This window comes from Oncorhynchus kisutch, linkage group LG15 (genome assembly GCF_002021735.2).
Source record: "Oncorhynchus kisutch isolate 150728-3 linkage group LG15, Okis_V2, whole genome shotgun sequence".
Classification (NCBI taxonomy): Eukaryota; Metazoa; Chordata; class Actinopteri; order Salmoniformes; family Salmonidae; genus Oncorhynchus; species Oncorhynchus kisutch.
In genome coordinates this window covers 56,559,681-56,612,892 of record NC_034188.2, presented here as the reverse complement: position 1 = coordinate 56,612,892, position 53,212 = coordinate 56,559,681, and the positions used below count along the sequence as shown (strand labels likewise).

General features: G+C 44.8%; 2 protein-coding genes across 14 annotated transcripts; one reads left to right on the top strand and one right to left on the bottom strand.

Annotated features, from left to right (window-relative positions):
* Nucleotides 1-1,398: 1,398 nt before the first annotated feature.
* Nucleotides 1,399-26,180, top strand: LOC109904786 (centrosomal protein of 164 kDa). Of its 9 annotated transcripts, none has more exons than XM_031790591.1 (30): nucleotides 1,400-1,584; nucleotides 2,971-3,060; nucleotides 3,340-3,451; nucleotides 4,075-4,306; nucleotides 5,847-5,990; nucleotides 6,130-6,246; nucleotides 7,958-8,035; nucleotides 8,316-8,420; nucleotides 9,221-10,276; nucleotides 10,397-11,167; nucleotides 13,009-13,065; nucleotides 13,175-13,252; nucleotides 13,515-13,588; nucleotides 13,873-14,313; nucleotides 14,518-14,649; nucleotides 14,979-15,174; nucleotides 15,419-15,502; nucleotides 15,657-15,779; nucleotides 15,905-16,048; nucleotides 16,148-16,231; nucleotides 16,370-16,438; nucleotides 16,512-16,771; nucleotides 22,397-22,561; nucleotides 22,777-22,975; nucleotides 23,161-23,268; nucleotides 24,145-24,259; nucleotides 24,467-24,766; nucleotides 24,932-25,004; nucleotides 25,103-25,225; nucleotides 25,324-25,517. In XM_031790591.1, the coding sequence occupies exons 2-30, from the start codon at nucleotides 2,976-2,978 to the stop codon at nucleotides 25,418-25,420; spliced, it is 5,622 nt and encodes a 1,873-aa protein (XP_031646451.1). In that variant the 5' UTR covers nucleotides 1,400-1,584; nucleotides 2,971-2,975; the 3' UTR covers nucleotides 25,421-25,517. The 9 variants fall into 9 exon arrangements, with proteins under 9 accessions (XP_031646450.1, XP_031646451.1, XP_031646452.1 ...); XM_031790592.1 differs by having other exon boundaries at nucleotides 9,221-10,381; nucleotides 10,559-11,167; XM_031790590.1 differs by having other exon boundaries at nucleotides 1,399-1,584; nucleotides 4,038-4,306; nucleotides 9,221-11,167.
* On the bottom strand, nucleotides 26,060-51,087 carry LOC109905523 (SID1 transmembrane family member 2-like). Of its 5 annotated transcripts, XM_020502938.2 has the most exons (27): nucleotides 50,308-51,086; nucleotides 48,348-48,472; nucleotides 45,477-45,641; nucleotides 45,101-45,146; nucleotides 44,545-44,646; nucleotides 41,505-41,588; nucleotides 41,208-41,373; nucleotides 40,945-41,038; nucleotides 40,772-40,830; nucleotides 40,499-40,510; nucleotides 39,754-39,801; nucleotides 39,286-39,360; nucleotides 39,010-39,072; nucleotides 38,482-38,600; nucleotides 38,260-38,333; nucleotides 37,978-38,044; nucleotides 37,701-37,774; nucleotides 37,473-37,596; nucleotides 33,236-33,353; nucleotides 32,849-32,985; nucleotides 31,417-31,525; nucleotides 31,095-31,171; nucleotides 30,378-30,424; nucleotides 29,699-29,804; nucleotides 28,067-28,177; nucleotides 27,568-27,681; nucleotides 26,060-27,334 (listed from the first exon to the last, which is right to left on the bottom strand). In XM_020502938.2, exons 1-27 carry the CDS (start codon nucleotides 50,527-50,529, stop codon nucleotides 27,272-27,274), a joined length of 2,601 nt encoding a protein of 866 aa, XP_020358527.1. In that variant the 5' UTR covers nucleotides 50,530-51,086; the 3' UTR covers nucleotides 26,060-27,271. The 5 variants fall into 5 exon arrangements, with proteins under 5 accessions (XP_020358527.1, XP_031646456.1, XP_020358523.1 ...); XM_031790596.1 differs by lacking the exon at nucleotides 40,499-40,510 and having other exon boundaries at nucleotides 26,467-27,334; XM_020502934.2 differs by lacking the exon at nucleotides 39,010-39,072 and having other exon boundaries at nucleotides 26,467-27,334; nucleotides 50,308-51,085.
* Nucleotides 51,088-53,212: the final 2,125 nt, after the last annotated feature.

Genomic DNA, 53,212 nt, shown 5'->3' with positions numbered 1-53,212 from the left:
AATAGATTTAAATAGTGGAGTAGGGTATTTATTAATACTTTTTGTGAGTGTAGTGTTAGATGGTAAGGTATTTGTTGAATATTATTATATATATATATATCTTTTTTTTGTTGCAAAGTATAAGGGAAATACATACTGCACCAACAGATGCACAGATGATGCAATCTCTATTGCACTCCACACTGCCCTTTCACACCTAGACAATAGGAACACCTATGTGAGAATGCTATTCATTGACTACAGCTCAGCGTTCAACACCATAGTGCCCTCAAAGCTCATCACTAAGCTAAGGACTCATCACTAACCCTGGGATTTAAACAACTCCCTCTGCAACTGGATCCTGTACCTCCTGACGGGCCGCCCCCAGGTGGTAAGCGGAGATAACAACACATCCGCCACGCCGATCCTCAACAGGAAGGCCCCTCAGGGGTGCTTGCTCAGTCCCCTCCTGTACTCCCTGTTCAATCATGACTACAAGGCCAGGCACGACTCCAACACCATCATTAAGTTTACTGATAACACAACAGTGGTAGTAGGCCTGATCACCAACAACGATGAGACAGCCTATAGGGAGGAGGTCAGAGACCTGACTGTGTGGTGCAAGAACAACAACCTATCCTCAATGTTATCAAGACAAAGGAGATGATTGTGGACTACAGGAAAAGGAGGACCGAGCACGCCCCCATTCTCATCGACAGGGCTGTTGTGGAGCATGTTGAGAGCTTCAAGTTCCTTAGCGTCCACATCACCAACAAACTAACATGGAGACTGAAATTATTTAGCATGGGTCCTCAGATCCTTATAATGTTTTACAGCTGCACCATCGAGAGCATCCTGATGGGTTGCAACACTGTCTGGTATGGCAACTGTTCGGCCTCCGACCGAAAGCCACTACAGAGGGTAATGCGTACGGCCCAGTACATCACCGGAGCCAAGCTTCCTGCCATTCAGGACCTCTATACCAGGCGGTGTCATAGGAACTCCCTAAAAATTGTCAACGACTCCAGCGACCCTAGTCATAGACTGTTCTCTCTGCTACCACACGGCAAGTGGTACCGGAGCGCCATGTCTAGGTTCAAGAGGCTTCTAACCAGCTTCTATCCCCAAGCAATAAGACTCCTGAACAGCTAATCAAATGGATACACACCCCCACCACCACTCTGTTATTATCTACACATACTCACTTTAAAAACTCTTTTAAGTTTGTAAGTAAGCATTTCACTGTAAGGTTTACACCTGTTGTATATTCGGCGCATGTGACAAATACAATTGGATTTGATTTAATTTTATACTCCAGTGTAGTAGGTAGCGGTAATGCAACATATGTTGGATGCCAACCGCCGTTAATCCTCATTGGAGAAGAAGAAGAAGCAGTCTACGTGGTTGCTAGGGTGTTAGAACCAGATACTGAATAAAGCGTCCCTGGAAGCTCCATCAGCGGATTCTGTTTTGATATGTTGTGGTTGTTTAGGTAGCAGACCCAGTGCAACTGTTATACTCATTTGTAAGGGAAAATGTCGATTATAATCGCACTTGATTGATCTTACCCTTACTGGGACAAGAGAAGAACTTGTAGTTAGAAAGGTAAATCGTATAATTTGTTTGTCCAAGTTTAAGGTTCTAGCTAGCTAATATGCTAACGATAGCTAACTACAGTAACAACTAGCTAACGTTTTCCTCTGAGATGACACCACCCTGCCTTGATCTGTCAGGGAATTTAACGTAGCTATCTAGCTAATTATTCTAATTTAAACGGCCAACTAGCTAATGTAGCTAACTAGCTCGTTAGGTAGCTAAACTGACGTTAGCCAACTACATTAACGTACTAGCTAGCTAAAAAGCAAAGTTAAATCTACTATACTGTCGTTTTAACTCGCCAAGTTTGCTAATTCATGTTAACTCCCGCTACCCCGTTTAGTTTTATATTGAAAAGGTTTCCCCTTTTAATTGTGGTAAAGGGTTCTTCATTGTGACTAGATACACTTAGCTAGCTAGCTAGCTACCCAACTATTATAGTTAACGTTACGTGGATAGAGTTTGCAAAACCCAAAAATAGCATAGACCCACATAGGCACTGGTGTAAAGTACTTATATTTTAAATATATATATATATATATATATATATATATATATATATATTAAAAAATGTAAACCCTTATTTTACCAAGTAAGTTGCCTGAGAACACATGATCATTTACAGCAATGACCTGGGGAATAGTTACAGTGGAGAGGGGGTGTGATTAGGTGGCCAGATTGGGAATTTAGCCAGGACACCTGGGTTAACACCCCTACGCTTATGATAAATGCCATGGGATCTTTAGTGACCACAGAGAGTCAGGACACCCGTTTAACGTCCCATCCGAAAAACGGCACCTTACACAGGGCAATGTCCCCAATCACTACCCTGGGGCATTTTTAGACCAGAGTGTGCCCCCTACTGGCCCTCCAACTACTTAAGTAGTTTTTTGGGTAATCTGTACTTTACTATTTATATTTTTGACAACCTTTACTCCACTACATTCCTAAAGAATGCTTAGCAGGACTGGAAAATGGCCAAATTCACGCACTTATCAAGATCCCTGGTCACCCTCTGATCTGGCAGACTCATTAAACACAAATGCTTAATTTGTAAATTAACTACAGGCAGTTAGATTTGGGTATGTCATTTTAGGCGAAAATTGAAAGGGTCCGATCCTTAAGAGTATATTTAAAACCAAGTACCTTTATACTTTTACTCAAGTAGTATTTTACTGGGTGACTTTTACTTGAGTGATTTTCTATTAAGGTATCTTTACTTTTACTCAAGTATGACAATTGGGTGCTTTTTCCACCACTGCCCATAGGACTGTACACAAATAGAGGTCCCATATGGGATTTGGTTTGTAGTGATGCATGCGCTACTTGCAAATGCAATTCAACCTAGCTAAAATGTTCAAATAGCATCTACAACATGACTATTCCCCACTTTAGTAACCATGACAGCAGCTGCTGCTCTACAGATTGGAGACCAGCTGATCCTGGAAGAGGACTACGATGAGAACTATATCCCCTCCCAACAAGGTAGAGAGGAATGATACAGAAGGGGCAGTATGGCTCCCTTTCTAGTTAACAGATCAATGCACTGTACACCGCATTGCTGAAACAGAACTACACAAGCATGGTGCAAATTATTGTAGTGGGCATCAAACACATAGGCACGTCTCAAAACCAAGCAATGCTCTGTTTTATATAGACATGCTGTGCTTCATGACACATTCACTAACCTATTTTGGTTGTGTGAGAGGTCATGTAATGTTAGCTGGATATTTTCCTCACTGCTTTCTTCCCCTCCCCTGTCAGAGATCCACGAGTACGCACGAGAGATTGGCATTGATCCCAATCAGGAGCCGGAGCTCCTATGGCTGGCCAGGGAGGGCATTGTTGCCCCACTGCCTCCCGAATGGAAACCCTGGTAAGCAGGCAGGCGTCTGCCACTATACCAGAAATGGAGTCTGAACCTGGTGGCGTCAGTCGGTAACATCCACTCAAGTGAATTCTCACCTGTGTGGTGAATTTGTGTATGGATGGTCAACATATTTGTAGAGGGGGGATGCTTTTTGTGCTACCCCAATTAATTGCAGTAAAACAGTACTTTTAATTTTAATTTTAACAATACTTTTTTGATGGTGATTCATTAAGCAAAAATAACACAGATTTGGTTATACTGACTAGTCACAATCTCACCTTTCTCTTGCATGGATCAGTTGTGTCTTGGTCGGGGTCTCGATTCACAGTCTTTTTACTGTGATCTGAGTTTGAAGACACCTGACATTGACTCCATCTCTGGCCCCTAGCAGTGTATCAACAGTGGTAGACTGCCCAGTATTCCCAGACACCATATACACCTACAATCTACCTCTTTAGAGGAAAACCTCTTTCTTACTCTCTAGATCCTTCCTAGCTGGCCTAGTTCAGTAAGTGGTTTCTCAAATCCCACCTATTAGTCCCACTGTTATTTTAACGTTCACTGGTCTCTTCTCCCTTCTCTGGGTTCTGAGGTGCTGAAGTGACCCCCTCCTCTCCCTCCTCTCGCAGTCAGGACGTGTCGGGGGACGTGTACTACTTCAACTTCTCCTCGGGCCAGTCCACCTGGGACCACCCGTGTGACGAGCAATACCGCAGCCTGGTAAAACAGGAGCGCGAACGAGCCGGCACCCAGCCCCACGGGCCCCCCACCACCGCCGCTAAGAAGAAGGAGAAGAAGAAAAAAGACAAGAAGGAGCCAAAGAAGAAGGCGAAAGACCAAGAGCTCCTGAAGCCACCAGGAGTGAGTGGGCGTTGTTATGTTCTGAAATACACCAAGCGCATGAAGTGACTCGCAGATGTCTCAGAACTCTGCAGTGCTGTTGTGTGTAGATGTATTGGTCTGGAAATAACTTCAACTCTAAATAATGTCAAAGAAGCATGGCTATTCCACATAGTCACTGAGGCGTAGCAGAAAATACTGTATATTGTAGAAAGGAAACAAAGTACAAAGATGAGGCCTTTAGAGTGGCTTGGCTGAACCAATATATTATTATATTATTGTCTTGGTCATCAACACGACAGTCACATACTCATGCTTGGTTGTTTCATGGCCCTAAGTTGCTAAGTGATACAGTTATACCGATATAGGGATTGTCGTAGTGATAATAGAGTTGTAAACAAGTCATTGTCCTAAGTCATTCTCCATTTGCTATTTGTATCCTTTCTTAACAGTCTGTAAACAAAGGGGAAAGTCCTGCATTGAAGGAGAGCCAGACAGAAACAGGGAAGGCCACTCTCGGATTACAGGGACCCTGTGCACCCACCCAGCCCCCTCTCTCCCCCCTGAACGCCCTCTCTAATACAGCACCCCCCAGCTTGGCTCCACTATCCCACCTGTCCACCCTCCCTCCTCTCACCTGGGCTGTATCTCCTCTCTCCCCACTGGGTGGGTCTGTCCGCTGCAGTAAGGCCCTAGCAGATGCCCAAGAGATCTTGGGCCTTTCTCCTGGCTTCTCTAGAGCTTTCTCTGACCCAGTCCCAGAGACTCAGCCTCCACCTGCACCCTCACACCCTCCCAACACCCCTGGGAGGGGGTTCGAACTGACTTGGGGGCTAGGCCCATATGATGAGGAATGGGACAGGGCAGTGGGGTTTGGCCTAGGGCCCACTGATGACACACAGAGCCAAGCTGATGCAGTTAGTCATGGTAGTATCGAGGGGGGAGCAGAGGGCTTTGTCACTGAGGAGGTGGTGGAATGGAGGGAGGAAGCAGAAGCGGGCAGGGATAGCAGTAGTGATTTCAGTGACAAGGTGGTCTGTTTGGAAGTGGAGGTAGAGGAAGGAAAGGCTATTGAACCCCAATTGCCTTCATGTGGTCATTCTACACCTGGGGCAGTGATGACTGAAACATATGAGGGAATAGAAAGCCAAGCCAAGCAGAAGGGAACGTTCATCCCAGGAGTTCACTTACTTGATGCCAGGGACAGTGAGCAGGACCTCGTCACCTACCTGGCCCCTCTCTGTCTCTCCCCGAGGCCCATGTCCCCCTACCTCTCAGCCGAGAGACAGGGGATGAGAGAGAGCATGGCTGATCCCGCAGGGCAGGGCAGTGCAGGGAGTCGGCAGGTAGGACCACAGATTACAGACAGGCAATAGTAAAACAGGCTCAGAGCGTAAAGGACCTGTTGTAGTCATAGAAGGATTGGTAGAAGCAGGTGAATGATGGGAGCAGTATACCAAATTTGACTCCATGATCCTTGAATATCATGATGATTACTATGAACCTGACCCCTCTCTATACAACAGATTTGTTCACGTGTGTCTCTCTCTGTCTCTCTCAGCCGTTGAGCTTGGCCCTTGGGCCTCTGCAGGCCCCATTGGGGAGCCTGGGGAGCCTTGCTCCTCTACGGGGTCTTGATGGCGCAGCCTTGAGGGGGTCCCTGGGCAGCTCTGGAGGGCTGGAGTCCCTGAAGAGTCCGCTTGGGGTAAGAGCTTTCACCTTGACGAAAAATCATGATAGTTATGTACTGTATTACCTTTATGCTTATAGTGTTCTGTTCAGAGTCCTTAACCTTTTACCTATCTCTTTCTCTCCTCCTTCACTTCCTCCCTCCCTCCCCCAAGGGTCCTCTCTCAAGCCTGGGGTCCAGCCTACTGGGAGGGCGACAGGAGGAGCGCGTGTCTTTCTCTCTACCTGGGTTCGAGGATGATGAGGGTAACATCTCAGAGGATGAGCAGCCGGTACGTCTTTCAACTGGCAATGTGCATACCAGCCCTTTCAGGGCACTGTGAAGCAGAATGTTTGGAGAACAAAAGTGTTTCATTTGTGGAGTATACAGTGCCTTGCAAAAGTAGTCATCCCCCTTGGCGTTTTTCCTATTTTGTTGCATTACAACCTGTAATTTAAACAGATTTTTATTTGGATTTCTTGTAATGGACATACACAAAATAGTCCAAATTGGTGAAGTGAAATGAAAAAAAAGACTTGATAATTATTATTATTTTTAAATAAATAAATACGGAAAAGTGGTGCTATGAAGCCCCTAAATAAGATCTGGTGCAACCAATTACCTTTAGAAGTCACATAATTAGTTAAATAAAGTTCACATGTGTGCAATCTAAGTGTCACATGATCTCAGTATATATACACATGTTCTGAAAGGCCCCAGAGTCTGCAATACCACTAAGCAAGGTGCCCCACCAAGCAAGCGGCACCATGTAGACCAAGGAGCTCGCCAAACAGGTTAGGGACAAAGTTCTTGAGAAGTACAGATCAGGGTTGGGTTATAAAAAAAATATAAGAAACTCCCACGGAGCACCATTAAATCCATTATTCAAAAATGGAAAGAATATGGCAACACAACAAACCTGCCAAGAGAGGACCACCCACCAAAACTCACGGACCAGGCAAGGAGGGCATTAGTCAGAGAGGCAACAAAGAGACCAAAGATAACCCTGAAGGAGCTGAAAAGCTCCACAGTGGAGATTGGAGTATCTGTCCATAGGACCACTTTAAGCCGTACACTCCACAGAGCTGGGCTTTACAGAAGACTGGCCAGAAATAAGCCATTGCTTATTAAATAATAAGCAAACAAGTTTGGTGTTCGCCAAAAGGCTTGTGGGAGACTCCCAAAACATATGGAAGAAGGTACTCTGGTCAGATGAGACTAAAATGTAGCATTTTGGCCATCAAGGAAAAATGTCTGGTGCAAACCCAACATCTCTCATCAACCCGAGAACACCATCCCCACAGTGAAGCATGGTGGTGTCAGCATCATGCTGTGTCGATGTTTATCATCGTCAGGGATTGGGAAACTGGACAGAATTGAAGGAATGATGGATGGCGCTAATTACAGGGAAATTCTTGAGGGAAACCTGTTGCAGTCTTCCAGAGATTTGAGACTGGGACGGAGGTTCCAGCAGGACAATGACCCTAAGGATACTGATAAAGCAACACTCGAGTGGTTTAAGGGGAAACATTTACATGTCTTGGAATGGCCTAGTCAAAGCCCAGACCTCAGTCCAATTGAGAATATGTGGTATGACTTAAAGATTGCAGGACACCAGCGGAACCCATCAAACTGGAGCAGTTTTGCCTTGAAGAATGGGCAAAATCCCAGTGGCTACATGTGCCAAGCTTATAGAGACATACCCCAAGAGACTTGCAGCTGTAATTGCTGAAAAAGGTGGCTCTTCAAACTATTGACTTTGGGGGGGCGTGAATAGTTATGCACGCTGAAGTTTTCTGTTTTCTTGTCTTATTTCTTGTTTGTTTCACAAGAAAAAATATTTTGCATCTTAAAAGTGGTAGGCATGTTGTATAAATCAAATAATACAAACCCCCCACAAAAAAATACATTTTAATTCGAGGTTCTAGGAAAAATGCCAAGGGGGGGTGAATACTTTTGCAAGCCGCTGTAAGTTAGATGTATTACTGTGATGCTGTTTGCAGAGTCCTCTTGGCTCGGCCAGACTGTTACAGAACTTGCACCTGGACTTGGATGCGTTGGGAGGAGGGCTGCAGTATGAGGTACACCCCCTTCTTCACCATGCACAACAACACAGCGCAAGAACATCAAATAGGGGTCATTCCACACTTATAACAGAACACATACCATGCTCATAACATTACGTAGCACACCTACCACTCACCTTCAACTGTGAACCATTTCCCTGAAAATGTCTTTTTTACAGCATAACCCCCTTAGGACATTTCACCTACTTTCAACTCCATCAGTGATACCAGTGCAGACAAGTCCGTGTCATTATTACATTAGAAAACCTCTCTGTGTGTGTTGTGTTTCTAACAGGACAGCGAGGCCAGTGGAGTGGCCCCACCAGAGGAGAGGACAGAAGCAGAGCTACAGGACCTGGCCCTGTCTGGAGAGCACAGCCCTGAGCCCCCCCCTCAACAGGTAACATCAACACTACTGATGTGGCTCAATCTATTATGTCTCTCTCTGTCTCTTTCTCTCTTTTCATCCCACTGTCAATCCTGCCGTGTATGTCCGTTGTAGGACTTTCTAGTAGTTTAAACTACACACTTAGATATATTGAACCGTCTCAAACTCATGACTATGCTATCAGATCAGATCACAAGATGCAGACCTAGATAGAACTGCTCTTGTGTACTAGTTTGATTGCCTTGAACCAAAACCAATGCTTGAGGGATGGAAAGTGTAAGCTATCATTTGGAAACGATGTAGGCCTGTTCATTCATTGAGACATAAAATCTTTGTCATTTATCAACTCTCATAAGTGTGTGTGTGTGACTCTAAACACGTGTTTCGGTTCTTGTCTCGATCTCTTCCTGGTTGTGTAGCTGCTGTGTCAGTGGGAGCTGTGCTATGGTCACGGCTGCCACTGTTTCTTTCTGTTGGTCCTCTTGTCCTCATATTGTCACTGTTATTGCTTTGCCGTCTGAGTCGTTCATTTGATCACCCCTCCCCTTTAGTCTTAGTTCTTTCTCTGTGTGTGTGTGTGTGTGTGTTTAACTGTGTACTTCCTCTGATTTTGTCACACTTCTCTGTGTTGTTTGTTGTTGTTGAGATGACTGTTCTCTTTCGATTACCTCTACCTATGGAATGCGTGAGTGGTTTGCATGCTGCTCAGGTCCCTGTGTCTTCTCCTTGTCACAATATTTTGTCCCCCTACTTTCTTGCATGCCTTCCCTCTCTTTCTCTCCGGGTGCCACCATCCTCCTCTTCCAACCAAGGACTCCCTTCATGGACGCCACCTCCCCTCCTGTCCACCATGCAGAGGCAGCAGGGACTGCCCCCCTACCCCAGACCCCCAGCATGCTAAAACTAGAGACAGTGGAGAGGAGGAGGAGGAAGATTATGAGGAGGGGTGGGGAGAGGATGGAGAGAGTGTGGTTGAGGAGGAAGGTGGTGAAGAGGAGAACCAGGGAGAAGAGGGACAAGCGAGTGAGAAGAAGAAAGGAGAGGAGGAGGAGGAGGGCAAGGACGTTGAGGCTGAGGTCACTGAGGAGGTAGAGTGTGTAGAAAAGTTGGAGGAGGCAGAGGAGCAAAGTGATGAGGTCATAAAGAGGTGTGAAGAAGGGGAGGAAGAGGGGACTGGTGACGTAGTTGAGAAAAGTGTGGAAAAAGTCAATACAAAGGAGGAAGAACAAGGAAGTGATGAAAAGATAGAGAGATATCTTGGAGAGCAAGAAGAGAGGGATGAGGTAGTAGAGCAATGTGTTAAAAATGAAGAACTTGATAAACAGGTAGAAGAAAGAAATGAGCTGGTTGAGAGCGGTGTTAAAAGTGAGGGAGAACAAAAAGCAGAAGAGAGTGATGAGGGAGTTGACAGATGCAATACAAGTGAGGAAGAAGGAGAGGAAAAAGAGGGGGAACAGGAGGAAGAGAGTGATGAGGTAGTAGAGCGATATTTGAAAGAGATGGAAGGAGGCGATGAAGGGGAAAGTGAGATAGTGGGGGAGAGAGATTTGAAAAGCAAGCATGTGGAAAGGAAGGAAGAGACTGTCAGAGACAGTGTAGAGGAGAAGAAAGAGGAGGACGATGAGGCAAAGGGAGATGAGGATAGTGATGAAGTGTTTGAGAGGTGGTTGAAAGAGGAGGAAGGCAAAGAGGAGGCTGAGGAGGGTGAGAGTGAGGTGGTAGAGAGATGTGTGAAAAGTGAAGAAGAGGAGGGTGAGAGTGGGGTGGTAGAGAGATGTGTGAAAAGTGAAGAAGAGGTGGACGAGGAGGTTGAGAGTGAGGTGGTAGAGAGATGTGTGAAAAGTGAAGAAGAGGAGGGTGAGAGTGAGGTGGTAGAGAGATGTGTGAAAAGTGAAGAAGAGGAGGGTGAGAGTGGGGTGGTAGAGAGATGTGTGAAAAGTGAAGAAGAGGTGGACGAGGAGGTTGAGAGTGAGGTGGTAGAGAGTGAGGTGGTAGAGAGATGTGTGAAAAGTGAAGAAGAGGTGGACGAGGAGGGTGAGAGTGACGTGGTAGAGAGGTGTGTGAAAAGTGAAAAAGAGGAGGGTGAGAGTGGGGTGGTAGAGAGATGTGTGAAAAGTGAAGAAGAGGTGGATGAGGAGGGTGAGAGTGAGGTGGTAGAGAGATGTGTGAAAAGTGAAGAAGAGGAGGGTGAGAGTGAGGTGGTAGAGAGGTGTGTGAAAAGTGAGGAAGAGGAGGGTGAGACTGAGGTGGTAGAGAGGTGTGTGAAAAGTGAGGAAGATGTGGCAGAGGAGGGTGAGAGTGAGGTGGTAGAGAGGTGTGTGAAAAGTGAGGAAGAGGTGGAAGAAGAGGGTAAAGAAGAGGGTGAGAGTGAGGTGTTGGAGAGGTGTGTGAAAAGCGAGGAAGTGGAGGAAAGTGACAAAGTCTTGGAGAGATGCTCGCCGAGTGAAAAACGAGCTAGTGAAGGAGTGGAGAGCAGTGAGGAGGAGGTGGAGGGGTGCATCAAAAGCGAACGAAAAGAAAAGGAAGGAGACAAACTTGAAGAAGACAGTGATGAGGTGGTGGAAGAAGTGCAAGCCTCACCGAAACCCAAACCATCCACAAGCTCAGACAAAGTAATCGAGAGATTTGAACCACAAACGGTCCAAGTTAGGTCACTGGGGCAGAAGAAGAAGATAGCGGACCTTAAAAGAAGTGACTACATGGAGGTGTATGTCGGGAAGAAGAAGAATGTGCCCAAACAAAGCCCTCTACCAGCAGAGGTAGGGGTTTGGTGTGCTTTGACCATGTCGTGGCCCCTGCCCTGTGTGCTCCCCCTCTGCATGCACCTCGCCCCTCTCTCAGTCAAAGGAGACACCAATCCACTCCCTGAGGGGCTGTGTGTGTCCCAAGTCCCAAACCTGGTGAATCCAGCCCCCCATGGTCTCCCTCGCACATCACATTGGTGTCTTTGGTCTTTACACGCATTTTTGCCCGTCCAGTAAACCTCCAGCCATTGGGCTTCTAACACTTCAGCCCCTGAGGACTGGATTGGAATATTCTGGTCCCCTTGTTGCCAGTTTTTCCTCCATCCCTCTTCCTCCAGAGCTGAGCACTGCAGCCCCACCCTGTCAGGCAGCCCCATAGGTAGTCCCATCCTCTTCTCCAGCCCCAAAGGTAGCCCTATCCTCTCAGACAAACCTCTTGGCAGCCATATCATCTCAGACAAACCTCTAGGCAGCCCTATCCTCTCAGACAAACCTCTAGGCAGCCCTATCCTCTCAGCCATACCCAAGGCAGCCCCATCCTCTGTCAGCCCCCTAGCCATCCCTATCGTCTCAAACAGCCCACTTGGCCCCATCCTCTAAGTCTACCACCAAGGCACTCTAATCCTTTCATCCAGCCCCCAAGGCAGCCCAACCTTCTCTGGCAGCCCCACCCCCTCTGACAGCCCCCAAGGCAGCCCCACCCTCTCAGACAGCACCCAAGGCACCCCTACCCTCTCAGACAGCCCCCAAGGCAGCCCTGTCCTCTCACTCCAAACTTGCAGTACTGTAGCCTTTGTTTCTCTGTCTCTACTACTTGCTTGACCAGCCATGTGTTTGCGTGGTATGGGTATTTTGTCTGACTCTTTGACGCTTGTCTTCCCAAGCTTTGCTCATCAAGCCATGGGATGGCTGCTCTGTGCTGTTGACTAGTGTATTGTCCCTTTGCTGCTGTACTTGCTTTGCCCTACTACGAGAGCCTTCATAGTTGCTGTGTGTCCTCCTGTGTAACTGGGTGTGTATTGCTGAGAATGGCAGCATACATACATACATACATACATACATACATACATACATACATGTCTGTCTGTCTGTCTGTCTGTCTGTCTGTCTGTCTGTCTGTCTGTCTGTCTGTCTGTCTGTCTGTCTGTCTGTCTGTCTGTCTGTCTGTCTGTCTGTCTGTCTGTCTGTCTGTCTGTCTGTCTGTCTGTCTGTCTGTCTGTCTGTCTGTCTGTCTGTCTGTCTGTCTGTCTGTCTGTCTGTCTGTCTGTCTGTCTGTCTGTCTGTCTGTCTGTCTGTCTGTCTGTCTGTCTGTCTGTCTGTCTGTCTGTCTGTCTGTCTGTCTGTCTGTCTGTCTGTCTGTCTGTCTGTCTGTCTGTCTGTCTGTCTGTCTGTCTGTCTGTCTGTCTGTCTGTCTGTCTGTCTGTCTGTCTGTCTGTCTGTCTGTCTGTCTGTCTGTCTGTCTGTCTGTCTGTCTGTCTGTCTGTCTGTCTGTCTGTCTGTCTGTCTGTCTGTCTGTCTGTCTGTCTGTCTGTCTGTCTGTCTGTCTGTCTGTCTGTCTGTCTGTCTGTCTGTCTGTCTGTCTGTCTGTCTGTCTGTTCTGTCTGTCTGTCTGTCTGTCTGTCTGTCTGTCTGTCTGTCTGTCTGTCTGTCTGTCTCTTTCTGTCTGTCTTTCTTTCTTTTTCTTTCTTTCTTTCTTTCTTTCTTTCTTTCTTTCTTCTTTCTTTCTTTCTTTCTTTCTTTCTTTCTTTCTTTCTTTCTTTCTTTCTTTTCTTTCTTTCTTTCTTTCTTTCTTTCTTGTTGAGGTGATACGGTGGCACTATGCTTCCTGTCAGTGACTGAGTGTGTGTTTACATCAGCAGTCCGAGGCATGCGAGCACATGGAGGTGGCCTCCTCCTCCACCAAGGACCTCAGGGTACTTTCTGTGGCTTGACAACATGCTTTGTAATGTAAAATTTAAACAGATATTATCAAGGGGTGTGTTTAGTAAACACTAATAGTGTTCTGTTCCATTTTCCCTTTAGTCTGGTTTTGGCTCCAAGTTGTCAGAGAAAGTCCTGGACCTGAAGGATCTCTCCCCTGCTGTTAGTCCACTCTTGCAGGTACCACACTTTCTCCTCCTCCTCCTCTCTTTTCTTTTTCTCCCTCGCTCGCCCCTCTTCATCCTGGCTCTCCTCTTCACCTCCTTCCTCCTCAGCTACAGTCTCTCCTTCCTCACTTGGATGTTCTCAGTCACAGTGGTTCTCTGTAGAGTCTGTAGGCACAGTTTGTACCGTTGTTTTATTTTGAGAGTAACACTCACATCATGCCACGTGGAGTTAGATGTTAGCATTTGCTATTCATCTAAAAAAATATCTTTCGCAGGATGAAGAGGGCAAAGTGAAAGTCAGTGCGGCAGAGGAGAAGGAACGGAGGAAGAGGGCAGAAGCTGCAGAGAGGTTGGCAGACAAGACTTTCTGATTCTGATAAATGCCCATACTTCAGTAGAATGTCCTCTCTGAATTTGAAACACACATTGTGATACAAGCCTATTGTCACTGTCACTGCTGCAGTAGTATGTCTCTCGTACAGATCTGCAGTCTAGAGCTGAGCCAAATCATTTATCTGACCTCCCTCCCTCCCTCCCTCCCTCCCTCCCTCCCTCCCTCCCTCCCTCCCTCCCTCCCTCCCTCCCTCCCTCCCTCCCTCCCTCCCTCCCTCCCTCCCCGCCCCCACTCTGCAGGCGTCTTCAAGCTGCAGGCAGAGAGGATCCAGCAATGGAGGACAGGCACCCCAGCCAGTCCAGTGAATCCCAACAGGACACAGGGTCCTCCCATTCTGAGCCGGAGCCCCGGCCGCGGGCTGAGGGGGTTAGCACCAGCGCCAGCCTAGGGGTGCCGGGGGTCCAGGGGGTCAAGCGGCCTGACACCTCCAGAGGCCGCCTAGTTAGGAGCCCTCACAACCACTACAAGGAGGAAGCCCCCAGACAGGGGGCGGACAGCAGAAGGACCCAGGAGGAGGAGAGGGACAAGGAGAGGAGGGAGACTGAGAGGGAGATAGAGGAGGAGAAGGAGCATGCGCTGCGTGAGAGGCTGGAGAAGGTGCGCCTACTTCAGGAGGAGCTGAGGCGGGAGGAGGAAGAGGAGGAACAGAGGCTGAAGGAGGAGAGCGAAGAGAGGGTCAGGTAGGCATCCAAGCAGCAGGCCACAGAGTGGTCAACCTCCCTCAATCTCCACTAATGTCCACTTTTATAGTAGTATTTGTGAGCTGTGATGCTCCCTGTGATAGTGAGAGGATATGACTCAGTGTTGATGCTTAGTGCTGTGTGACAGTGCTGCTTATCTCACCCGCTGCTGTGTGTGTGTTCTGGTCCTGACCGGTCTTCCAGGAGCCTGAGGGAGAGGCTCCAGAGTAAGGGGAGGGAAGAGGAGAACAGGCTGAGTGTGGAGTCTGAAAGCAGGCTACTGGAGCTGAGGGAGATGGCCCGGAGGGAGAGAGAGAACCAGCAACGCAACGTCAGGTGACTCATCTCATCTCTCTCTACAATTCATCCATCTGCTTAAGCACACACACACACACACACACACACACACTTATTCGCATGACAGCAATCGCCCTGGAGTGCTCCAGTGACCCTTAGATCACACGCCCAGCGACCATAGCCGTATGAATATGACACTACTTCACATAACTATTCTGTGCTAAGGTAATACATTCTTACTACACATACAGTAGGTATACCATACCGCTTGGCCACTGGAGAAAAACAAGACCAAAAAAATATTTGAGCTAGGAAATGATTGTGTGTGCGTGCTTGCTACGTTCGCGTGTGTTTGTTGTTTTTATCAGGGAGGAGGGCGAGGCGATGCTGAGGCAGCTGCGTGCCACCCTGGAGGCAGAGAGAGAGGCGGAGCGAGAGAGGATAGAGGCCCAGAAGAGGCGGGACCTACAGCGACTGAGGGAGGAGTCAGAGGAGGAGCTACATGCGGAGAAGCGGAGACTGCTTGGGGAGCGGGAGGAGCAACTCGACTCCCTCAAACAGGAGGTGGGGGAAGGGGAGGTGGGAGGGGGAGGTGGGAGAGTGGCGGTGGGGTTCGGAGAAGGGAGGAGTGGAGGTATAGGAGAGGGGCCTTCCAATACACACGTGTACTTGAAACAACTGAATGTGTACTGTCTGGACTCATGTGTTTGGGTTTTTGTGTGGGGAATGCGTGGAGGGAGTCTAGGATAGTGTGGTGTATGTGTGTGTCACACTGATGATGGTTGAAGACAGTGTGTTGTTGTCTTAGGGGAGAAGCAGTGCCAGTGAGAGGCGGAGGGAGTTGAAGAGCCCTCGTAGCCCAGAGCAACATCTAGCAGAGTACCAAAAAGAGGTGATAGAGAACACACACACACTACTTCCCACCTTTGGTACACAAACTTTTAGCCCCTCATCTCACTGACGACATATTACCATAACAGTGTCAGTCTAAACCCTATGAAGTGTTGTGACATTATGTATCCTTCCCACTCACTGTCTTGGTCCAGTTGGGAGACGTGCTCCAGGAAGTGAGGGAGGAAGTGCAGCGTGACCACGGCAGGAAGCTGGAGCAGCTCAAAGACGACCACCGCAGAGAACTCAACTCAATCAGAGACAATTATCTGGACCAGGTGAGACACAGTTCAAGGGTCACAGCTTCTTGTAACAGGCCTGCTGCTAACTCATTATCTATTTGTGTCTGTGTGTGTGTCTGTGCGTCTGGATGTGTCTGCATGTGTGTGCGTTTGTCCTCCAGGAGGCTGTCCAAAGGGAGCAGTTGCTGTGTGCCCTGCAGGAGGAGAGGGATCGCCTGCTGGCCACCCACAGCGCCCAGCTGGAGAGACTCCGTACACAGCTAGACTCCCAGCTCTCCAAGACCCGCCAGACGCACACACGCAAGGTGAGGACAGAGAGACACACACGTGCGGCACGAACACACACACACACAGACACACACACACACCGTGTATCATCTCCAAACACCTATGTCATCCCTTAGGAGGCAGGGATTCAGGAGCTGGGGGACAAGCTGGAGCTGAGAGCCAGAGAACTGAAGACCCAGGAGGCAACACTGAAGACCCAGGTAGTCAATCAATCACTGTTGCACTGATATGTGTATTCATGACTACCTGGAAGACGTAGGGATGGCCTAGGCTATGGAATGGAATGAACTGTATGTGTGTGGTTGGGCGCTGTTGATTAAAGGAGATGCACCTTTCAGGCAGCGAATTTGAAGAAGAGGCGGCAGCAGCTTGGGGATGAAGAGGATGAGATAGACAGAGGAATAGAGGTGAGGATTCATCATCATCGTCACCACCTCTGTCTTCGTCATGCTGTAGATTTTAAGCCTGTGATGTTTTCAGGCTCTGCCTGGAGTCATGCAGGAGAGAGATGGACTGAGAGAGGATCTGGAGCGGGTGGAAGGACAGAGGGACAGGGCGAGGCAGGAGGCGGAGAGAGCGAGGGAGGAGAGGACCAAAGTGAGAGACGAGTTGGAGACAATTAAGGAGGAGAGGGACAAAGCGAAGGAGGAGAGCAGGAAGATGAAGGAGGAGCGGGACCGGCTAGAGAGCAAGGTGGAGCTGCTGCAGGAGCGCTGTGATCGGCTGTGCCGCAGAGTCAGGTACACACACACACACACACACACACACACACACACACCTGGCCTGTTAGTTCAGGTCAACCTCCGTTCACTCCTGTTTTATTGTCAACTTGCAACTGACAGTAGCATGTCTTTCAGACTTAGTGGGAGACTTCATGTCTAGCTTGCAGACTACTGAGCTCTTTGTCAAGCGGTTGATCTAGTCATCAAATCAAATTGCATTAGTCACATGCGCCGAATACAACAGGTGTAGACCTTTCAGTGAAAAGCCCTTAACCAACGATGCAGTTAAAAAAATATGAATAAAAATAAGAAATAAAAGGAACAAGTAATTAAAGAGCAGCAGTAAAATAACAATAGAGAGACTATATACAGGGGGTACCGGGTAGTCAATGTGCGGGCGCACCGGTTAGTCCAGGTAATTGAGGTAATATGCACATGTAGGTAGAGTTATTAAAGTGACTATGCATAGATAATAACAGAGTAGCAGCGGCGTAAAAGAGGGGGTGAGGGGGTGCAATGCAAATGTTTTAAATTTTTAAATGTTTATTTCACCTTTATTTAACCAGGTAGGCTAGTTGAGAACAAGTTCTCATTTGCAACTGCGACCTGGCCAAGATAAAGCACAGCAGTGTGAACAGACAACAACACAGAGTTACACATGGAGTAAACAATTAACAAGTCAATAACACAGTAGAAAAAAAAAGGGGAAAAAAAGAGAGTCTATTACATCGTGTGCAAAAGGCATGAGGAGGTAGGCAAATAATTACAATTTTGCAGATTAACACTGGAGTGATAAATTATCAGATGGTCATGTACAGGTAGAGACATTGGTGTGCAGAAGAGCAGAAAAGTAAATAAATATAAACAGTATGGGGAAGAGGTAGGTAAAATTGGGTGGGCTATTTACCGATAGACTATGTACAGCTGCAGCGATCGGTTAGCTGCTCAGATAGCAGATGTTTGAAGTTGGTGAGGGAGATAAAAGTCTCCAACTTCAGGCAGCAGAGAACTGGAACGAAAGGCGGCCAATTGAGGTGTTGGCTTTAGGGATGATCAGTGAGATACACCTGCTGGAGCGCGTGCTACGGGTGGGTGTTGCCATCGTGACCAGTGAACTGAGATAAGGCGGAGCTTTACCTAGCATGGACTTGTAGATGACCTGGAGCCAGTGGGTCTGGCGACGAATATGTGGCGAGGGCCAGCCGACTAGAGCATACAGGTCGCAGTGGTTGGTGGTATAAGGTGCTTTAGTAACAAAACGGATGGCACTGTGATAAACTGCATCCAGTTTGCTGAGTAGAGTGTTGGAAGCTATTTTGTAGATGACATCGCCGAAGTCGAGGATCGGTAGGATAAGTCAGTTTTACTAGGGTAAGTTTGGCGGCGTGAGTGAAGGAGGCTTTGTTGCGGAATAGAAAGCCGACTCTAGATTTCATTTTAGATTGGAGATGTTTGATATGAGTCTGGAAGGAGAGTTTACAGTCTAGCCAGACACCTAGGTACTTATAGATGTCCATATATTCTAGGTCGGAACCATCCAGGGTGGTGATGCTAGTCGGGTGTGCGGGTGCAGGCAGCGAACGGTTGAAAAGCATGCATTTGGTTTTACTAGCGTTTAAGAGCAGTTGGAGGCCACAGAAGGAGTGTTGTATGGCATTGAAGCTCGTTTGGAGGTTAGATAACACAGTGTCCAAGGACGGGCCGGAAGTATACAGAATGGTGTCGTAGAGGTGGATCAGGGAATCGCCCGCAGCAAGAGCAACATCATTGATATATACAGAGAAAAGAGTCGGCCCGAGAATTGAACCCTGTGGCACCCCCATAGAGACTGCCAGAGGACTGGACAGCATGCCCTCCGATTTGACACACTGAACTCTGTCTGCAAAGTAGTTGGTGAACCAGGCAAGGCAGTCATCAGAAAAACCGAGGCCACTGAGTCTGCCGATAAGAATATGGTGATTGACAGAAAGCCTTGGCAAGGTCGATGAAGTCTGAGTAGCCATTTGATTAGATGTTCAGGAGTCTTATAGCTTGGGGGTAGAAGCTGTTTAGAAGGCTCTCGGACTTAGACTTGGCACTCCGGTACCGCCTGCCGTGCGGTTGCAGAGAGAACCGTCTATGACTAGGGTGGCTGGAGTCTTTGACACTTTTTAGGGCCTTCCTCTGACACCGCCTGGTATAGAGGTCCTGGATGGCAGGAAGCTTGGCCCCAGTGCTGTACTGGTCTGTACACACTACCCTCTGGCTTTCGGTCGGAGGCCGAGCAGTTGTCATACCAGGCAGTGATGCAACTCGTCAGGATGCTCTCGATGGTGCAGCTGTAAACCTTTTGAGGATCTGAGGACCCATGCCAAATCTTTTCAGTCTACTGAGGGGGAATATGTTTTGTAGTGCCCTCTTCACAAGTGTCTTGGTGTGCTTGGACCATGTTAGTTTGTTGGTGATGTGTACACCAAGGAACTTGAAGCTCTCAACCTGCTCCACTACAGCCGTGCAGTCATGAGTGAACAGGGAGTACAGGAGGGGACTGAGCACACACCCCTGAGGGGCCCCTGTGTTGAGGATCAGTGCGGTGGGTGTTGTTACCTACCCTTACCACCTGGGGGTGGCCTGTCAGGAAATCCAGGATCCAGTTGCAGAGGGAGGTGTTTAGTCCCAGGAAGAGGTCGGCCGATTTCAAGTTTTCATAACAATCGGTAATCAGCATTTTTGGACGCTGATTACCGATTACATTGCATTCCACGAGGAAACTGCTTGGCAGGCTGACTGACCACCTGTTATGCGAGTGCAGCAAGGAGCCAAGGTCAGTTGCTAGCTAGCATTAAACTTATCTTATAAAAATAAAAAAAATCTTCACATAATCACTAGTTAACTACACATGGTTGATGATATTACTAGGTTAATTAACTAGCTTGTCCTGCGTTGCATATAATCAATGCGGTGCCTGTTAATTCTTCATCAAATCACAGCCTACTTCGCCAAATCGGTGATGATTTAACAAAAGCACAATCGTTGCACGAATGTACAGTTGAAGTCTGTCACACCTTGGTCTTAGTATTTTGTGTTTTCTTTAATTATTTGGTCAGGCCAGGGTGTGACATGGGTTATTGTGGTGTGTTTTTGTCTTAGGGGTTTTGTGGGGTGTCTACGTAGTCTATGGCTGCCTGAGGCGGTTCTCAATCAGAGTCAGGTGATTATCGTTGTCTCTGATTGGGAACCATATTTAGGCAGCCATATTCTGTGAGTGTTTTTGTGGGTGATTGTTCCTGTCTCAGTGTTTTGTATTCCACCAGATAGGCTGTATAGGTTTTCACGTTCCGTTCATTGTTTTTGTATTGATCGTGTTTTGTCTTCATTAAACATGTATCGAATTAACCGCGCTGCATTTTGTTCCGACTCTCCTTCGACGGAAGAAAGCCGTAACAAAGTCGGAAGTTTACATACACCTTAGCCAAATACATTTAAACTCAGTTTAAATTCTGACATTTAATCCTAGTAAAAATTCCCTACCTTGGGTCAGTTAGGATCACCACTTTATTTTAAGAATGTGAAATGTCAGAATAATAGTTGAGAGAATTATTTATTTCATCACATTCCCATTGGGTCAGAAGTTTACATACACTCAATTAGTATCTGGTAGCATTGCCTTTAAATTGTTTAACTTGGGTCAAATGTTTTGGGTAACCTTCGACAAGCTTCCCACAATACGTTGGGTGAATGTTGGCCCATTCCTCCTGACAGAGCTGGTGTAACTGAGTCATGTTAGTTGGCCTCCTTGCTCGCACACGCATTTTCAGTTCTGCCCACACATTTTCTATAGGATGAGGTCAGGGATTTGTAATGGCCACTCCAATACCTTGACTTTGTTGTCCTTAAGCCATTTTGCCAAAACTTTGGAAGTATGCTTGGGGTCATTGTCCATTTGGAAGACCCATTTGCGACCAAGCTTTAACTTCCTGACTGACGTCTTGAGATGTTACTTCAATATATCCACATAATTTTCCTTCCTCATGAGGCCATCTATTTTGTGAAGTGCACCAGTCCCTCTTGCAACAAAGCACCCTCACAACATGATGCTGCCACCCCCGTGCTTCACGGTTGAGATGGTGTTCTTTGGCTTGCAAGCCTCCCCCTTTTTCCTCCAAACATAACGATGGTCATTATGGCCAAACAGTTCTATTTTTGTTTCATCAGACCAGAGGACAATCATCCAAAAAGTACAATCTTTGTCCCCATTTGCAGTTGCAAAACTTAGTCTGGCTTTTTTATGGCGGTTTTGGAGCAGTGGCTTCTTCCTTGCTGAGCAGCCTTTCAGGTTATGTCGATATAGGACTTGTTTTACTGTGGATATAGATACTTTTGTACCTGTTTCCTCCAGCATCTTCACAATGTCCTTTGCTGTTGTTTTGGGATTGATTTTCACTTTTCGCACCAAAGTACGTTCATCTCTAGGAGACAGAACGCATCTCCTTCCTGAGCTGTATGGCGGCTGCGTGGTCCCATGGTGTTTATACTTGTGTACTATTCTTTGTACAGATGAATGTGGTACCTTCAGGTGTTCGGAAATTGCTTTCAAGGATGAACCAGACTTGTGGAGGTCTATTGTTTTTTTCTGAATTCTTGGCTGTTTTGTTTGGATTTTCCCATTATTTCAAGCAAAGAGACACTGAGTTTGAATGTAGGCCTTGAAATACATCTACAGGTACACCTCCAATTGACTCAAATCATGTCAATTAGCCTATCAGAAGCTTCTAAAGCCATGTCATCGTTTTCTAGAATTTTCCAAGCTGTTTAAAGGCACAGTCAAGTTCGTGCATGTAAACTTCTGACCCACTGGAATTGTGATACAGGGAATTTTAAGTGAAATAATTTTAAGTGTATAACTACAACCTAAAACTTCTTAACTGGGAATATTGAAGAACTGGGAATATTGAACCACCAGCTTTCATATGTTCTGAGGAAGGAACTTAAACATGAGCTTTTTTACATGACACATATTGCACTGATTTAATGATTGATTTAAACCACAATTGAGCATGTTTCATTATTTATTTCAGACTAAATAGATTTTATATAAATTTATTTAAATAGATTTTATTTTATTATATTAAGTTAAAATAAAAGTGTTCATTCAGTATTGTTGTAATTCTCATTATTACAAATATATATATATATATATATAAATAAATCTGCCGATTTAATCGGTATATGCTTTTTTTGGTCCTCTAATAATCTGTATCGGCGTTGAAAAATCATAATCGGTCGACCTCTAGTCCCAGGGTCCTTAGCTTATTGATGAGCTTTGAGGTCACTATGGTGTTGAACGCTGAGCTGTAGTCAATGAACAGCATTCTTACATATGTGTTCCTTTTGTCCAGGTGGGAAAGGGCAGTGTGGAGTGCAATAGAGATTGCATCATCTGTGGCTCTGTTAGGGCGGTATGCAAATTGGAGTGGGTCTAGGGTTTCTGGGACAATGGTGTTGATGTGAGCCATGACCATCCTTTTCAAAGCACTTCATGGCTACAGATGTGTTTGCTACGAGTCGGTAGTCATTTAGGCAGGTCACCTTAGTCATACTGAAGGTTCAATGTTATTCCAATGTCAGTACTATTTCAGTTACTAACATGTGATTTTATTGCAGTGATTTGGAGCAGAGTGAGATCAAGAGGCCTACTACTAGACTGGACAGAACAGAGGAGGAGGAGGCGAGGAAGGAGGAGAAGGATAGCGAGGCACCGCCCTCTACTGCTGGACGGGAGAGAGTGCTGCATGTGGAAGATCTGAAAGAACCTCCTGTCTTGGATGAGTATGTGTGTGTGTGTGTGTGTGTGTGTGTGTGTGTGTGTGTGTGTGTGTGTGTGTGTGTGTGTGTGTGTGTGTGTGTGTGTGTGTGTGTGTGTGTGTGTGTGTGTGTGTGTGTGTGTGTGTGTGTGTGTGTGTGTGAGCATACATGTTGCACCCTTCAATCCTGACTAACTTCTATGTGTGTGTGTGTGCCTCTCTCTCTCTTCCCTCTCCCAGCTTGCGTCAGTATATCTCCTCTGAGGGCCTGTCCCTGCAGAAAGCCCGGCGCTTCCTGGAGAGGGAGAGTGGTCGTCTGAGTGAGAGACAGGCAGCACTGCAGGCAGCTCAGGCCCAGTCCAGCTCCTCTCAGTACCCCAACACCACCAGCCACGCCCAGGCCACACAGGAGATGTACAGGAACCTGCAGCAGGTGCGTGTAAGTGTGACTCCCTTCCTTATCCCTTATAGACTCCTACACCCGGCCCTAGTGCTCTTGTGTCGAACATTCATGAAGTGAGAGAGTATGCATGACCTCCGTATGTAACTGTCCCTGGATAATTTTTCTCTCTCTCTTTCCCCCACTCTCTGTCTCTCTCTTTCGTTTCCTCTTCTGTTCCTCAGGAGGCCAGTGACGTGGAGGAGTTGAGGGTGACTGTGAAGAGGGGGAACTCGCTGCTACGCAGGAAGGAGGAGAGACTGCAACAGCTAGAGAGCTCCGTAGCTGAAGAGGTGCCTTAGTAGTACACCATAACACGTTTATATACCACATATCCTGCCCCCTGTACCCCACCTGTACTACATACCATGCCCATAACGTTAGGCATACTGGAATAGCTAATAAACACACTGTACACTGAACAGACAAAACATTAAGAACACCTGCTCTTTCCATGACACAGACTGACCAAGTGAATCCAGGTGAAAGCTGTGATCCCTTATTGATGTCACTTGTTAAATCCTCTTCAATCTGTGTAGATGAAGGGGAGGAGACAGGTTAAAGAAGGATTTTTAAGCCTTTAGACAATTGAGACATGGATTGTGGATGTGTGTCATTCACGGGGTTGCTGGGCAAGGCAAAATATTTTAGGTGCCTTTGAAAAGGGTGTGGTAGTAAGGGCTGGGTGCACCGGTTTGAGTGTGCCAAGAACTGCAACGCTGCTGGATTTTTCACACTCAACAATTTCCTGTGTGTATCAAGAATGGTCCACCACCCAAAGGACATCCCGCCAACATGACAGAACTGTGCGCCAACATGGGCCAACATCCCTGGGAAACGTTTTCAGCACCTTGTAGAGTCCATGCCCTGACAAATTGAGGCTATTCTGAGGGCAAAAGGTGGTGCAACTCAATATTAGGAAGGTGTTCCTAATGTTTTGCAACGCTCACTGTATGTACGCGTTTAAATTTTTACATAACATTTTGGTCATTTAGCAGACACTCCTATCCAGAGAAACTTAGTCAGTGCATTCAACTTACGGTAGTTAGGTAAGACAATCGCATACCACTTTCAGCGAAGTCAATGATAGTAAGAGAAAACGTGTGTTAGAGTTAATGGCAAGTACAAAAGTATGGAGTTTGTTTTTTCTCTTGCTTTATCTTGCCCAGGTCTCCCCTCATCACTACTATGATGACCAGGACAGACTGGTGACTGATAGAAAGGTGGCCTTTGATGTGACTGAATCGGATATGAGCAGCGTCAGCAATGGCCTTGATGGCCCTGGTGAGAGAGACAGACATACTGGAGTATTCATAGCAGGCCTGTACTCCTCCTCTGCCAAATTATTATCATACTCTCTCTCCCTCTTTATTATTCCTCCTTCCCCGCCCCCCCCCTTTCACCCACTCCTTCCTCTCTTTCACAGCTCATCCCTTGTTCTTCATGTGTTCTGACATTGCCTCCCTTTCCCTCTCTATCTCTCCTCTCCAGGTGAGGAGCCCACAGTGCCAGCTAAGGTGCAGCACTTAGCTGAGTCGCTCCAGCACATCTCTGGCCAGCTCAGCACAGTCCTGGGGGCCCTGGGCTCCCTGACCCAACGCCAGACCCCTTACCAGCCTCTCCCCCTACCCCTGCCCCTCTCACAGCCCCGAACCCCCACCTCAATGCCTCTTTCACAGCTCACCATGCCTCTGTCTGGGCCCTCCTGGGCGTGGGCCCCTCACAGCACCTCCATCCAGCCACGGGGTTCTGAGGACCTGCTCAACAGCCGCTGGGCCAAGCTCTTCCCTGGTACATCTCAGCCAAAGAGATTCAATATCATATATGTTATATTAAATACGCATTCTATTTAGTTCTGTGGACTGAAGAACTCTGTTCTGTGTAGTTTCAGGTGGGGTGATGAGTTAGTTTATTGGTTTAACAAGACTTCACTTATCTTTGTCCCTTCTTCCATAGGGGCTCCTATTGAGTCCATAGCCACCAGTTCCTTGAGGACGCATACACTTTATTCAGGGTACAGTCCTGCAAGGTAAATAGAGAAATGATTTGTTATAACCGTCACTCATCCCTTTCACAGTAGTCTGTCTTGTTGAAGGAAGGTACTAAAGACATGTGTGTTTGTGTTAGCGAGCAGGCTCGTAGTCTGTCCTCCATGCAGCCTAAGTCGGTGGAGATGGATGGCCAGAGGCTACAGGGTCTGATCGACGGCAACAAGAGATGGCTGGAGACACGCAGGAAAGACCCCAGTGTGTATCCTAGTGTAAAAATGCTCACACATTACCACATTGCACAACTTTATAATGGAGCTTGGTTCAGTCTTGTAAATGTCCTTAACAGGTTTTCATCAGACCTCTGTTCACACGTTATCGGACCCCCCCAACTATGAGTGGACTGGTCCAGTTGAGCCTGGATGACAACAACCAGATTAAAGTGTACCATTACTAAAGGGGGGTGGGTGGAGTTACATATGGAGCAAGGATCAACACAAGCAGATAAAGATGTACCGTTACTGAAAAAGGGCTAAGGACAGGGGTGGGTTTTTAAAATTAACTTGGAGTAATGCAGGGATCCCTCTAGCTCTGGTCCAGGGCGTTACTAGAGGAACCCCCTCGACTATGTGTGGACCAAAGGAACGCCCTGGACCAGAGCTAGGATTCCTCTACAACCAGATTTACATATCAGATTACTGTAAGATACATTTTTAAGACGTCTGTCCTCTGGTGAACTCCGCTTTAGCTGCGATTGTGTTTCAGTGGACTCATTTTATTCCATTGGCATGCAAGGGTGAATAGCTTGGGATTATGGAGACAATAGCCCCGTAGTCAACAAACCAGTTTATTTCCCAATTTTTTGGCCTCTGGCTATTTAAATGTTTCAAAAGCAGATTGCATAGTTGTGACATATACAATAGGTGTTTCACTTTATTAGGAGAGACATCTCTAGGTTGGAGTGAGATACTGTTGATCATTGTCATGGTATCAGGTTGTATAAGAGACGTATCACTCATTCCGCTGTGTGAGAAATTCAAGCCATACCATAATAACCACTACAAGGGCAAGACAATGACTTGTGAGGGATTCGCAGTCTTTATGAAATTCTGGTAAGAGGGACTCTTCCAGTGTTTTACTGTGCAGATAGACGTATGACATTTTTACCATATTTTTTTATAAGAAACGTTTTAATAAATGTAAAGTGGTGTATATTCATAATGTCAAACTTTCATTCTTTTTCATGTTTCAGTATGTCTACATTAAGAAGTGATCACCAGCGTTGTATTCATTGGGACACCCAACAGAAAGTGTTGCAACTTAAATGAGAATTTCTTGGACAAGTTCAGGTAGTCTCTCCATGATTGTCAGTAACTTCCATTTCAGTGCCTAATGAACACAACCCAGGTCCTTAAGTCTGGATTTCCTCTTCATCCTGCTTGTCAGTTACTTAAAATGCAAAACCTAGAGACAGATTGTACTAATGCGAAGACTACACCTTTATCATCGTGGACAAAAACTTTATTCAGTAGTCACATAGTCCCAAGTTCTTATCCTACAGTGCAAAATCTATTCTTCTCACCAGCTAAGGACGTAGTTAGTTTATTTTTTAAATTGTACCTTTATTTAACTAGGCAAGTCAGTTAAGAACAAATTCTTATTTTCAATGACTGCCTAGGAACAGTGGGTTAACTGCCTGTTCAGGGGCAGAACGACAGATTTGTACCTTGTCAGCTCGGAGGTTTGAACTTGCAACCTTCCGGTTACTAGTCCAACGCTCTAACCACTAGGCTACCCTGCCGCCCCGGACGTGGTTAGTAATTAAAATACAATCGTTGATCTCTCTCTGGGACAGATCCATCCAGTATCAGACAGCCATAGAAATACAAACCACGCGCATGATCAGAACATTAAAGGCCACAGACAGACTGGACATGGAGTGTTCTCACTCCCCCCACACACTATACACGTTTAAATGCATTGATGGAGTTGCAGGTGAATGATGCAATATAAATTAAATTCAAACGGTTATCAGCAATAAGAAAACACAACGACCACAGTAGTATTGGATGGCAGTAAGGAGAAATGTCAGCATGTCCTGGTGAACCAGACTCATTGATTGGCACGCCAAGTGTCCATACAGATTCCAACTCCGGGGAGGGCGCACCGTCCTTCCCCAGCTCTTTGATTGGCTGAGAGATGCCCAGCCCGCCTGCAGTCAGGGAGACATGCCATTGGGTGTCTCAGTTGCCAATGTGTCACTACTGGCCAGCAATAAATGTTAAGGCGGAGCCAGAGAGTAGCTTTCTCAGAAGACGAAAATCTTGTCTCTCTGGACGTCGTCCAAGTCATCGTCCATGGTGAGGAGAACCTGGCAGAGAAAGCAGAGGAGTCAGTCACTATATAAGATGTTACTATCTGGGTATGTATGGGTCAGGAATGGGGTCTTCATCAAAGCTCAGCCACTTATGATCTATTGCTGAATGACGTGTGCAGTAACCATGTCCACGGTGTGAAATCTATGTATTCCCCTCCAATTTATAATACTATGAAATGAGTGCCACATGGCCCTCCCCAGCGATGTGCACACACATACACACTCACCAGGAAGGAACCAAACATGGCAATGGAGGACAGGAAGTGCCAGATGTCGTGGTCGTCGAAGAAGGAGAGCACGATGCAATCACGGTTGTGTTCCCGGGACTCGGCAGGGGTTTTCTACGGCAGGGGGAGAGGGGACAAAGCAGTCAGCGCCAAAGTGACATGAGAATGTTGGGGTTATGTGACCATGGCATGTGTCGTGTGAGCATGTGATGTTTTCAATGTGGTACTACAGATACCATGAATCCCATTGGGGCAGGAGTTGACAAACTTCTCGTCGGAGACCCCTAGAACTTTCACTATTTTATTGTAGACCTGAACTAGCATACCTGAATCAACTTACCTACACAGACAAGGGCTTGATGGACTAGTTGAATCAGGTGTGTTAGCTCTGGAACAGTTTGAATACATGGAACGGCTGACCCTGTCATGGGGGTGTGTAAGGCTGACGTGTGGTGGAAGCCACTGATCTGTAAGGTCATTGTGTGTGTGTTGTGCTGACCTGCCAGGTACTGAGGCCCTGGAAGAAGAAGAAGAGAGCGAAGCCCCACACCACGGCCGTGAAGAGGATACACACCATGGCCATGCACTGGATCCTCTCACCACTGCGGAGCTACACACACACACACACAGAAACACAACATCACCTGTGATTGTACACGCGGAACATGTTCTACGTCGTTTCATGTGTCAGATGTGCACTTTCTATATCCAAAACTGTTAGAATATGGCAACAATCAAACAAAGCACATTTGGTAGAATGTTTGAATTTAGAATGTCTGTTGCTAAGAGTTAGTCATTCATGATTTCAAATCCTTTCATTCCCATGGTGATTCTAAATCATACAAATACATTGACATTTGACTATGATGATATCACAATTGAATAGAGCCACTATAGTGGAATGTTGTGAATTTAGAATGTTTGGTTGTTAGATGCCAATGTTGATTTGGAACTCAGTTTTGGTGGCAACAACCTCAATACCAGAAGCTCCTGCTTTTGAAAGATTCATTGAGAAATGGATCAGCGACTACATCCAGCGATTTGTCCAGGGTGTATCATGGACAGCACAGGTGGAAGCGGGCAGCCTGGGTCTGTGGGGGTACGAGCAGTACTGGACAAAACCAGCTCAGACACATGGCCATGTTCCTTGAGAACAGCCAGCACCTGCCTGGGCAGGAGGAGAGCAGTCTGATCGACTTGTACAGGGAGGTGGGGCGCGGTTTTCTCTTTTACAGAGTGACAGTGAGAGAGACCCTGAACACGAGAGGACTAAGGCTTTGGTGTGGGAGGAGTGACGAGCAGTGGCTCTTTGATGAGGAGATGGAGGAAGTTGGGAGCTATTCCGAGGGTGTTGGAACTGCAGAGAAGGGCTTCTTGTCTGCCTACGAATCACACGGATTGACAGATCTTAATTTTGTAGTGGATTTAAAATACGATTTATTATCAATTTTTTGAACCATTAGCCTACAATTTCCGTGCCACCACGGAAATATAATTAACATAATCTGTTTAAGATCGAGATATCATTTTCTTTGCATGGACTGCATCTCAATCCACCGCATCTGCCAATATCGCGGTGAAATCTGGCAGAGCTAGAGCGGTGTTAGTCAGACCGGTCGACATCCCGAAAATTGGTCTTCTCACAAAAAAGTATTGACTACTCTATAGGCGAAACTCTCACGAACACAATGGTGTTCTCCGTTTTGCTCTAGGGTGCCCACAAGCCTCACAAGACGGCCTGAAGGTCCCTGGTACCAGTTAAAAAAACAATAATGGAAGTATATACAGTCTCGAGATAGTTTAGTGCCTAAAATATGAGGATAAATACATGCCTTTTAAAAAAAATGTATAGCTTCCTGATCTTATATCTCTCAGATATAGGACAGACACTTCAGAACAAACTTTCTTTCGATTTTTTGGGGGACTATCCGTGGTCTTAAAGATCAAAATCATATAGCTAAATGATTCTTGGTATGACCATCTTAAAACAATTCCATATTTAGCTTAGACTCCCTCCCCCAGCTTAGACAGGGTTTAGACTCTAGAGGGTTAATGACTTAAAATATACTGTGGCATGTCTTTTTTGAGTGAGATTTGTCTATAGAAAGTGAACAAACACACACACGCCTACCTTCATGATGATGTAGAAGGCAAAGTAGAGTAGCAGGTTGCAGATGGCGATGGCCAGCAGGTAAGAGGCAAAGTCATTGGGTGTCTTTAGTAGCCCATAGGCAGCCCTGGACAGACCGAACAACAACCACACAATGTCAGTGATGAGATTTCTACTCTACTCTCATGGTTCTGGGTGAGTAATGACTATTCTACAGACTAAATGGATACCTTGCCTCATCAGGCTGAGTGGGTCGCAATAAAATCACATTGACAGAAAGGGACATTAATCACTTAAAGTAGTTGTGAAAGACCTTTGGTAAAAATAAAAAATAAAAAACACTGCATGATGATGTCAAACAATGTACAGATCTGCCATCTTAATTTGACCCTGTTTCTCACAGCAGGAAAACAAATCCTGCGGCGACAGGAAATGGTCATTATTACGTGGATTATATTCAATTGATTTTTTTAAAGGGTTGATACATTTTTCGTTAGGGCAAATCAAGTCTGATATTTTAAAATGGAAATGACAAACTTTAAAGCCCTTTTAAACCCTAATACACTACAATTAGCATTTCATGCCGTGCAGGAAAATGATCTGCGACAAGTAATCAAATTAAGATATCACATATATAGAACACTGCAGTAAAGGCAGTCCAGTCTGAATAAGATAGTGAGTGAATGAAGGAAATACTCACAGAGACCAGTTCACTATGTTTCCCATCACTAGCAGAACCATTCGGTCCTAACAGAGAGAGAGAGAAACATTTACTTGTGGATTTATAGATCTTTCGCGACAGAGTGAGTCTCCATACAGTATGTGTATGTATAGTCTACCATTTACTGTATATACATATATATATATACACAGTATGTGTATGTATAGTCTACCATTTACTGTGTATATATATATATATATATATATATATATAAAAATGGACAAAGCCATCGATCACGTATAACCATTCACTTCTGAAGACACAATAGCATATTGAAGCCAAATGAAGGCTGTTAAGATGGTGTGTCATGGAGACACAAAATACGCAATTTGAGCTTCATGAAGTGACATTGCAGCCTAACTCAGTACTGCCCCCTCAATTTGAGTAAATCAAGTGGAAGGCCGACCGGGGTACTGCAGGCTGCCATTAGCAACTAAATTATCCTTATAACTTCTTATGTGTGCGATTTCAAAAATAATTGGTTCAAGGACATACTATACATCGGGTGTATTAGAAACAATTATTGCTACCATGATTGCCTTCTAAACATTTTTTTTTTACACAAAGATTGATATTTTTCCATTCACTATAATGGGGGATCCAGTTTATGCAAACAATGCCTGCAGTACCGCGGTCAGCCTTGAACCTTCGTGGTTTCAATAAGTGGGCAGTAGTTCTCCCCTGATGTATACTCACAATATACATGGGGCCACTGCACTGGCGGATACAGTCAGTGTAGATCACATACACAATCCTGCGCAGGATGCCAGAATCTGAAACACAGACAAATAGAATAGACTGAAACGTCCATAGCCCCTGTAACATTACAAGGTAAAAGCTAACCCTGACCCCAGGCCTGATCCTAGCCCTTACTCCTAGGGTTCTTCCTTCTAGGTTGTTTTTCCTAGCTACTGTGCTTCTGCATTGCTTGCTCTTGGGCCTTTGGGTTGGTATCTGTAAAGGACTTTGTGACAACTGCCAATGTAAAAAAAATGTGATTGATTGATTGACTCCTTACCCAGTCTCCAGCGACCCATGTAGTAGAGCTGGGTGCTGAGCAGCATGGTGGCCAGGATGTGGAGGACAGAGAAGATGATCCAGAACACCATGTTGCCCTTCCCAAACACCTGGACACAACACACACAGGTAGACACACACCCATCAGGATACATCAGGAATGTTACACTAGCTGAATGATGATTCTATGGGTGGGTTGCACCAACATGGTTTAAATTAATCTAGGATTAGAGCTAATCTAGGTTTATAATTAACTCAGATGTGTTGTACCACTTAATTTTTTATCTGGATCAGTAAATCTATAATTAACGGTTTTAAACTATGATTAGTGACATGTTACACCAATATATGAGGTATTCGAGAGTTGAAACGAAGTAGCTAGCCTACTTGTCAAATGAGGCTACAAAGTTTCTGTTATAAAATAATAACAATGGAACGTTAGAACTACTGCAACTCCATCGTGAAAGGTTCTCATGGGTTGGTTGATTTGAAATAAAATCGGTTATTTGCCAGTACTAGACAGAAAATTAATTTGTTAGCTAACGTTAGCTACTGTAGCTAGCTAGTTTATAAACCAAGCTAGCATACAATATTATTTATTATTGCTGTTACTTAACGTTATTTAGCCATGTATTATTTGTCCGCTAGCCACCTGATCATGGCACGTCAAAGATTATCAATTTTCTCCGCTTATGAAAAAAAAAAATTGTCGGGGCTGATGGAGGAATTTAGTAAAGTACTGGAGGATACAAAGACAGACAACACAAATGTCAAAAAGAAGGAAGACACCTGGGCCATTTCGTGCGACAAATGTAATGGATCGACATGGATTAAAGAGTGACCCAAATCAGATAAAAAGCGCGCTGGAAAAAAAACTTACAACCGAAAGCCAAAAAGGATGCCGCAGAGGAGAAGCGGGGGCTATTTCAGACCGGAGCCGGACCTCCGTCCATGGAAATTGATCCTACCACCCAGAAGATATAGGAGATGATTCCCCAATAGTTTGCCCCTCTCCTTCACCCCTATGATGACGACAGACAACTTGACCCACCAATATTTTGTAAACATAAATAACTTAAATATCAATTCATTTAATGCTACTTCACTACAATGTTACCGTTGCAGTTTAGAATTAATCTCCAATCGAAATGTTTTTTATTTTTTATTCATTGAGCAACAGACTTAAAATTAATCTAGGTTTAAAGTAAATGTAGATTACAGGAAGGATTTCATTTAACTAGGATTAATTTAAAACTAGGTTTAAAATTGGGTGCAACAAGATTAATAGATAAACCTTGATTTAGCCCAGTTTAAGAGTTAATCCATGTTGGTGCAACCCCCCCTATAGGTTGTGTACGTCAGAGTCTACTGCTGGGTGTTAGTTGTGTTTCTGTCTTGGTCTCTGTGTGGTGAGTATGTCCCTAGTCACTCACCACTCCTAGCACAGAGAAGAAGATGACAGCAGCCAGACAGGCGTAGGCAGTGTAAGCGCTGGCATTGATATCTGGGTGTCTCTTCTGGTACAGCTTTAACACGCACAGCCCAGCGATCATATACATGAAGGAGGTGTCTGTCCGACAGGGAGATCGAGGAGGAAAGGGTGACATTAATGACATTTCTTACAGTACAGAATATCTTCCAGTACAGTTATTGGGAAGTAGCCAGAGTCCTAGATCTGTTTGTGCCATCCTGCAGTCACAGCAATGCAGTTGGCATGACAATATGAACCGATCTGGGACTGATTGAGAAACCCATCTATTGAGGATATGTGTTAGTGTCTTCAGGATCTCCCAATTAGCCAACGACTACATTAGTCTCACCGAACTGGAAGTTGGTGTAGTTGGGGCAAACGTGGTAGCAGGCACTCAGCAGTCCCTCCATCATTAGAGCTGTGCCCATGGCGTAAAACAGCCCAAAGTGCTTAGGGATGCCACACTCCTGGAGACCGGCAGAGAGGGAGAGACAGAGGTATAAAAATTACATAAATAAATTGTCACTAGCTAGGTTCCCATCCAATTGGCGACAGATTTTCATGCAAATACTCAAAAATGTTCATGCAAATATTCAATATGTGCATTTTCCCACCAGAGATCGGTTTCCATCAAATTGACTTGTTGTGGATATAAAAGGCTTCGTCTGATAACGTAGTGAAAAGAGAAAAATATTCACATTCAATGTTCATGCCTCTAGAGGTTATTTAAGTAGGTGTGTTTCACAGTGGTGTATGACCTGACAAAGATCCAACTCGGATAGAAACTTTGTCTTTATTGCGCGTCTGATTAACTCACCCTAGGAGCACACCAGAGTTGTGGACATTCTTTTTTTCTTTGATAATGTAATACACATAAAAATGACTTTTGCAGTTAAATTCCCATGTTCGTAATAAAAAATACAAGTTAAAATGACTTTCCATTGCATTTTCAACCCTACTGATGGTCATGTCACAGAGATTTTTTGCGTTATATATCGAATGTGCCCACTCCGGTTCTTGGCACGAGTGCTGTAGCCAACAGCTTGCAGATACAGTGCGGTCATAGCCTACATGAGATTTTATGGACAAAAGAGTGATTATTTGTCAAATGGCAGCCAAGCATCGATCATGTCACCACAATAAGATATTTTTGGAAAGGAGCCTCAAGCTCATCACCGTGCACTTTCACTACCCTGTGAAGTTCATCATTTATTTAACCTGTAGCCTAATAAACCACATGCTTTCCCTAATCATAGTGGGTGGACCACACAAGATATCATTGCATGACTCCAAGTTTACTTCCATATGTGAACTCCTACCACAATTGTTCCCCGCATAATTCATTTTACCTACACAAAACCACCACAAAAATTCACCTTATCTAGTGTATTTACAGCTGAAGTCGGAGGTTTACATACACCTCAGCCAAATACATTTAAACTCAGTTTTTCACAATTCCTGACATTTATTTAGAGTAAAAATTCCCTGTCTTAGGTCAGTTAGGATCACCACATTATTTTAAGAATGTGAAATGTCAGAATAATAGAGAATGATTTATTTAAGCTTTTATTCATTTCATCACATTCCCAGTGGGTCAGAAGTTTACATACACAATTATTATTTGGTAGCATTGCCTTTAAATTGTTTAACTTGGGTCAAACGTTTCAGGTAGCCTTCCACAAGCTTCCCACAATAAGTTGGGTGAATTTTGGCCCATTCCTACTGACAGAGCAGGTGTAACTGAGTCATGTTAGTTGGCCTCCTTGCTCGCACACGCATTTTCAGTTCTGCCCACACATTTTCTATAGGATGAGGTCAGGGATTTGTAATGGCCACTCCAATACCTTGACTTTGTTGTCCTTAAGCCATTTTGCCAAAACTTTGGAAGTGTGCTTGGGGTCATTGTCCATTTGGAAGACCCATTTGCGACCAAGCTTTAACTTCCTGACTGATGTCTTGAGATTTTGCTTCCATATATCCACACAATTTTCCTTCTTCATGAGGCCATCTATTTTGTGAAGTGCACCAGTTCCTCCTGCAGCAAAGCACCCCCACAACATGATGCTTCCACCCTCGTGCTTCACGGTTGGGATGGTGTTCACGGTTGGGAAAGCCTCCCCCTTTTTCCTCCAAACATAATGATGGTCATTATGGCCAAACAGTTCTATTTTTGTTTCATCAGACCAGAGGACATTTCTCCAAGAAGTCCGATCTTTGTCCACATGTGCAGTTGCAAACTGTAGTCTGGCTTTTTTATTGCGGTTTTGAAGCAGTGGCTTCTTCCTTGCTGAGCGGCCTTTCAGATTATATCGATATAGGACTCGTTTTACTGTGGATATAGATACTTTTGTACCTGTTTCCTCCAGCATTTTCACAAGGTCCTTTGCTGTTGTTCTGGGATTGACTTTCACTTTTCGCACCAAAGTACGTTCATCTCTAGGAGACAGAACGCGTCTCCTTCCTGAGCGGTATGACGGCTGCGTGGTCCCATGGTGTTTATACTTGCGTACTATTGTTTGTACAGATGAACGTGATACCTTCAGGCGTTTGGAAATTGCTCCCAAGGATGAATCAGACTGAGGTCTTGGCTGATTTCTTTAGATTTTCCCATGATGTCAAGCAAAGAGGCACTGAGTTTGAACGTAGATCTTGAAATACATCCACAGGTCCACCTCCAATTGACTCAACTTATGTCAATTAGACTATCAGAAGCTTCTAAAGCCATGACATCATTTTATGGAATTTTACAAGCTGTTTAAAAGGCACAGTCATCTTAGTGTATGTAAACTTCTGACCCACTGGAATTGTGATACAGTGAATTATAAGTGAAATAATCTGTCTGTAAACAATTGTTGGTTAAATGACTGGCAGATGTCCTAACCGACTTGCCAAAACTATAGTTTGTTAACAAGACATTTGTGGAGTGGTTGAAAAACAAGTTAATGACTCCAACCTAAGTGTATGTAAACTTCCGACTTCAACTGTAGTTTAGTCGACGTTTGGAAAGTTTACTGACAAATTTTCAGTTTTCATCTGGCATGTCATGAAATGTTTTATACCATATGTAATTTCCGGACTATAAGCCGCTACTTTTTTCCAACGCTTTGAACCTCGCGGTTTATACAATGACGTGGCTAATTTATGAATTTTTCCCGCTTTCAAAGATTCATGCCGCCAAAAAACTGAGCACTGCCACATAATGTGACGTAAATCGAGCGCGCTCAAACTTCCCATCATTCTGATTACGGTAGTCATTTTGTCACCCTCATGATGGCAAAGACACAGAGAAATGCATATGATGCAGCTTTCAAGTTGAAGGCGATCAATCTGGCTGTTGGAAAAGGAAATAGAGCTGCTGCACGGGAGCTTGGCCTTAATGAGTCGATGATAAGACGTTGGAAACAGCAGCGTGAGGAACTGACTCAGTGCAGAAAGACAACAAAAGCTTTCAGAGGGAAGAAAAGCAGATGGCCCAAAGTATTTGCAGCCACTCGACATCAGTGTAAATCGTGCATTTAAGGTGGCGCTCCGTGTTCAGTGGGAGGCTTGGATGACAAGTGGGGAGAAATCCTTCACTAAAACGGGCCGCATGCGAAGAGCAACTTATGGTCAAGTCTGCCAGTGGGTCCTGACAGCGTGGAGCATTGTCAAAAAATCCACTATCATCAATGGGTTTTGAAAGGCTGGACTGCTGCGTGTTGAAGGGGCAGCATGAGCTCAGCGGGGTATTTGCCTCCGGATGAAAGTGACGAGAGCGACAATGAATACGACCCAACATCGGATGAAGCAATTCTGAGGCTATTCAACTCCGACACCGAAGGAGATGACTTCAGTGGTTTCAGTGCACAGGAGGAGGAAGATAGTGACCAATGACTTTCTTGGTAGGCTACTGTTTACTGCTATTTTTTAAATTTTTGTTACAAGCCGTGTTTCGTTAAAGCCTATTTATTTTTGTTACAAGCCGTGTTTCGTTTAAAGGCTGTGTAAAGTTCATTTGTTTCAATGTACCGGTAGGCACCTGCGGCTTATAGACATGTGCGGATTATTTATGTACAAAATACATATTTTTTAATAATTCAGTGGGTGCGGCTTATATTCAGGTGCGCTTAATAGTCCAGAAATTACGGTAAGTTTGGATGGAAACCGGCTTACTGGTGTGGAACGTTCCTTAGTGTATAGGAAATATCAATTTGGAAAAAACGTCAATGTCATGGGTGGTGATACGAATTCCATACATGGAAATACCAATATGAGCATTTCATGTTCTATTGCTTATCCCACTGCTATAATACCGATCTGTACCAGGGGTTGGTTTAGAGGTTGGGTTGCCACCCCTGGAACACATATTTCCCCTGGAGGTAGCGGTTCGATCCCCCAGTTCCGCCACTCACACTCTGTACTTCATCCCTGTCATCTTTCTACACATCACATATTCTAATCTACACCTGTCAATAAAAACAAAACTAGGATTATTGCCACCATAAGTGTGTTCTATGCCCTCCCTGTCATCCCAAAAAATGACAAAATACCCCCCCCCCCCATTTTTTTTTTTTAAACAAAAGCACCATCTCAGTTTGATCTCTCACCAGTGCATTGAGGTCGTGGCGGTCCAGCGCTCTGCTATGGATGATGTCTCTCTGCAGCACGATGAGCAGGAAGAGAAGGCCCAGCATCACGTAACCAAGGTTACTCAGTATGTTGTTGAAGGCACTGCACACCAGAGGGTAGAGAATGGATGTCATGGATGACACAAGTCATACATTACATGCCCAGACATAGGAGTTTCCCCTTATTACACACACACACACACACACCTCAAATTCCCCAGGGGGTGTGCACACAGGAAGTTGTAGTAGCAGATGTCCTGATTTCCTGTCACGTTGACAACCTGGAGGAGAGAGGAACATGTCAACAACAACACACTACCCACCCACCCACCACGTGTGGATTTTAGTCATATCTACTCACTCGAAGCCAATTCCTTTACACACTACAAATGCACTCGTTGTGACTCTGTAATAATGTAGCTATAACCCTGTAATAATGTAGTAAATCCACTGTTGGAGCGTGAGTGAGGGTAGCACACAGTACCGTTTGATAAGTGATGACCAGCTGGATGACAGGGAGGGCATAGAACACACCTATGGTGGCAATATTCCTGAGGAGAGGAACACTGACATTAACTGCCATGACACTGACAGTTGTATGATTACTGTACAATCCGACTGATACAAAACAAACCTACACCCTATATCCAAAGAAGCAATTGTTATCATGCATTTGACTAAAGTACTGATAGAGTAGAGGGTGCCAGAGGGTTATAGCCCCCAGCATTGATGTACAGAATTTGAGGCAACTCTCCGTCCCACTCACCAGAAGTAGATCTGGTACTTTTTACTCAGAACCCTCTTGTCCTTGCGAGCGAGGTCCGACACACACAGGTACTTCTGCAAAAGGACAAGCGACCACAAGAGTTTCATTGGGAGGGAGAAACTCAACAAAAACAACAGAGGATAAGGATAATATTGAGTGATGCACAGGGGAGGAGCAGTAGAGGGGGAAGGGATGGATGAGAGGTAGAGGGGGGGGGCAGACCTTGGTGCGGACGATGTTCTTGTCCGAGTCGATGTCGGCCAACGTGTCATAGTCATCCTCCTCTATTGAGCTCAGAGACTCCTGTCGACTACGACCCGTAACGCTCTCCAACGAACGCTCTGAGAGAGGAGGAGACAGAGAGAACAGCAACTACCTTTACAGTATGTCAGTGACTGAGGGTTATATTTTTAGATTTGATTCGTTTTTGTTGGTTTTACAGCTTGGATTTTTTTAAATATGATTTGGGACGTATTCAATAGATTGGTGGTTCTGGCCAAAGACGCATTCCTGATAATCACAGAAGGTATAATTGAAATTGTTCTCGACATTCCATCTTTATCTCTGCGTACAGTCAAACATGATTGTTGACCATATGTGATCGTTTTGGTCGCCGTCTGTGGTCATCAGAGCGTTAAATTACATCAAAAGGCGGATAGATCTTGAACACATTCCGAATTGATTGACATGGTGCTGATTGATACAGTGAAGGGGAGCGATTGGCTGGCTGATTAAGGCAGTGAGTGTCACCAATGCAGATGGCTACGTGGTGGATGGCAGTTAGGAATGGTCTGCGTTTCAAAGTCTCCTGTCCTGATAAACAAACACAGATAAACCAATAAGAAACAAGAGCACTCCGCAGCCCTCCAATCAAGAGCCAGTTTGGTGGTGAAATGCTGTGCAACATTACTTGAAGACAGATGTGCCATGTGGACCCCATTGTATGTATTTGCACATCTGTGTGTGTACAGTATTAGAGTGTATGTGTCAAATTATGCGTCTGTATTTGGTCATCTTGCTCCATACCCATGTATCCGTAGTTGGCATCTGATGCTATGCTGTCTGTGATGGCCTCTGAGCTCAACGTGCTGGCGTTGTCCGCTGTAGAAACAATAGCAGAGAGAAACAACATTAAACAGGGCTTGAAGTGGTGTAAGTATTCACTTTGGCTGTGTCCCAACTCTCTCTCCTTCCTCCCCCTCGCTGATTCAAAGGAAATGACTGGCAAAAGAAATATGGTGAAAAGTGCAACTAGTCCATGACTCCCCCAATCCAATGCTTTTAGAATTGTGGGAAGTAGTGAAGGAGTGCACATTCACGAGGAGACTCATGTGCAGAAAGAAAAACAACGAGACACACGGCAGAACTGGAACAGTGAAAGCCCTGTCTTACCCAGCTAGCTACATTGATTGTCAATATTTAACTCAAAACCTTTCAAAACATTGTCACACTTGTAATGTAAATGAGCACACACATACTCTCACACACACTCACCAAAGGAGCCGTATTCATAGGGGGAGACTGGAGTCACACCTGGCTTTCCTGTGGTAACAGGTAGAGATCATGTCACAAACACACTCCAAACACATGCAACAATATTAGTTAGTAGTCTACACACAACCACAGCATCTAGATGAATGGTTAGTCAGAGAGGATACACCATGCCCTGTGGGCTCAGAGACAATGTTGAAAGTGAGACAAGGGTTAATGCACGGGTGCTAATCAGTAGGTGTGAGTCCAATGGGAGAAAAATAAGTCCATTTCAGTCAAACTCCCATTGGAACGAAACCACCGTAACAGTAATATCATGACCATGGCCATGGTTGAATCATATTAGTCATCCCCCACCATCACAAGGGTTTTTGTGACTGGACAATGCTGTGAAGTCAGGCAACTCAGGAAGTGAACTGAAATTCCAATACAATAATTGAAAAAGGGAGTTCTATTTTCAATGACTCCTCAATAAAACTGCGAAGGAGAATACATTGATTTCAAATGTTTTTCCATATTGTAAATTGAAATCACTTCCCGATTTCAAATTGACACCCAACCGTGGTGAAGGTCATTTATTAGACATGCGTGTTGATGATTTCCTCATCCACCCAGATCATACTGGTGATAATGACTGTGAGATGGGTGTAACTATTTATATAGCGTGCACGAAGGGTAATAAGTAGCGTGACATTGTGAGAGAAGCTCAGACACAGGCAATATCTCACAACTCCAACTCCATTCTTACCCAGTAGAGAGGCTGAGCCAAAGAGTAGCATGGGGAGAAAGCATGAGGAGAAAGCGAGACAAATTCAACACACAAAGACATAGAAACCTAGAGAAATACCTAAAGAAATAGATCAGTAATCCTTCATCCGATGGGGCAACTGTTAATGGTTCGCATCCATCTTAAACTCGTTTTTAAATCTTAAATACACAGTTAGTTCTCTTCACTGTACACCTCTCTGGGAGAAAAAAAAAATACAACGGAGTGTGCCGTTGTGGTGGGTTGCTGGGATACCTGTCTCCGCGGGCGACATGTCCGCTGGGTTCAGAAGCCCCTCCCTCCTCCTGTGCATCCTGACCAGAGAAAAGACCCAGAGAGAAAGAGAGACACTTGAGTTCCAAAGCTTCTATATGACAGTGTATGAAATAATGTACTTACTGTATATGACAGTGAAGCGATCGACAGACCTCTTGTTCTCCACACAGGCCACCAGGAAGGTGAGCAGGTAGAAGGAGAGGAAGATGCCCAGGCAGAACAGCATGCCCATCACGTACACATCCGCTGAGACGGATAGAGGGAGGGGGGGGGGGTGTAGAGAGAGGGGGAAGAGGGAGAAAGGAAGAAGAGATGTTAGAGAGAAACAGAAAGGGAAAGAGAGAGAGACATGAACACTTCTCTCTGCTACATTGGGAATGATGTACTGTTTGGCCCGCCTGGCTGAGTGACTCACAGCTGATGGCGGGCGAGACGACCACGTCCAGAGTTTTACTGCGGTTGCCAGCATCAATGAGTTCATCTGGACGGAGGGGGTAGAAGCGCAGGGGACCCCCACATGCCTCGTCCTCCGTCTTCACCACCACCACCACATAGAAACTGTTACTGGGGAAGTCCTTCCTCTGAGAGCCACGAGAGAAAAGGGGAGAGGGAGAGTAGATGAAATGGTTGCCCATTGTGGCAAGTGAGTTGTAAACATTTATTTATTGATCAATTACCTGATCTCTCCAGTGTGTGTGTGTGTGTATTCTACCTGGACAGTGATGGCAGCTGTCTTGGTCATGGTTTGATACATTCCAATGAAGGCCACGTTGTTATCCAAGTCATACACTGGGCACTGATAAGGTAGAACACAGCATTTAGCAATCAGAGAGGAACGAGTGTCTGTCTGTCTGTCTGTCTGTGTGTGTGTGTCTGTCTGTCTGAGCAGAGAACAGGTGCAGTCACGGCTAATGTGGTTTCCATGGCAACAGGCACCTCTGCACTCCCCATCAAGTGTGTGGAATGGAGATTTCTACTATATTGGCCAACCTTTCAGGGACACCCCCAATGTGAGCTATTACACACCAGACAGAGCTTTACATAGCGTTTTAGTAACACCTCTCTTTCACAGCTTTAAGCTGCTTTAGGGTAAATCCTGTGCATTTCCCAAGTTCATTCACAGCTGTCTAGTGGTTGCTGGGGTGCTCAGAATGAACTCAACACTGCCCTTGTGTGGTGAATCGGAGGCTAGCCATTGGAGACAGGCTGAGGGAACCACAGTTCAGTGATGTCATGTGAGGTCAGTGGATGCAGGTTGATGTAAGGTCATGGCCGTATTCATTAGGCCATGAGAGACTGAAAAACAGCTTCTATCTCAAGGCCATCAGACTGTTAAACAGCCACCACTAACATTGAGTGGCTGCTGCCAACACACTGACTCAACTCCAGCCACTTTAATAATGGGAATTGATGGGAAATGTAAAATATATCACTAGCCACTTTAAACAATGCTACCTAATATAATGTTTACATACCCTACATTATTCATCTCATATGTATACTTATATACGGTACTCTATATCATCTACTGCATCTTTATGTAATACATGTATCACTCGCCACTTTAACTATGTCACTTTGTTTACATACTCATCTCATATGTATATACTGCACTCAATACCATCTACTGTATCTTGCCTATGCCGCTCTGTACCATCACTCATTCATATATCTTTATGTACATATTCTTTATCCCATTACACTTGTGTGTATAAGACAGTAGTTTTGGAATTGTTAGTTAGATTACTTGTTGGTTACTACTGCATTGTCAGAACTAGAAGCACAAGCATTTCGCTACACTCGCATTAACATCTGCTAACCATGTGTATGTGACAAATAAAATTTGATTTGATTTGATTTTAGCAAAATGTTTTGCAACAGAAAACTTAAGCAACTGTTTATTTTTGCGTTTCTAAACAGTCTCTCCCCCGTTTCAGTTTGCTAACTTCTGATTGGTGTCGAACAGAGTTGTGAACTCAAAGTCACATGACTTGAGACTATATAAAATAACTTGAGTCTTGACTTGGAGCCTCAAGACTCAGGACTCGACTTTTGACTTGAGACTGATGACTTGAATTTTTCTGGACAGGTTTTGTATTGTTTTATCTGTCAGTCATTTTGTGGAAGAGAGTCTACATCGATTATTCCACATGCAGCCAGAGACAGTACCCGCAGCATCGCCCTTGCAAAAAACCCTGCCACAGATTGGCTAGTGAAACGCACACTCGGCACTCTGACTGGATCAGCAAACTGTCAATCAACACAGGTTGGGTGAGCTAGCAAACATACTGCTGATTTGCTGTACAAGCTATAGGATCGGGTGCAGCGCAAACATCAAACTGTAAATAAATAAATCTGCACCTCCAAAAATTGTTTGGTGATCAAGAATTTGAACTGTTTACATTGCAAGCTAATCAGTAATGGGGCAACAATTACTAGCATAAGCCTACAGGTCTTTAGGTATGTAACAATTGCTTTAACTTGTGAAGATTGCATTTGGAATTTGTTGTTAAAATGAATTATTACTGTGGCGAAGATGCACCATAGGCGCGGCTCTTCACTTACGCTCTCCAAACTTGTTTATTTATTTTCATTTTTAATTGAACCTTTATTTAACTAGGCAAGTCAGTTAAGAACAAATTCTTATTTACTTATGACTGCCTGTTTGACAGGACTACGATACATTTTCACTTAGCCAACCATTTCTTACCCTCAGTGGAGTGATGCTTATTTAATTCAATGTCTGGTTTCCTTTGTTCATAACTGGAGTTCCGTATCTGTGTCCTATGGCCGCGTTCAAAACAACTGGAAACCCGGAACTCTCCGACTTCAGTGCGTTCAAGACAATTGGGAACTCGGGCCTCTTTCACTGATGTCATGATTTGACCTCAGATTTTTTGGAGTTCCCAGTTGTCTTGAAAGCACCATTAGTCTCTGTCATTCTGGTTGTACATAATAGGAGCGTGCAAGGCCTCATAAAATAGGCTTTGGAGTCAGAACGTTGAATAAGATCAAATGACTGTTCCATGTATGCATGGTGTTGAAATATCATTAACTCTGAGTAAGAGAAATGTAGCGATGTGGAAATGGCCTTTTACATTGTAGAACCAGTTTATTGGTTGTAATTGCCAAATTGGGTAATTGTATGGTCCTGGGGGCCAAGTGCTTGTATTATTTATGCAGGCCTACCTGTTTGAGCTCCTGTTAGACAGAATCGACTTGGTTTCTCAAGGGGAGGCTGTACAGTCTTGCCCTCTACCTGTGTCCATTCAGATAGGACAGGTTAAGCCTGATACAGAGGCTATTTCTTTTGGACTATTGCCCATGTATATTTGGTCAATCTACTTGTATATTTTGTATGATATGGCACTTTCACCACAGGATCACCAAGACCTGTGAATAAATGTACACTCTGAACACATCAACATGCCTTGCCTTCTGCTGATGGCATGCCCTCACAACTGCTACAAGGTCTCTATTTTGCAATGACATGGGATTTTTTAAATGTGTCGTAGACAAAATAATGAAAAGGGCTGTCTGGTAGCCTCAATAAATATACACATATTTGTAGCTGAACAAGTCGTTGCATGTATAGATTTTTGAGACTTGAGACTTGAAAACGTATGACTTGATCTTAGAACGCACGACTTGGGACTTGACTCGAGACTTGACCCTTTCTACTTGGGACTCGAACCTTGTGACTTGGTCCCACCTCTGGTGCCTAATGAACAGGTTTGGTCAAGTTAGTTTACCTGGATGTCCTGAATGGACATGACAGAGCACGGGAAGGTCATCTCAGAGTTGACCTTGACGATGGCCGTGTCCACTCCGTCAGGGAACACATATTTGAAGTACTGAGAGAGAAAAACAGAGTTAGAATAAAAAAAAGTTCACATATATATTGGAATTAAGTCCTAAATCAGCCGCGTGAAAGAAATATATATAAAAAAAAGAGAAATTCAAACAATCTTCCTAACAATACTATTCTATTATGTTGATAGATCTACCGTTTTGAAAGGGCAAATCACACACAAAATGTATGACGTAACAATATACATTTTCTAGTGTCTCTTTCCATCTCTGTCATGCAACAGCTCAACAGATCAGGCACACACATTTGTTTTTTAATATCAATCCCCTTCTTGGCCCTGGCCTTTAGACTTAGGCACAGTAAAGAGGTAGTACCTAACTGTCTTCTCCACCCAAGCACACATCTTATGGTCACGTGCAGTATAAGGGTTTCACGGGAAATATGCTATGTGCGTATGTACGCACGTGTGCATCAGTGTGAGTGGCTATGTTTCTTACCTGGGGTTGGGATGGTGAGGCAGTGAAGCTGAACTTTTTGTCTGTACTGTAATGAAGAAGACGAGAAACACTCAACAAATACAACAGCCATATTAGCCATCACATATACAGTACGCCATCTCTACTCTATGAGTGATGCTGCTACACAGGGCTTGCTGTAGAGATAGGCAGTCACGAGTGTGTGTATGCAAAAAGGCCGCATTCAATGCAAATTAGACCAGCTCTACACAGTTGCATAATAGTGATATAAAATATGATGACTCAGAGTATTGAATACGTACTGCTGTGGGAGGCATGTAAAGCTCTACAACCAGATATCATGTATTCGCTCGGCTAGCTAGCATGAAGCTAATGATCCCTGATGAAGATGACTCACTGCAGGGTGAAGCTTTCCACGCGGCTGATCCTCAGCTGGTAGTGGGTGCCCAAGCTGGACAGGGTGGACACGTCCACAAAGAAGTACTGGGTCTCGGACAGGGTGCGGGTGGGAGGTTGGCAAAGCGTTCGGCCCACATGGGCATAGGGGTACTTCCTCTGGTACCTGTGGCGGGGGGCGGGGGCGGGGGGGGGGGGGGGGGGGGGGGGGGGGCAAAGAGATATCACTTCTCCACTCATTTTCATTGAGGTCTTTTATAAAGGGAGACCTGGCCAAGAGAGTAGCTCAATATACAAATCATGATCACATACTTGGGCTCATAGAGCAGAAAAGGCTTATATTAGACTAGGGTCACATCCAAAATTGCACCACTTTTGAGCAGGGTCCATAGGGAATGTAGGGTGCCATTTCATAAGCCATTTTTAGGCTGAACTAAACAACCATGACCATTGCAGCCCGCCCATAACAGTTCCTGTGGCGGTAAATGATAAGAACAGGAGGATAAGAGCCACTGCTAAAAAAGGGACTGAATTGGCCTGTTGAATTGTGTCAACTACAGTCCCACAAAAAAACGGTGTTAATGACAGAAAAACCAACAACTTCCCAAAACACAACAACCTAGCTAGTTACTGTAATTATAGCTTGTGTCTATGGGAAATTAGGCCTATGCTTTATGTTTATGTGGAAGTGAAAGCTCAAGGTACAACGATGACTCACTCTCAACTAGATGGCTTTACCACCTGACACAGGTGTTCTGGTATTGCGCAAGTCCGTGGATTATGTTACGCCATGAAAGACGTTCCACAAACACGGTCCTCGCTACCCCAAGGGGTGCACGGTTCGTTTAAAAAAAACAACCAAAATGTGCACCACTTGGGGTCCAGAAGACAGTTTGGAAAAACCCTGAGCTACTGTATAATAGAACAAATTATACACTGATCCAACAGGTAGGTTCTGCATGCAGGCTAAACACTTAGACCTAGGCTATATCATATAATAATTAGGGAGGGCTTATATAGTCCTGTTTGACTGTATGTACAAGTGGGTACCCTGTATAGGTGTGAAGTGTAAAAGTATTTTTTTTGCACCCTCGGAGAGTGGGGTCACGGCCAGGGATCAGCCATTATTGACAGCAACTCTGGAGCAATTAGGGCTAATTGCCTTGCTCAAGGGAAGAATGGCAGATTTTTACCTCGTTGGCTCGGGGATTCAAACAGCAACCTTTCGGTTACTGGCCGAAACAGGATTTGCGGTTTTCTTTTAATGTCTTATTGCCCTGCCGTCACTCCCTTCAGTTAACCCATTCAGTACTTCTACTGCACATCTCTCTGTACTGTTTATAATACAGTGAGCTCCAAACGTTTATGGACAGTGACACTTTTTTGTTTTGGCTCAGTACTCCAGCAATGAGGGAAATTATACAATTGACTATGAGGTTAAAGTGCAGACTGTCAGCTTTAATTGTAGGGTATTTTCATCCATATTGGGTGAACCGTTTAGAAATTATGGCACTTTTTGTACATAGTCTCCCCATTTGAGGGGACCAAAAGTATTGGTACAAATGGTATTAAAGTAGTCAAAAGTTCAGTATTTGGTCCCATATTCCTAGCATACAATGATTACATCAAACTTGCGGTTTGTGTTGGTTGTGTTTCAGATTATTTTCTTCCCAATAGAAATTAACGTAAATAATGTAGTCATTTTGGAGTCACTTTTAAGAATAGAATACGTTTTTAAACACTTCTACATTAATGTGAATGCGACTATGATTACGGATGAACCTGAATGAATCGTGAATACTGATGAGTGAGACACCATACTCCCAAGACATGATAACCTCTCATTCATTCATTATAATAACAGGGGAGGTTAGCATTTTGGGGGGGGGGGGGGGGGGGGGGGGGGGGGTATGATATTTGTGCATCTGTAACTTTCTCACTCATCATTATTCACAATTCATTCAAGATGATCCGTAATCATGGTATCAGCCACACTAATGTAGTGTTAAGAAACATATTATAGTCTTATTTACAATAAAACTGACTCCAAAATGACACAATACATTATTTACCATTAATTTCTATTGGGCACACATATTTGAAACCAAAACAAACTGCAAATGCATTCAACAAGTTTGTAGAGTCACAAGCTGGATGTAATCATTGCGTGCTAGGAAAATGGGACCAAATACTGAACTTTTGACTACTTTAATAGACATAAGTGAATTTATCCCAATACTTAAAATGTGGGGACTATGTACAAAAAGTGCTGTAATTTTTCTAAACGGTTCACCTGATATGGATGAAAATACACTCAAATGAAAGCTGACAGTCTGAACTTCATGTATCATTTCAAATCCAAAGTGCTGGAGAACAGAGCCAAAACAAACAAAAAATGTGTCACTGTCCCAATACTTTTGGAGCTCATTGTATCTTCACCCGTGAATAAGCCAATATCTAGTCTACATAATGAAGAGAAACACAGCAAAAACAGACCCAAGGAGAAACAAAACCTCTACAACATCTAGGCTACACAACTTCAGTTGTTTTCTTCGACTGAACAATTGAATACCAAAGCACAACCACGTATCGCGCTTCCCTTCCACTCTAGATGAATATGGCCAGCTGTATATTGACATAATAAATTGTGGTGACATAATACAGGGACAGGACCAGGATGTGTCAGGGTTGCGTTCAGTAGGGCACAACTTTGTAGATAGAAATGTCCTGTATAGACCCGACTTGAGTCCTTATTCTACATGTCAACGATGCATGTTTTTGCTACATAACACATTGCTTCTGTCCGAACGTTGCACAACATTGTGTCCTACTGAATGCGCCCCCAGGTGTGCCAGTAGGTTAGGCTACTCACAGTCCACGCAGTATGAGGGGGACCTGGAAGGACAGCACGGCCTGCTTCTGTCTGACCACAAACAGGATGGGACTGCTCTCTGCCCCCTCCGACAGTACATCCACAGTCACACGGACCCCCTCCGTCTGCCAGGGCAGGGAGAGAGAGGGCGAGAGGTTTAGAGAAACTCACGGAATCGAAGTAAAACGACAGTACATACACACACACCCATCACAAGCATAAACCTGCACACTCAAGTTTTGTATTGATCACTTTTTGCAATCTTATTTTACCATAAAACCAAATTAGGCTACTCATAGCAAGACAGCTGTTCAGTGTTCTTCAATCCTAGTACTGGGGACGGAATGCGCAGGTTTAATTCCAGCCCAGTACTAACATGGTTTGGTTTCTCAAATGATTGCCTCGCCTGGTTCACCAACTACTTCTCTGATAGAGTTCAGTGTGTCAAATCGGAGGGTCTGCTGTCCGGACCTCTGGCAGTCTCTATGGGGGTGCCACAGGGTTCAATTCTTGGACCGACTCTCTTCTCTGTATACATCAATGAGGTCGCTCTTGCTGCTGGTGAGTCCCTGATCCACCTCTACGCAGACGACACCATTCTGTATACTTCCGGCCCTTCTCTGGACACTGTGTTAACAACCCTCCAGGCAAGCTTCAATGCCATACAACTCTCCTTCCGTGGCCTCCAATTGCTCTTGAATGCAAGTAAAACTAAATGCATGCTCTTCAACCGATCGCTGCCTGCACCTACCCGCCTGTCCAACATCACTACTCTGGACGGCTCTGACTTAGAATACGTGGACAACTACAAATACTTAGGTGTCTGGTTAGATTGTAAACTCTCCTTCCAGACCCATATCAAACATCTCCAATCCAAAGTTAAATCTAGAATTGGCTTCCTATTTCGCAACAAAGCATCCTTCACTCATGCTGCCAAACATACCCTTGTAAAACTGACCATCCTACCAATCCTCGACTTTGGCGATGTCATTTACAAAATAGCCTCCAATACCCTACTCAACAAATTGGATGCAGTCTATCACAGTGCAATCCGTTTTATCACCAAAGCCCCATATACTACCCACCATTGCGACCTGTACGCTCTCGTTGGCTGGCCCTCGCTTCATACTCGTCGCCAAACCCACTGGCTCCATGTCATCTACAAGACACTGCTAGGTAAAGTCCCCCCTTATCTCAGCTCGCTGGTCACCATAGCATCTCCCACCTGTAGCACACGCTCCAGCAGGTATATCTCTCTAGTCACCCCCAAAACCAATTCTTTCTTTGGCCGCCTCTCCTTCCAGTTCTCTGCTGCCAATGACTGGAACGAACTACAAAAATCTCTGAAACTGGAAACACTTATCTCCCTCACTAGCTTTAAGCACCAACTGTCAGAGCAGCTCACAGATTACTGCACCTGTACATAGCCCACCTATAATTTAGCCCAAACAACTACCTCTTTCCCAACTGTATTTAATTTTAATTAATTTATTTATTTTGCTCCTTTGCACCCCATTATTTTTTTATTTCTACTTTGCACATTCTTCCATTGCAAAACTACCATTCCAGTATTTTACTTGCTATATTGTATTTACTTTGCCATCTTGGCCTTTTTTGCCTTTACCTCCCTTCTCACCTCATTTGCTCACATTGTATATAGACTTGTTTATACTGCATTATTGACTGTATGTTTGTTTTTACTCCATGTGTAACTCTGTGTCGTTTTATCTGTCGAACTGCTTTGCTTTATCTTGGCCAGGTCGCAATTGTAAATGAGAACTTGTTCTCAACTTGCCTACCTGGTTAAATAAAGGTAAAATAAAAAATAAATAAATAAATAAAATGATGAGTTGAAACAGGTGTGTTAGCAATAGGCAGCAACAAACGCCAGAACGTGGAGGTCTGTGAAAAGCAGGTTCGAATAACAAAGTGGGTTTTGTGACCTGAACTATGTACTCACCTTATTTCGGGAGACGGTGTGATTGAAGGCGTAGATGGTTTGGTTGTCGCTCGTAACTGTATCGTTGTAGGTAACGTCAAACTCTGCATCCTTTTGGACCACCGTTTTAGTTTCTGCCCGTGCGCACCGCAAATGGGTCACACATAACAACAACAGGGCCACATAACCAAGCCGGAACAAGACTGAAACGGGGCCAAATTTACAACAGCTCCTCAAAACCATTTCCTTGCGATTTGTCAACAATAGCTGTGCTAGCTGATCAAAACGACCTAAATGCACTTACTGACACGTTGGATGATAATAATAGCAATGAATGGCAAACCTACCTAACGTTAGCTAACTAGACTAGAGCTCCGTTGTAATGTATCATTCACAACAGAACAGTTGATTGCGAACGACTAGCTAGTGAGATAATCTAGCCAGCTAGCTACATTTGCTTGCTAATGATTAATGTATTACATTCACACCGCTCCTCCTGTTTCACCATCACCAGCAGGCAAGCTAACCACTCCTCGGTACTGCGACGTAAACTAACGTTAGCTAGACGATAACAACACAGCTACTACTCGCTAGCTAGATTCCGAATGATTTAATGTCCGCGGTTTTTTACAGCTAATGTCATCCGCATTTTATAATTTAGGTTGACATATGCCTGTATAGTGTTGATCATATCGAGTATCGTAAAGTGAACGTTGTTTGCATCTGTTGAATCGACTGACCACGTTTGAGGGGTTAAATCTGTGTCACCCACTCCCTCCCTCTGCACGCAGAAAACAAACCAAGATCGGCGTAATGAGGTCATTCTTTACGTCCCAAGCATAGAAATATAATGCATATTAATTAATTAATTATTTAACTAGGCAAGTTAGTTTAGAACAAATTCTTATTTGCGAGGCAGTAATTTGAGAAACCAAGGCTGTTGAGTCTGCCGATAAGAATGTGGTGATTGACAGAGTCGAAAGCCTTGGCCAGGTTGATGAATACGGCTGCACAATATTGTCTCTTATCAGTTATGATATCGTTTAGGACCTTGAGCGTGGCTGAGGTGCACCCATGACCAGCTCGGAAGCTAGGAGAAGGTATGGTGGGATTCAAAATGTCGGTGATCTGTTTGTTAACTTGGCTCTCGAAGACATTAGAAAGGCAGGGTATGATAGATATACAGTTTATCACAAAAGTGAGTACACCCCTCACATTTTTTAAATATTTGAGTATATCTTTTCATGTGACAACACTGAAGAAATGACACTTTGCTACAATGTAAAGTAGTGAGTGTACAGCTTGTATAACAGTGTACATTTGCTGTCCCCTCAAAATAACTCACAGCCATTAATGTCTGAACTGATGGCAACAAAAGTGAGTACACCCCTAAGTGATACACTCACTATTTACATTGTAGCAAAGTGTAATTTCTTCAGTGTTGTCACATGAAAAGATATACTCAAATATTTACAAAAATGTGAGGGGTGTATTCACTTTTGTGATATACTGTAGGTCTGTAGCAGTTTGGGTCGAGAGTGTCTCCCCCTTTGAAGAGGGCGATGACTGTGGCAGCTTTCCAATCTTTGGGGATCTCAGACAATATGAAAGAGAGGTTGGCTAGTAATAGGGGTTGCAACAATTTTGGCAGATAATTTTAGAAAGAGAGGGTCCAGATTGTCTAGCCCGACTGATTTGTAGGGGTACAGATTTTGCAGCTCTTTAAGAACATCAGCTATCTGGATTTGGGTGAAGGAGAAATGTGGGAGGCTTGGGTGAGTTTCTGTGGGGGGTGCAGGGCAGTTGACCGGGGTAGGGGTAGCCAGGTGGAAAGCATGGCCAGCCGTAGAAAAATGCTTATTGAAATTCTCAATTATCGTGGATTTATCGGTGGTGACAGTGTATCCTAGTCTCAGTGCAGTGGGCAGCTGGGAGGAGGTGCTCTTATTCTCTATGGACTTTACAGTGTCCCAGAACTTTTTTGAGTTTGTGCTACAGGATGCATATTTCTGTTTGAAAAAGCTAGTTAGCTTTCCTAACTGCCTGTGTATATTGGTTCCTAACTTCCCTGAAAAGTTGCATATCACGGGGGTTATTTGATGCTAATGCAGTACGCCACATGATGTTTTGTGTTGGTTAAGGGCAGTCAGGTCTGGAGTGAACCAAGGGCTCTATCCGTTCCTGGATCTACATTTTTTGAATGGGGCATGCTTATTTTAGATGGTGAGGAAGGCACTTTTAAAGAATAACCAAGCATCCTCTACTGACGGGATGAGGTCAATATCCTTCCAGGATACCCGGGTCAGGTTGATTAGTAAGGCCTGCTCGCTGAAGTGTTTCAGGGAGCGTTTGACAGTGATGAGGGGTGGTCATTTGACCGCAGACCCATTACGGATGTAGGCAATGAGGCAGTGATCGCTGAGATCTTGGTTGAAGACAGCAGTGGTGTATTTGGAGGGCAAGTTGGTTAGGATGATATCTATGAGGGTGCCCGTGTTTACAGATTTGGGGTTGTACCTGGTAGGTTCATTGATAATTTGTGTGCGATTGAGGGCATCAAGCTTAAATTGTTGGATGGCCGGGGTGTTAAGCATGTCCCAGTTTAGGTCACCTAGCAGCACGAGCTCTGAAGATAGATGGGGAGCAATCAATTCACATATGGTGTCCAGGGCACAGCTGGGGGAAGAGGGTGGTCTATAGCAAGCGGCAACGGTGAGAGACTTGTTTCTGGAAAGGCGGATTTTTAGAAGTAGAAGCTCGAATTGTTTGGGCACAGACCTGAATAGTATGACAGAACTCTGCAGGCTATCTCTGCAGTAGATTGCCACTCCGCCCCCTTTGGCAATTCTATCTTGTTCGGAAAATATTATAGTTAGGGACTGGAAATTTCAGGGTTTTTGGTGGTCTTCCTAAGCCAGGATTCAGA

Coding starts and splice junctions, on each gene's coding strand:
- LOC109905523 (XM_020502938.2), bottom strand. CDS start 50,529: ATGGTTTTGAGGAGCTGTTGTAAATTTGGCCCCGTTTCAGTCTTGTTC. Junction 48,473..50,307: donor ACACCGTCTCCCGAAATAAG/GTGAGTACATAG, acceptor CTGCCCTGGCAG/ACGGAGGGGGTCCGTGTGAC. Junction 40,831..40,944: donor GCCTGTGTGGAGAACAAGAG/GTCTGTCGATCG, acceptor TTCTCTGGTCAG/GATGCACAGGAGGAGGGAGG.
- LOC109904786 (XM_031790588.1), top strand. CDS start 2,976: ATGACAGCAGCTGCTGCTCTACAGATTGGAGACCAGCTGATCCTGGAA. Junction 16,232..16,369: donor AGGCAACACTGAAGACCCAG/GTAGTCAATCAA, acceptor TGCACCTTTCAG/GCAGCGAATTTGAAGAAGAG. Junction 16,772..22,396: donor CGGCTGTGCCGCAGAGTCAG/GTACACACACAC, acceptor ATTTTATTGCAG/TGATTTGGAGCAGAGTGAGA.